Source organism: Hypanus sabinus, chromosome 2 (genome assembly GCF_030144855.1).
Source record: "Hypanus sabinus isolate sHypSab1 chromosome 2, sHypSab1.hap1, whole genome shotgun sequence".
Lineage (NCBI taxonomy): Eukaryota > Metazoa > Chordata > Chondrichthyes > Myliobatiformes > Dasyatidae > Hypanus > Hypanus sabinus.
This window is the reverse complement of record NC_082707.1, coordinates 88268611-88340699: the sequence shown is the minus strand read 5'-3', so window position 1 is coordinate 88340699 and position 72089 is coordinate 88268611. Positions and strand designations below refer to the sequence as shown.

Here is a 72089-nt window from a genome sequence, read left to right as displayed (position 1 = left end):
GAGTAGTCAACTGAATGAGAGGAGGATAATGATCCTAAGATAAAAATCTTTGGATCAAGAGAAGGGAGATGTTGGCCAGAAGAAAGTACAGTCCACAAATCTGTGAATTTTGATTAATCAAAGACAGTGAAAGTAGGCAAACCAATTATCTTTGTTCTTTCCATGTGCTTGAAGGAGTTGGAAGCAGCCATTTTGTGAGACTGTCCTTGCAGCCCTCCATTTTGTGAAATCTGAACTGATCCTTGCTCTGGATAATTAAATCAAAGCAGTTGAATTTCAGCTAATCACCTGCTAAACCTCAGACCATACTCAGCCGAGTATTTATTATGTAAAATGGCAGCCTTGCTGGAGAAGCAATCTGTAATGTCATTGAATCGGTGTCTGGGTAACCTAGTTTATTGGTTTGAACCAGTCAGAGTTGAAAGGCAAAAGGCTGGGGGCAGAACCAAAAATCAGTGCTGGTTGTAGCTCTGGAACAGAGATGATAAGAAGGTAACCAATGTAGGAAAGGTTAGCTTGAGCCAGTGGGATATAGATTCATCAGCTGAATTGATGAGAAACAGTATTACAATCAGAAGCTTAAAATACAAGGGAACGATATCTCTCCTGCACCAGACACCAACCATCATGCATGAGGAGGACCCCGCGGAAAAGTGGAGATCAGGACCTTGAGGACCAGTGTAGACTCCTCTCCCGGGCAACGCACACGTTTCCTCCTGTTTCCTCTCCCGGGTAACACACACATTTCCTCATGTTTCCTCTCCCGGGTAACACACACATTTCCTCCTGTTTCCTCTCCCGGGTAACACACACATTTCCTCATGTTTCCTCTCCCGGGTAACACACACATTTCCTCGTGTTTCCTCTCCCGGGTAACACACACATTTCCTCGTGTTTCCTCTCCTGGGTAACACTCACATTTCCTTGTGTTTCCTCTCTTGGGTAACACACACATTTCCTCATGTTCCCTCTCCCGGGTAACACACACATTTCCTCATGTTCCCTCTCCCGGGTAACACACACGTTTCCTCCTGTTTCCTCTCCTGGGTAACACACACATTTCCTCATGTTTCCTCTCCCGGGTAACACACACATTTCCTCGTGTTTCCTCTCCCGGGTAACACACACATTTCCTCGTGTTTCCTCTCCTGGGTAACACTCACATTTCCTTGTGTTTCCTCTCTTGGGTAACACACACATTTCCTCATGTTCCCTCTCCCGGGTAACACACACATTTCCTCGTGTTTCCTCTCCCGGGTAACACACACATTTCCTCATGTTTCCTCTCCCAGGTAACACACACATTTCCTCATGTTCCCTCTCCCGGGTAACACACACATTTCCTCGTGTTTCCTCTCCCGGGTAACACACACATTTCCTCGTCTTTCCTCTCCCGGGTAACACACACATTTTCTCATGTTTCCTCTCCTGGGTAACACACACATTTCCTCATCTTTCCTCTCCCGGGTAACACACACATTTCCTCATGTTCCCTCTCCCGGGTAACACACACATTTTCTCATGTTTCCTCTCCTGGGTAACACACACATTTCCTCATCTTTCCTCTCTAGGGTAACACACACATTTCCTCATGTTTCCTCTCCTGGGTAACACACACATTTCCTCATCTTTCCTCTCTCGGGTAATACCTTTTGTATTCATTGACTGTTCATGGAGGGTCAGTGAATTATACTGAGTGTGTACACAGGTAGTTAGTTTGTGACCCCACCTGGTTTTTAGTTGAGACAATAATGCTTACTTGTTGGAAAATACATATTCTCTCTGTGCCTCTGTGATCATTATTACTGAAGGGTAGATCCTTATAACAGTACATTATACAAAGTTGAGATTCATGTCCTTACAATCAGCCTCAAAACAAAGAAACCCAAAACAATCCATAAAGATGTAGAGATACACCCAATGAGCAGAGACCAAACAAATCCGAACTGTACAAACAACAGAAGTAAGCAAATGGCTTTCAGAACAAAAGTGAGTTCATGGACATGAACCCGGTGCAGCTGCAGCAGGACATGGCCTCACCTGATGTTCAGCAAAGAGTTAAGCAAACATTGAGAAGCCCTCTGCCCTGCTTGTATTTTAGTACAGACACACTTTCCTCCCATTGCACATACATTTTTTAGAAGACAGAAATCCTGTCTGGTAGTTAACATTTTAAAGGACAAATACTTATTACATTAAAACTAGCTCTGCAAGCAATTCCTATCCTATTTTGTCCTCCCAAGGTGCAATACCACATACTTTATTGAACTTCATCTGCCATTTTTCAGTCTATTTCTCTAACTGGTCCACACCCCACTGTAAGCTTTGATAACCTTCCTCACTTTACACTATGAACACCACACACCACCACGCTTCCCCCGCCCCCGATCTTGGTGGCATCCACAGATTTGCTGATTCCGTTTACCACATTATCATCCAGATTATTGATATAGATAATAAATAACACCAGACCTAATACCAAACCACGTGGTACACCAGTGTTCACAGTTCATAATTCCATATGTGGATCCATGCTCTAATAACCTTTCCTAAAATACAACATGCATTGAAATAGATGCAACTCAGAACAGTATTCCAACCATGCTCAACCTTTCCATTTTTCTCTTGGTATGTAGACTTAACAACATACTTTTCTGCAACTACTTCTCTATTTTCTCTGGCACGCTGGTTTCCATTCCACTGCAGCTCTAGTTTAACCAACAGCACCCCAACCCCGGTGTTACATGAGCAAACCTTCCCACGAGGATATTAGACCCCTCCAGTTCAGATGCAAACTGTTCTGCCTGTGCAGGTCCCACCTCCCTGGAAGAGGGCACAATGATTAAAAAATTTGAAGGTCTCCATCCTGCATCATCTCCTTAAACACAGAAACTCCTCTCTGTTCTCCTAACAATTGAATCACTTATCAGTGTGGCTCATCTGTTCTCCCCCATTGCCTTCTGAGCCAACAAGCCAGACTCAGTGTCAAAGACTTGACCGCTGTGGTTTCCTTCTTCTAAGTCATCCTCCCCCCAAAATTCTCAGAAGTGGTACACCTGTTATTGAATGGAATATCCACTGGGGTACCCTCCACAGGCTGCTTATCGCATTTCTCTCCTCCTGATAGTCACCCTGTAACCTGGATCCTGCCTCTTAGTGTAACTACCTCCCTGTATCAACTGACAATTAATGAATGATTCCTGAATGATAAAGAGTTCATCCATCTCCAGCTGATTCCTGAACACAGTCAGTAAGAAGCAGCAGCTGAGTTCACTTCCGGCAGCTGGGTCATTTGGGACAACCGATGTCTCCTTGATTTTTCACAGTCTGCAAAAGGAGTGTTCCACTTTTCTGGCTGGCATTCTTACTGCTCTAACTGTGAAATAAAGGCAAATGATGGAAATAAGGACAATTACCCAAAATCTACCAAAAGCCTTTGCCTCTCCTTGCTGAACCCTCTATGAGCCAAAGTTTCAAATCCCCACTCGCATAATGGCTGTTGCACTTACATAATTTTTTTGAATTGGCCTTTGCTAATTACCTAATTACTCTATGATCTGTATCCCCACTGCCTGGTTCAAGTCCTCTCAAATCTTGTGACCACCAGACTTACACAGCTGTGCCACCTTCCCAGGTTTGGATGCTCTAACTCTCCAGAGTTAGAGATAGCTGTGGCGGCCACTTTAAAGATTCAGGACACTGTTGCCAATTGGCAATCATGTTTTGGGTGAAAAGGATTGAGCATTTAAGAGGCTCCTGAATTGAGTTCAGTGCTCAGTTGTAAGCCTATTGTGATTTTGTCGAGTGTTTGTTTTGTGCTCAGATTCTCGACCCAGCTTCACACCGTGTCTCGATCTTACCACAGATACTCCTGCATTTGGGTCCAAGCCATTCTTATCAAGGACTCTCATGACATGCACACAATCCAGTGGCTCCCAGCCCGCTGTGGTGTGCGGAATGTCCTGAAAGCTTCCGCTTGCATTTTGGCAAATCTTGAAATCGGTTTGTTTGAAATGAATCATGAATGATCATAGCTTAGCCCTTCCCATTGCTAGGATTCAAAGTACAATTATTACCAAATTACATTTGCAGTATACAAACCCTAGGATTTATCTTTTTTCAGACAGTGATGAAACATAGAATCACCATGAAACACATCAAACACACAACTTACAAAATAAAGGAACAAATCACGTAAATGGCAGAAGACCCAGGACTCTGGCACCGTCCTCCAGTAGCATTGACCAAGAGGGAGAGAGAGACCAGTTAAACACAGACACCTTCCTCTGGGGGGGGGGGGGGAGAGAGAGAGAGAGAGAGAGAGAGATACAACACTGAACACCCATTCACCTTCCGCTCTCATCCTCATTGATTTCAATATTGTTCATCCTTTATTCAGTGCGCAATGAAGTCAATTATGGTCTCACTTTTTTTGGCCTTCACACCACACACTTTACTCTAACCTCACCGAACTTGCTCGGAGACAGCAAAGCACTAGATCGGTCAGTCAACCTGAAGATACATAGACAGACAGACAAACATACTTTATTGATCCCGAGGGAAATTGGGTTTCATTACAGTCGCACCAACCAAGAATAGTGTAGCAATATAAAACCATAAATAATTAGATAATATTAAGTAAATTATGCCAAGTGAAAATAAGTCCAGGACCAGCCTATTGGCTCAGGGTGTCTGACACTCTGAGGGAGGAATTGTAAAGTTTATTGGCCACAGGCAGGAATGACTTCGCATCACGCTCAGTGTTGCATCTCGATGGAATGATTCTCTGGCTGAACGTACTCCTCTTCTTAACTAATACATTATAGAGTGGATGGGAGTCATTGTCCAAGATGGCATGCAACTTGGACAGCATCCTCTTTTCAGACACCACGGTCAGAGAGTCCAGTTCCACCCCCACAACATCACTGGCCTTACGAATGAGTTTGTTGATTCTGTTGGTGTCTGCTACCCTCAGCCTGCTGTCCCAGCACACAACAGCAAACATGATAGCTCTGGCCACCACAGACTCAAAGAACATCCTCAGCATCATCTGGCAGATGCTAAAGGACCTTAGTCTCCTCAGGAAGTAGAGACAGCTCTGACCCTTCTTGTAGACAGCCTCAGTGTTCTTTGACCAGTCCAGTTTATTGTTAATTCGTATCCCCAGGTACTTGTAATCATCCACAATGTCCACACTGACCCCTTGGATGGAAACAGGGGTCACCGGTGCCTTAGCCCTCCTCAGGTCCACCACCAGCTCCTTAGTCTTTTTCATATTAAGCTGCAAGTGATTCTGCTCATACTATGTGACAAAGTTTCCCATCGTAGCCCTGTACTCCACTTTATCTCCCTTGCTGATGCATCCAACTATGGCAGAGTCATCAGAAAACTTCTGAAGATGGCAAGACTCTGTGCAGTAGTTGAAGTCCGAGGTGTAGATGGTGAAGAGAAAGGGAGACAGGACAGTCCCCTGTGGAGCCTCAGTGCTGCTGACTACTCTGTCTGACACACAGTGTTGCAAGCCAGTCAGGTAATCAATAATCCATGACACCAGGGAAGCATCCACCTGCATCACTGTCAGCTTCTCACCCAGCAGAGCAGGGTGGATGGTGTTGAACGCACTAGAGAAGTAAAAAAAACATGACCCTCACAGTGCTCTCCGGCTTGTCCAGGTGGACGTAGACACGGTTCAGCAGGTAGACGATGGCATCCTCAACTCCTAGTCGGGGCTGGTAGGCGAACTGGTCTAAGTGTGGCCTAACCATAGGCCGGAGCTGCTCTAGAACAAGTCTCTTCAGGGTCTTCATGATGTGGGAGGTCAATGCCACCAGTCTGTAGTCATTGGAGCCACTGGGGCACGGCGTCTTCGGTACAGGAATGAGACAGGACGTCTTCCACAGCACAGGAACCCTCTGGAGACTCGGGCTCAGGTTGAAGACATGGTGAAGTACTCCACATAGCTGGGGGGTACAGGCTTTGAGCACCCTGGGGCTGACACCATCCAGACCTGCAGCCTTGCTTGGGTGGAGACGTTCAGCTGTGAAGCCCACCGTGGTGGTTTCAGGTGCGGGAGGGGTGTAGTCATGAGAGCAGGGTGGGGGGCTGTGAGGAGGGGTATGAGGGGAGAGTGGAGTATGAATCATGTGGGGGATGGGCAGGGGCCACAGTGTCAAATCTGTTGAAGAACAGGTTCAATTCGTTGACCCTGTCCACACTGCCTTCAGCTCCTCTGTTGCTAGTTTGCCAGAACCCAGTGATGGTTCTCATCCCACTCCAGACCTCTCTCATGTTGTTCTGCTGGAGTTTCCACTTAAGCTTCCTCCTATACCCATCTTTAGCCTCCCTGATCTTGGCTTTCAGGTCCCTCTGTATTGTCAGCTCCTCCGTATTTCCATCTCTAAACACCCTCTGTTTAGCATTCAGGATGTCCTTAATGTCCTTTGTTACTCATCAAAATGTAAAACACAGGCCCCAATCACATTCAGCTTAGTAGCAGAAACATATTTGAAAGAAGTAGAAGTAATGTTGTGAACTGTCTGAAGGTTGTCACCTTTGGTTGTGTGGTTCACTGGCACCATCTTCTTCACCTCCCTTTGCCAATTAGTATTCTCTTTGTCCAGTCCATATCCCAACTCCACAAGACCATTGCTGCACATCATTCAACATTCTGACAAAGGGGTTTCGACTTGCACAATCAACTCTTTGTTTCTCTTTCAACAGATGCTGCCGACTTGTAGTCATAGAACACTACAACACAGGATCTAGTCCGTGCCGAACCATTATTGTGTCTTGTCCCATTGACCTGTCCCCTGACCACAGCTCTCCATAAAACCTATCCATGTACTTATCCAAATCCAAAAACAGTGAAATCAAAACAAATCCACAACTTCTGCTAGCAGCTCGTTCCACTCTCTCACCACCCTCAGGGTGAAGAATCTCCACCTCATATTCCCCTGAAATACTTTACCTTTCACCATTAACCTATGACCTCCAGTTCAGACTCATCCAACATCAGTTGTATTTACCCCTCATAATTTTGTATACCTCCATAAAATTTCCCCTCATTCTTGTCTGCTCTAGGGAATTATGTCTAACCTATTCAAACTACTTTGGTCAGTGTTTCTGTCATCGTGAGTATTGATTTCACAAATCCATCTTGTCTCTTTGTGATCAGCTCAAACTTTTCATGATTTTCTATCACGGGGTCTTTAGTTACAGATCCTAATAACGACAGCACAGTAAATGTTAGACATCCATGATTTTCCTGTTTCTCTTTCTCCACCTCAGGAATCTGATGATGGAGGGGAGAAGCTGTTCCTAATTCGATGGGTGTGTATTTTAAAAGTACATCTATTATCAAAGTATGTGTACATTATACAAGCTTAAGATTCACCACCATACAGGCAGCCACAAAACAAAGAAACACAAAAGAACCCATCAGAAAGTAGACTGCCAAACATCCAATGTGCAGAGATGAAAAAATGTGCAAACCATAAATGGAAGCAAATAGCATTCAGAACAAGAGTCTGTCAATAAACATGAAGCCTGACTGAAGGGAGCAGGTCAGAACCTTAGCCTCAGTTCAGCACAGAGCTGAATAAATGTCACAGAGCCTCAGACACAAAGCCTGGAACAGTTGGAATGGGGCACAACATGAGCCTCAGTTCCATGCAGAGCCAATAGAATGTACCAGAGCCCTCAGTCATGGAGCCCAGAGCAGCCAGAGCAGGCTTGAACCTCAGCCGCAGCTCAGCGTAGAGTCAAATAAACGTCATGGAACAGTATTTTCAGAGACAAGTAGCTTTTGTTATTGCTGGTGCATAAATAGTTCACAGTTTGTATTTACTTACTATTGTAATCAGTTGCTGTTGACTCTCAGCACTCTTACGGTTCACACTTTGCCTCCTGCTAGTTTTCTTATTTTCTTCAGCCGCAGCTCAGCGTAGAGTCAAATAAACGTCATGGAACAGTATTTTCAGAGACAAGTAGCTTTTGTTATTGCTGGTGCATAAATAGTTCACAGTTTGTATTTACTTACTATTGTAATCAGTTGCTGTTGACTCTCAGCACTCTTACGGTTCACACTTTGCCTCCTGCTAGTTTTCTTATTTTCTTTCAACAAACTCATTTATTACCCCTTCCCATGGCAAAGCAGGTCCAACATAATCAATTTGCAACAGTCTATTGATTCCTATTTGTACTTTACTGGACAAAACCTGAACTCAAAGCTCATTGCATATCTATTTCTGAGAAGATAGAAATCCTGTCTGGTAGTTACTATTTTAAAGGAAAAATACATATTACATCAAAACCAACTCTCCCATGGAACTTATGATCAGCAAGTCAAAAGCTGTGAGCAACCTGCTGGAAAATCGTCGCTTTTGTTACCGAAAGTAGCATCACATGTTGATGGGGTCATATCATCCCCAGTGCATTCTCAGACTGTGTTGATGTTTGACTCAAATATCACACCACTGTATGTTTGATGTACATGTGAGAAATAACGTTCATTTTTTCTTTATTTTTGGCACACTGACCTTCATGAATCAGAGCATGGTGCAGGAGTTGGGATGTTGTTCAGTTCTGGTTACCTACCTGCAGTAAGATATCTGTTGCAGCAAAGTTGATCCAAAATCAAAACCAAACAATTGCAGCCAGTCAGCAGCCCCACAGAGTCTTTATGCTTGTGTGACACACCCATAGCTCAAATGATTACTCCAAAGAGTCAAGTGCCTTATCCTGATCCTTTATTATCAATTAGCAAACAGTATACAACGGTTATTACGGTATACAATTAAGCATTATTGAGTGTTATCTCAGAGCAAAGATATGACCTCTGTGGTTCCAAGCCACAAACTGTCAGCACAAAGCATGAGTGTGTAATTTATTCCCTTTGCTTTTACCGGATGAAGTTAAACCTTTTGGTTTAAGAGCCTGGTGATTGAAGGGTAATAATTGTTCCTGAACCTGGTGGTGTGAGTCTAAAGGCTCCTGTACCAATATCTTCTTCCTGATGGAAACAGTGAGAACGTTCTGGGGGTGGGGGTCCCTGATGTTGGATACTTCTTTCCTTGTGACAGTGTTTTGTGTAGATACGCTCAATGGAGGGGAAGGCTTCACCAGTGATGGCCTGGTCTGTATCCACCACTTTTTGTAAGATTTTCTGTTCAGACCTTGTTGTCCGTGATGCAGCCAGTCAATATACTCTCCACTACCATCTATACAAGTTAGTCAAAATTTTCAATCTCTTGCCAAATCCGCACTGAATCCTAAGGAAGTCGAGGCGCTGTTGTGCTTTCTTCGTAATTGCACTTAAATGATGGGCTCAAGACAGGTCCTCTGAAATAATAACACTGAGGTATGACCCTCCCTACCTCTGAACTTCCAGTGACTTCTGGTTTATGGACCTCTGGTTTCCTTCTCATGAAGTCAATAATCAGCTCCTTGATCTTGCTGACATTGAGTAAGAGGTTGTTGTTGTGGCACCACTCAGCCAGATTTTTAGTTTCCCTCCTATATGCTGATGGCCAAAGACAGTGGTGTCATTAGCAAACTCAAATATGGCATTGGAGCTGCGTTTAACCACACAGTCATTAGTGTAAAGCAAGTAGAGTGGGGACTAAAGCACACAGACTTGTGGTACCCCTGTGCTGGTGGAGATACTGTTGCATATCTGAATGGAACGGAATCTGCAAACAAGGAAGTCAGGGATCCAATTGCATAAAGAGGTATTGAGGCCAATTATTTATTGATAGCCTTTTGGGGGATGATGGTATTGAATGCCTAGCTGAAGTGGATAAAGAGCATCCTGATGTATGCCACTTTGCTGTCCGGATGTTCCAGGGTTGAATGAAGAGCCAATGAAATGGCATCTGTTGGCCCTGTAGACCAATTTGAGTTTATCCGAAGCATTTTTCATGCAGGAGTTGATATGTTTCATCAGCCTCTCCAAACACTTCATCGCTGTGGATGTAAGTGCTGCTGGAGGATAGTCAGTGAGGCAGTTCACCAGATTTTCTTAGGTACTGGTGTAATCGAAGCCAGCTTGAAGCAGTCTGCAGAAGTGAGAGATTAAAGATAACAGGGACAGTCCAGCCAGTTGATCAGCAGGTACCCTTCTGGTTTGGGAGTTTTATATGGGTTCATATTTCTGCAGGCTGCTCTCATGTCCGCCTCAGAAAGTGAAACACAGAATCATTGGGGCTGTGTGTTAGGGTCCAGTCAGGAGCCCACCTTCCGGGTTTTGCTCCAGTCCGTGGACTCCGGACTCTGGGCCTTGCAGCCAGCCCTCCTGTCACCTGGAGCCATTGGATCATCTTGGCTTAAGGAGGTACACCCATCGCCTATTAGTGGGCAGGTGTTTATAAGGGGCTCGGGGACAGAGTCTAGTTGGGGGGGTTGTCCTGCTCTGAAGCTGGTTTAACCGGCTCCGAGCCCTGCTCCGCCCCTGTTCTGCCTGCTCCCTATCCTGCTCTGCACTGGTTGCCGCCCTGCTCTGTATCGGTTCTGTCAAGGGTTGTCTTGTTTCCCTGCTTCTATTGTGTGCGCTGGTCCCGCTGTTCTGCCGTAGTCACCTTGCCTGTACTGTCTGCTTGCTTCTCCCTATTTACTGATGCATCCCGGTTGTCCTGCTGCTCACCCTGGACCCAGCTCCCTTATGTTCCCTTGCCTCCATTTGGTAAGCCATCACCGTTACCCCTCAGGTGGTCCTGTCCCTTCCTGTCCCTTTCCTCTGCTGGGGAAGCTAGGCCGTCTGCTGTTCCTCGGCGGGGGGATTCGGTCCCCTTCCTACCCCTCCGCTCAGATGGGTTGTGCCCTGCATCTGCCCAGGTGTTCTGCATCTTGCCCGGGCTTCCATGTTCCTGCCTGGGAGGCGGCCCTGCCCAGGAGTTATGCGCCCACCTCAGGGCTCTTCTGCCCCGCCTGAGCCCTGGGATCCTCCTGCCTTGCCTGACCTCCAGGATCCAGCCCCGCCTGCATTACCCCTTGCACGCAATGGCATCCCCATCCTGTCCTACCCCTAGTACTTCAGTGCCTGCGTCCTGCATTTGGGTCCATTCCCTGTCCCCGTTCCTGACACTGGGTGTTTGCGATGGTTGGCAATGTGTTGGGAGCATCTCATTTGGTAAGAGGAGTTAAAGTGAAGTGATGATGCTGTCCTTATCAGCTCACTGTGTCACCGTGCCCATTGTTGTTAGTTCTGTATATTGAGGGAGGATATTGTGGTGTCCGGACAATGTGTGAAACTTCCTGAACTTTAGTAGGCTTATCAGAATTTTCTATCTACACTTCCATACATGTGGCCATGATGGCAAATTTTACATGAGCCCACAGGTGGGCTGTCAGATGACTGGAGACATCAGTCAAATATCCATGGTTGACTATCTTTTGGGAAAATCTAAGCATGAGATTTATTTACAATTGAATAAAGGATGCTAATTTTATTAGGATTTTATTGAACAAATAACTAATCACATTGATGAGAGCAGTGTGGTTTATTCTTGTCTTCATGAACTTAATTAAGTCTTTTGACAAGGTCCTGTGTGACAGGCAAAACATACAAGCACAAGGGATAGTGGCAAACTGCAAAGGGGATTTAGTAAGCAGAAGGAGGTGGTGGAAGATTACTTTGCTAATTGGAAATGGGTGAAATGAATTGATTCTGGGACCTTTGAAATGAACATTAAAGCATTACATGTGAATAATGGTGTTACGATTCGTAGATTTGTAGTTGATAAGAAAATGGGTGGGGTGATGGATACTGACAGTGGTTGCCTAGATCAGTTGGGCAAAGCTATTGCAGATGGAATTTAATCCTGACAAATATGGGAGGGTAATCAAGGCAGTTATTGGTTGGTAGGTAGGTAAGCCTCCAGTAGTCTCGATAGACGATGGATTGGCACCTTGGAAAGTTTCCAGGGCGCAAGCCTGGGAAAGGTTTTTTTATGGAAGGCCAGCAGTTGCCCAAGCTGCAAGTCTTCCCTCTCCACGTCAGCAATGTTGTCCAAGGTAAGGGCATTAGGACCCATACAGCTTGTCGTCGCAGAGCACTGTGTGGTTAAGTGCCTTGCTCAAGGACACACATGCAGCCTCAGCCAAGGCTCGAACTAGTGGTGTTCAGATCACTTAACCACTTGGCCACGTGCCAACACTACAGTTATTAGAAGCTCTGGAAATGGGTAGATGAACAGAGGCAACACACACAAAATGCTGGAGAAACTCGGCAGGCCAGGCAGCATCTATGGAAGAGAGTGTAGCTGACATTTTGGGCTGAGACCCTTCATCAGGACTGGAGAAAATAAGATGAGGAGACAGAGTTAGAATGTGGGGGGAGGGGAGGAAGAAACACAAGGTGGTAGGTGAAACCAAGTGGGGGGAGAGGGATGAAATAAAGAGCTGGGAAGTTGATTGGTAAAAGCAATACAGGGCTGGAGAAGGGGGAATCTGACAGGAGAGGACAGAAGACCATGGAAGAAAGAAAAGCTGGGAGGAGAACCAGAGTGAAGTGATGGGCTGATAAGGAGATAAGGTGAGAGAGGGAAAAGGAGATGGCGATTGGTGAAGGAGGTGTTGGGGGGGGGTTATTGGAAGATATTTTAAAATACAAAAAAAAATGTTTTGCTCAGCATAATAAAATTTTCAATTTCCAAGCACATTTACATTTCTTCCTGTCACAGATATCAGCTTTCAGAACACTTGCATCAAAGTATAGACATCACCACAACATCCTATACAAAAGCACTTATTAGAATAGCAGGCATGTTTACATCTACATATTGTAGAAAAGGTTGCCATGTTTTATGAAATCTATTTGTTTTTGAGTGTACCATACATGTCAAAAAGTCCAAAGGAATGTATTCCATGATTAATTTACACCAACCAGTAAGTCCAGGGGCTTATCGGATATCCAACAAAGTAAAATATTCTTCCTTGCACAAAAAATCAGGATGTTGAGAAGTTTTTTCTGATGTGCATTAATAATACAACTGCTAGGTAGGCCTAAGAGAAAAGACAGAGTCCAGTTCAAGCTCCATCTTCAGAATCATTTCCATTTCACCCAAAGTATCACTCCAGTATGCCTGAAGTTTGGGAGATGTCCAAAAACAGTGGGTGAGAGTTACAGTATTTCCCTTACATTTAGAACACGTTGGAGAAACCCCCGTCTTAAATTTCGAAAGATGATCTGGAGTCAAATGGGCTCTATGCAGAGTTTTGAGTTGCAATGATTTAGTTCTATTACAAACTGAAATTTTCTTTGCATTATCACAGATGACTTACCATGTTTCAGCTGTAATTTCTACTCCTGGCTCTACCTCCCAGATCCTTCCCAGCTGCTCAGCCTCTCCACAAGAACATTCCCTCAGGATGCTGTAAAAAGCACCGATGGAGACTTCACCCTTAGAACAAACACCCTCTTTTCTATGTCAGAACTATAGAAATCAGTTAACAATGATGTTTTTCTGTATATAATCTGTTATCTGAAAGAAACAAAAAAGAACCTTGCTTGTTTCACCAAACAAGTCTCCTAGATGGAAAATACCCTTAGAAATCCAAAGTTTAAATCCAGGATCCAGTATGCCAGGCTGAAAATCTGGACTGCTGGTTATTGGAGTGAAGGGTGTTCCTGGAAGTTTGAGCAATCGATGTTCAAGCCATTTGGTAGGAGGCTACCCAGAAAGAATATAACATAGTGTTCCTCTAACCTGAGTGTGGCTTCATCTTGACAGTAAAGGAGGCCATGGATGGACATATCAGAATGGGAATGGGTAGTGGAATTAAAATGGATGGCCAGTGGGAGATCCCACTTTTTCTGGCGGGCAGAGAGTAGGTGCTTGGTAAGTGGTCTCCCAATCTATGCTGGGTCTCACCAATATACAGGAGGCCACACCGGGAGCACTGGATATGTTATATAACCCTTACAGACTCGCAGGTGAGGTGGCATCTCACCTGGAAGTTCTGTTTGGGGCCCTGAATGGCAGTGAGGGAGGAGGTGAGGGGAAGGTGTAGCTCTTGTTCTGCTTGCGAGGATAAGTCCCAGGAGGGAGATCAGTGGGAGGGGCAAACAGAGAAGAGAGTCACATAGGGAAAAATCCCTTTGGAATGTGGAGGGTAGGGGTGGGGTGGGAAAGATGTGTTTAGTGGTAGGATCCAGCTGGAGGTGGTGGAAGTTGTGGAGGACTATATGCTGGCTGCAGACACTGGTGGGGTAATAGGTGAGAACAAGAGGAACCCTATTCCTGGTAGGGTGGCGGGAGGATGGGGTGAGAGCAGACGCGCAAAATTGAAGAGATGCAGTTGTGGGCAGCGTCAATGGTGGGTGAAGGAAGGCCCCTTTCTTTGAAGTGAAAGGACATCTACATTCTGGAATGAGAAGCCTCATCCTGAGAGCAGAGGTGGTGGAGACAGACAAATTGCGAGAAGGTGAAGGCATTTTCACAAGTAACAGGGTGGGAAGAGGGCACACTCAGGTTCGAGGAGCAACACCTTGTATTCTGTTTGGGTATCCTCCAACCGAATGGCATGAACATTGATTTTTGAAACCTCCAGTAATGGCCCCCCTTCCCTATTCCCTATTCACTTTTCCCTCTCTCACCTCATCTTCTTGCCTGCCCATTGCCTCCTTCTGGTGCTCCTCTCCTTTTTTCTTCCATGGCCTTCTTTTCTCTCCTATTAGCTTCAGCCCTGTACCTTTTTTACCAATTGAATTCCATTCTTTACTTCACTCCACCCCCTCTCGGTTTCACCTATCACCTTGGGTTTCTTCCTCCCCTTTCCCCCACTTTTAAATCCACTTATACTCTCGAGTCCTACTGAAGGGACTTGGCCAGGAACATTGACTGTATTCTTTTCCACAGATGCTGCTTGGCTTGCTGAATTCCTCCAGCGTTTTGTGTGTTCTTTTTTGATGTACCTGAGATTTTCAGGCCTCTGTATTTCTGACCAGGTGATGTCAAGAACATTGCATTTCACATAATTTCCACAGACACACTGCATTAATGGTAATACTGTGTAAAAATAATTTGAGTCAAGCAATTAAATTAAAAGTGAAATGATATCTTGTTAGTGGTTAGCTTTTGATACCAGCCTTTCAATGGAGTCCCTTTGAACAGTTCAGTGACATTCAAGGATAGAATGGTGACATTCCTCACTGAGGAGAGCAATGGGATGCCTTTGTACTCAGGCTGTGGATACTGGCTCAAGTTGCCACTGAATCCCTTCATGAAGTAATAGTTTGGTTTGTCTGGGTTTCGGAGAGCAGCAGACTCCACTGAACACACCACTAATGGTGTCGGCTCTACGTTGTCAGTCGACTTCACAAACATAATCCCGGTTTCTTGTCTGGGGATGCAGGATCAGAATCTTTAGTACCAGAACTGTTTTTCATCTGGGCTATTCTGAAGAAGTAGGTTTGAATGGAATAATACCCGTCCAATTCCCAGCAACTGTACAAAACACCTACAACCACAAATATTGAGACAAGGAGACAGCCCTTCTACATGGAGATCATGCTTTGGGGTTGTGATGTTTCTTCAAAGAGTCTTATGAATAAAAGATGCATGCTTTTTTTTAGAGCATTGCCTTTATTATTTAAAATGTTCACTGCCAGCAACAAGAAGGCTGGTTGTCTGTTCCCAAGAACAGACATGGGAGTATTTGCATCAGATATTGAAACAACTTGCATTTGATTTGATTAGATTGGCTGGAACAATTGAATTGACTTACATAAGCAAGAATCTTTTTCTGATATTCAAAACAAACAGAAACACAATGATTCTGTATTGTGTTACAAACTCTTAATTGAGACCAATAGCAATTTAACTAGTTTAATGGCTGAGTGGTGAAATAACATCAACCTCTCGCTCCATGTTAATAAGAGTGCTGACTTCAGGAGAAGGAAACCAGAGATCCATGTGCCAATAATCATCGAAGGATCAGAGACGGAATGGGTCAGTAACTTTAAATTACTGGGTGTTACTTCCTCAGAGGACCTTCCCTGGACCCATTATATAAATATTATTGGAAAAGAAGCACAACAGCACCTCCACTTCCTCAGGAGTCTGCAGAGATTTGACAAACTATCAAAAACCTAGACAAATGTTTATAGATGTGTGAATGTCGATATATAGTGTGCTGACTGGCTACATTACAGCCTGGTCTGGGAAAACCAATGCCTTTGAGTGAAAAATCCTGCAAAAGGTAGTGGCTTTGGCCACTATGGCCATTATGGGTAAAACACTCTCAGCTGGAATGAAGGAGATATCCTCCTCCTTCAAAGAAAGGGGCTCCCCTTCCTTCACTATCACACTGCCCTCAACTGCATCTCTTCTACTTTGTACATGTCTACCCTCACCCCATCCTCCTGTCACCCTGCAGGGATAGTGTTTCTCTTATTATCACCTACCACTTCACCAGGCTCCTTGTCCAGCGAATAACTTTTTATGACTTTCACTATCTCCAGTGGGATCCCACCAGCAAGCACATCTCTCCCATCCTGCCCCCACTCTCTGCTTTTCATAGGGATCGCTTCTTACCCAACTTCCTCCTCCATTAATTCCTCCACACTGATCTCCCTTCTGGCTCTTAACCTTGCAAATGGAATAAATGCTACAACTGCCCCAACACCTCTCTCACTGCCATTCAGAGCCCCAAGCAGTCCTTCCAGGTGAGGCAACACCTCATATGTGAGTCTGTTGGCATCATATACTGTGTCTGGTGCTCCAGGTGTGGCCTCTTGTATATCGGTAAGACCCGACATATATTGGCAGACCGCTTTGCCAAGCACCTACACTCAATCCGCCAGAAAAAGTGCGATCTCCTAGTGGCCAGCCATTTTAATTCCACTTCCCATTCCCATTCCGACATGTTAGTCCATGGCCTCCTCTACTGTGGCAATGAGGCCACACTCAGGTTGGAGGAACAACACCTCAGATTCTGTCTGAGTAGCATCCAAGCTGATGGCATGAACATCAATTTTGCGAAATTCGGGTAGTGCCCTCCCCCTCCCCTACTTCACCATTCCCTTTTCCCTCTCTCACCTTATCTCCTTACAAGCCCATCACCTCCCTCTGGTCCTCCTCCCACTTCTCTTTCTTCCATCACTATCTGTCCGCTCCTGTCAGATTCCCCTTTCTCCAGCCCTATATTTCTTTCACTTTCCCAAATCTTTACTTCACCATTCTCACCTTCCCAGTTTCAACAATCACTTTGTGTTACTTCCTCCCCTCCTCCAACCTTCTAATATTGACTCCTCAAATTTTTTCTCCAGCCCTGATGAATGGTGTCGGCCCAAGAAGTTGACTGTACTATTTTCCATAAATGCTGCCTGGCCTGCTGAGTTCCTCCAGTATTTTGTGTGTGTTGCTTGGATTTCCAACATCTGCAGATTTTCTCTTGTTTGTGGATGAACAGAGGCACATTGCCATTCAGTCTACCCCGCCTAATAACTGCCGAACAGGGAGATAAACTAGTGAAAAAGAACATAAGATGAAAGCAAATGGATGGAGATCAAAGATTAGTCCACACCCAGCCAAATGCCGAGAGGCTCCACATTGAATAGACCAGGGCCTCATCTACCAAACAGGAAGAATGGGGAATGGGGTGTGACTGAAGCAATAGGGGATGTAGTGGCTGATTTGAGCTGGGAAGCATGGAACACTGATTGAATCTTCACTGATGATGGTAGGTGCAATCTGTATGAAACCTTGTTGTTAGCCTTCTGCACTAGAATAGTCCCATATAGTGTTGGGCCAATTTGTGGCTTTGGACTTTCAAGTGAAGATCTCGAGACTCTAGCCAAGTTATCTCCTCTGGCTTGAGAGTTTTTTGCCTGTAGGCGGAGCTGAACAGACTGCTGACAGGTTGTTTCTGAGTGCAAAGCTGAAAAGCCTGGCCCATTTCCACTTGCGCTTGTAGCACTGGAACATCTGTTAAGCAGCAGGAGACCCACATCAATCTCCTGGTCAGGAAAGAGTTGTGGCTGGAATCCATACTGGCATTCAAAGGTGGAAAGGAGGGCAACTCGAGGTCATTGTGGGCAATCTCTGGCCAACCCAATAGGGAGCTCCAGGATGTGGGAGTGCTCCTGATTCACCAGTAAATCTTCCCATAAGGAATTGTTCTGCAAGCACCAGAATGGCAGCAGGGGATGGAAAGGTGTGACCAGGGTGGTGAGGCAAAGGCAGTGAACATAGCAGACTCACAGGGTGCTGGCATAATGTCTTGTTCTTGGTGCAAGTTGTACAGGCTGAGATGAAGTTGTGACTGTCCTAGGACATGGATGGCCACCAAAGGCCACCAAAATTATCTCTTTATAAATTCCAAGGTCCATTGAATTCCTGGATGTACGACCAGGTGGAGGGAGTGACCTATTCTAACACTCTGGGGTGCACTGTAGCAGGGACTAACTTCCAGTTTGGTGGTTCCCCACCTGGGTCTGTATCTGAATGTTGGGCTGCCCTCACTTACACCTCTATTCCACAAATCACTAGAGTTGCAATACATGAGCGAGGATGAATGAGCTCTGGATTGATGTCCTAGCAGCAAGAATACCAAGGCCAATGCTCTCTTCCAGCAGTTCAGCATCTCTGAGGACAACATCAATCCAGAGCCCATTCACCAGTGATCAGCACTTTCCCCAAAATGGAGAATGCTGAGAGTGACCTCAAGGAGTTATACAAATTACAATTGGGATAGTCATGGCAGATAGCAGAACTCCCTCTCCTATGTTGGGGATGTCTAAGACAAGGGGACACAGTTTTGAGGTTAGAAGGTGCTCTCAATCTGGAATGAGAAAGTGTTGGAAGCAGGTGTTCTCACAATGTTTAAGAGGCAACTAGACAGACGAATTGCCGAAGTATTGAAGGTCGTGGAGCTAATGCAAATAATATGGATAGGAAAGGTTTAGAAGAATATGGGACAAATACAGGCAAATGGGATAAGGTCAGATTGGCATGTTGGTCAGAATGGATGAAATGGTATGAAGGATCTCTTTCAGTGCTGTATGACTTCAAGAGTCTTTGACAAATGGGAAGAGCATAAATGTGTGTGTAAACTTTTGCAAATAATAATGACAGAGGCATTTGATGTTTAAGAAAAACCGTAACTTATTTATTTTACTCCAAACACTGAACACAAAGCGTGGTAGAACTACTTTATCATCATGTCAGACCAGCCTCTTAAAGAGAACCCCAACTCAACATCAGTGGTGGTGCATTGGGCATTGTATGTTTCCACGGTTACAACACCCTACAAGTACTGTGCTCAGTGGATGTGACAGGCTGAAGTTTTTGTTTCCGTTTGTACCCTCTTGACTCCCTGTGTGATAAACAAAGAGGAGGAGAGATTTCAGTTGTTTTCCAGTGACTGGAGCAACCAGAAATCAGGAAGGATAAAAGAAGACATGAGGTTGCTCCAGAAAACAATGTGAAAGAGAATCCCAAGGGGTTCTACAGATTTATCAAGGGACAAAATTGGTCCTCTGGAAGATCAGAGTGGTCATCTATGCATGGAGCCAAAAGAGATGGTGCAAATCTTAAATTGGCTTTTTGCATCTGTATTTACTCAGAATATGGAAACAGTGTCTGTAGAGGTGAAGCAAAGCAGCAATGAGGTCAAAGGCCAAATGCAGATTACAGAGGAGGAGGTGGTTGTGAGACTGAGACAAATTAGGATAGATAAATCCCCAGGGGCTGATATTCTCTTGAACCATGTGGGAGGCTACTGCAGAAATTCCATGGCCCTAGGAGAGATATTTAAAATGTCTTAGCCATGAGTGATGTGCTGCAGGATTGGAGAGTAGCTGATGTTCTACCTAGTGGTTTAGAAAGGCTTCAAAAATAAACAGGAAATTACAGTTGGATGAGCCAGGTATCCGTGGCGGGTAAGTTACTGGAAGGTATTCTAAAGAACAGGACAGATAAATATGTGGATAGACAGGGACTGATTAGGGATAGTCAACATGGTTTGTGCAGGATAGGTCATGTCTAACCAATGTTTTCAAGTTTTCTGAGCAAGTCACCAGGACAGTTGATGAAGGCAATTCAATGGATGTTAGAATCCTCGAGTCACAGGAAAATACAGCATAGAAATAGATCTTTTTTTTCCATCTAGTCAGTGCCAAACAACTTAAACTGCCTACTCCCATTGACCTGCACGAGTACCATAGACATTCATACACTTAACACTGAGGCATCTATCCAAACTTTTCTTAAATGTTGAAACCAAGCTCACATGATCCACTTGTGCTGGTAGCTTAATCCACACTCTCACTGCCTTCTGAATGAAGTTTCTCCTCACGTTCCTCTTAAACTTTCCACTTTTCACATTTAACTTGTGACCCTTAGTTTTATTCCCAAATATCTGTAGTGCAAATAACCTGTTTGCATTTATCTTATCTATACCTCTATCAAATCTTTTCTCAATCTTCCACATTCCAAGGAATAGAGTCCTAACCTATTCAGTCTTTCCTTATAACTCATGTCCTGCAGACTTGGCAATATCTTTGTAAATTTTCACTGTGCTCTTTCAAACTTATTTACATCTTTCCTGTTGGTAGGTAACCAAAATTGCTCTCAATACTCCAGATTAGGCCTCATGTATGTTTTATACAACTTCAGCATAACATCCCATTTCCAGTACTCAATGCATTAAAAAATACAATGTGCCAAAAGCATTCTTTACAAACCTATCAACCTGTGACACCACTTTAATTGAATAATCAACCTGTATTCACAGATCCACTTTGTTCTACATTACTCCTCAGTGCCCTACCTTTTACTGTGTAAGACCTACCCTGGATGGTCCTACCACTGTTCCAGATCCCACTGCAACCCATGATAGTCTTCCTCGCTGTGCACTACACCTCCAATCTTGGTGTCATCGTCAAAGTTGCTGATCCAGTTATTCATGTTATCATCCAGATCATTGATAGAGATGACAAACAACAACAGATCCAGCACTGATAAGTCCAGCACTCCCCAAGTCACAGGCTTCCAGTCAGAGAGGTAGCCATCTACCACAAAGCCAATGTGTAATCCAATTTACTACCATATCTTGAATGCTGAGCAAGGCTATGAATATTGTCTATATACGGATTTTAGCAACCCTTTCATTGGGTCCCTCAAGGAACTTGGTCAAAAAGTTCAGTCACTTGGCATTCCAGACAAGGCAGTAAATTGGATCAGAGATTGGCTTCACAGGAGAAGACAGAGTGGTAGCAGTTTATTGCTTCTCTGACTGGAGGCCTGTGATTAGTGTTGTGCCACAGCGATTGATGCTGGGTCTGTTATTTGTTATCTCCGGTATATCAATGCACTGGCTGATAATGTGGTAAAATGAATGGGCAAATTTGCCAATGACACAAGATTGGGGGTGCAGTGGACAACAAGGAAGACTATCAAAGCTTGCTGTAGGATCTGGACCAGCTGGAAAAATGGGCTCAAAAATAGCAGGTGGAATTTAATACAGACAAGTGTGAGATGTTGCACTTTCAGAGGGTAAACTAAGGTAGGACTGACAAGGTGAGTGGCAGGGCACTGAGGAGTGCTGCAGAACAAAGTGATTGGGAATACAAGTCCATAATTTCTAGAAAATGGCGCACAAGTTGATAGGGTCATAAAGATCACTTTTGGCACAGTGGCCTTCATAAATTAATGTATTGAGTACAGGTGGGATTTTACGTTGAAATTGTATAAGATGTTGTTGAGACCTAATTTGAAGTGTTCTGTGCAGTTTTGGTCACCTGCCTTCAGGAAAGGTGTCAATAAGATTACGAGAGTGCAGAGAAACTTTACAAGGATGTAGCCAGGGCCTGAGGATCTGACTTATAGGGAAAGTTTGAATAGGTTAGGAATTTATTCCCAAGAGCATTGGAGACTGATTTGATATAGGTTAGAAAATTATGAGGCTTATAGATAGAGTAAATGCAAGCAGGGCTTTATCACTGAGTTTGGGTGGGAACAAAACTAGAGATCATAGGTTAAGAGTGAAAGATGAAATATTAAAGAGGAAAATGAGAGGAATCCTCTTCACAGGGTAAACATGTGAGAGTGCAGAAGAAGCTGCCGTTGGAAGTGGTGGATGCTGGTTCAAATTCAATTTTTAAGATGAATTTGGATAGGTGCATCGCTGGAAGGGTTATGGAGGGTGATGATCTGGGTGTGGGTCCATGGGAGATTAACAGTTCAGTATAGACTAGATGGGTCAAATGGCCTGATTCTCTGCTGCTGTATTCAATGACTCTGATTTTATGATCCCGCTGTGCATCACTATAGTAAGCTTTGCAGACATTAGGGAGAAATCCTTTATGCTCTTTCAATAACAATGTGGAACTCTGATTAATTTCAGAACAATTATCAACTGCATTCATGAGGAAGCATGCTCTCCAGTGTCTGGTCTGTAAGTCACTGACAGGGAAGTCATGAAGGTAGATTCCACTCCAGCATATGTGGGGAGATCGATAAATCACCAAGGGGGAAGAAGTTGCAGGGCTCTACAGCAATGGCACCAGATTAGATTACTCATACAAAGAGCCAATTCCAAACAATGTTCTGACTGATCTCTTTCTTTGCAGCTGTCAAAACATAATTCTGTGAGAAAAGTGATCCAGGTTGAAAACATATCCTGCAATTGATTTGTCAGGATCCTTGATATAGACATTTTAAAACCATTGAAAAAAGGTGGTTTGGTCATCTCACATTGACAGTCAGGATATATACTACAAACACTATCAACCCAGTAACAACAATATCTAGAAACTGTACAAAAGCTGGATGAACTCAGCAGGTCGGGCAGCATCCGTTGAAATGAGCAGTCAACGTTTTGGGCCGAGACCCTTTGTCAGGACTCATTTCAACTAATGCTGCCCAACCTGCTGAGTTCATCCAGCTTTTTTACGTATTGATTTGACCACAGCATCTGCAGTGTACTTTGTGTTTGTTATCTAGAAACCACCCCAGGTAGTATTCACAACTGTTGCAAAGGTTTCAAAAACATCCAATATCATGTTTGTGGAGTGAGGTAACGTAGAGATAACAACATTGTTCGGTGGAGTCTGCTGCTCTCCGCAACCCAGACAAACCATTCTATTACTTCATGAAGGGATTCAGTGGCAACTTGAACCAGTATCTACAGCCTAAACAAAGATGTATCTCTTTGCTGTCCTCAGCGAGGAATGTCATTACTCTATCGTTAAATCCCACTGAATGCTTTGAAGACACTCAAATCAAGTTGCGTTTATTATGCACTTCACTGCACAAGTACATTGCAATGCAGATGTAATGAAAAACTTGCTCACAGAAGCATAGATTGGACAGGAGTTAGACCATAAATAGCTGCTGTATATCTGCTTGAAGTACACACAGCTGCACCTCCTTACAGACTGTCTTAGGGAACTGGAGCTGCAGCTCAATAACCAATGGCTAACTGGGTAAAAACACAGCTGTGACTGGCCTGTTTCCACACTTTGACTAGTGGAAGGAGATGTCGACTCCATTGTTTGTTGAAGTGAACACTAAAATACTTCGAAGTCTTCATATTGTGGCGAGCAATTGGTCCACAATGACAGACGAGGAAGCTCATTGAACAAAAAAATATTTTATTGTGATAAACACAAAACAGACCGGGCACCATGACTCTGAGAGTGAACCCAACCAGTCTCATTCAGAAGGGGGAGGTGCCCATCAGACACCCCAGTTACAGTTAGGGTGATCTATGAATACACAAGCAAGTAACTGTATAACTCAAACTAAAATGTAACCAAAAATGACCTGGAATTTTCCACCATGATCCCACAAAAGCATTTTAACCACAAAAACAATTAAAATGCTAGTTATTAGAAATGCAGGGGCAGACTGTTTCTCCCCCCCCACCAAGCATCACATTATCATTATAGTTATTATATATTACTTGCCAATTGATTTTGATTTTACAATTTTCCATTGCAAGTTTCCAGATGTCATACTAACTCTTAAATTTATATGAAACGGCAAAAGTTCCAGATTTGCAACAATGACAGGAACTGTTACACTTCTTGTAAGAGATGATTGATAAGTTTAATTATTAAACATAAACAAGCAGTCAAGTACAAAAAAAATTAAAGTCACTTTATCCTGTTTCTGCAGATGCTGTGGTTTTGAAGTGAACTGGAAGCCAGTGACCTGATGTTCTTTGCCCACTCAAATCATGTCCCCACATCGCAAAGTTAAAAATAATCACTTTTTTAATCAGACCTTTCCTCTGCAAAAATACTTATTTCCAATGCAGAAAACTTTATTTTATAATTTGTCCCTATTAGTAAATTCTAGCTTGAGAGAAAGTTTGATGATTCTTGAGTTGGAGGGACTGAAGTAAACAATGCTGCTGATCGTAACATTGAGTTGGCCTCCCCTCTCAATGTGACAGGAGTGATATCTCTCCCTCTCCCTCGTTAGTGAGATGTTGAAGTGTTGGAGTGAACAGTAGGTTTTGATAGGTTCTAGATCATGGTCTCTGGGAGCTTGCCATTGCATGGTGGGTGGTGTGAGTGGGGGGGGGGGGAAATGATGCTTTTGCTGCAGGAAGTGGAAGGAGGGGATGATTTCAGGTTGAATACTGTATAATGTACATTCTCTGATATTAAGTTGAACCATTCAACTTTTGAAATATGGTCATGTTCTTCATGGGCCTCTTGCTATGTACTTGGCCACTCTCAAATCTGTCAGCAAACAAGCAAAATTATTATTATTCCAAATACAAAACCAATTAACATTATGACAAATCTAAATGCAGCAAAACACAGTGCCTGATTTTCTCAAAGTTTCTGTTGTTCAACTAATTCACATGAATATTTTGTCAAATCCTGCTGCTTTCTGCTCTGTGATTAGTTAAATGTGAAACACCTCCTGCATGGTCACTGCCATCTGCCCTCAATGCAAGATTGCAATTTACAAACCTGCAGTGGGAAATTGGTATTTCTGTCTGATTGACATTTGACAACTCAACTACATGGTGTCTAGATTGGATGAGCTGGTATTTGAAGAATAAGTATGACAATAAATGTTTCATGGATTACAATTATGCTCAAAGGATTTTCTTATAAATTATAAAGTGAAATTTTGGGAAATGTGTCTACTTCATTTGTCAATCATTGTACAGTATCAAGTCTGAACTGATGCGGTACTATTTCTGGATTGAATTAATTTTTTGTATGTGATTGGACAATGCAGTTGGAAAAACTGTTCAATTAATGATCCACTTCCAGCAACAGTATTTGCTTTCTTTCTGAAATTCATGTAATTCCAGATATGTGCTCCATATGAGGCTGAGAAGGCCCGTTCTATATTCCCCTTTTCCCAGTGAACGTAGTAGCTCCCCCATGCTAGATATGGGACTGGATAGAAACGATTTGTGATCCATATAGAGATGCCATTGCATTCCTTGCCAATGAAGGTGGCTAGTTTACTAGTATTGCACCATTTCTTCAGCACACGGGTGATCAGTCGAGGACCCTGTTGACCCCAAATATCCCCATTGTAATGGGCCACAAAATCTTCCATGCAATTCCACAAAAAGGTATGGTGCTTATAATGGAAACCAAGTGCCGCATTATTGACAGTTTCTGTGCTCTCTGGACATGTAAAATTAGCAAACGGCATAGATCTCAGTGATATAATGTCAGTGTCCAGGTAGATTCCTCTGTATTTCCAGAGCAGTGCCAACCTGCAGCCATCAGCAAGTAGATATGTCCAGTGCCTCTCCTTTTCTGGTTTTACCTGTGGTATAATGGATAAAGAAACTTCTGATTTACTAAATTGTATTCTTTCAAAAACATCTCTTGTCCAGACTGTGAGTCTTAATGAAGCTAAAGACTGTTCAGTCAGACAGCCCAGTGTGCAGTGGCCGCAGCCAACACACAAAAACACTACAACCAGTACTCCGAGGGAGTGTGTGAAATGTTCGCTCCACACAGTCCCACTCTGCAGAAAAGGAATGTTCCATCCAGGGACACACGTAAAAATCGTCCAGCCCTGTCCTTCGATCCCAATTAATATGGTGGTTTCACTCCTTGGGAAAGAAATTTAACCTGTCACCCTAATTACTCACTGAGAAAGAAAGTTGTAGTATTGTAAAGGTAGAAACAAGTCATTCAACACATCTCATCCATCAGCTGACTGCACTCATTTATACTAATCCCATTTGGAGTCACACAATCCAGAATTAAACAGTTTTACAGCACATAAACAGGTCCGATAGCCCAAATCTGCCAAAATGACGACATCCATTTGCCTGCATTTAGCCCATATCCCTTTACAAGGGGATCCCACCCTATTTTATGTCATGGACCTTTCCATGGATCCCTTATTGGGAACCTCGGCCTTTCCTGTCCAAGTTACCTGCTGTAGCCTTCTCCATCTTGACAATTCAAGAGCTTGTCCAGGCACTTCTTAAATATCATCAGTGTGCTAGCCTCCATTACTTTCCTATTCCAGGTTAAAACCTGGAGTTAAACTTAAGAATTTCCTATGGCTAATACCAGTTTATTTCATGTTTTTTTTTTACTATCTGCCCTCTCTATCTACCTTATTATTTTGGATATCTTCATCACATCAGATTTCAGCCTTGGAATTTGAACTGTCTACAGTACACACCATTCACACTAGATTTGGACATGAAGTATACACACAGACTGACAATGTCCTCTGTGAATGCTGATTTGGATTGCTGAAGCTGGTCACATTTTTCTGCCTCAGAAAGATTACTGGCAATTCACAGTCCACTACAATATTCGTTGCACTATAAAGAGGGTAATTCAGACATCTGGAGTTTCCCACCGTGTGACCTACACAGAAATTTAGATGATTGCAGGAAAGCCAACATATAATAGCTATAAGCTGTTATCTTTTATTTTGTCTTTTTTTGGCTCCATATAATTCTTTCTGATTTATCATAATATCATAACTTATCATACCTACTGCTGCTGAAAAACTACAAATTTCATGACATATGTCTTTCTCTCTAAAGAGTAAAGCACTAGCTCTCTTAATCTCTGATCATATTGCATACTCTCTAAACCAGGCAGCATCCTGGTAAATCTCCTCTGTACCCTTTCCAATGCTTCCACATCCTTCCTATAATGAGGCAACCAGAACTGGACACAGTACTCCAAATGTGGCCTAACTAGAGTTTTATAGAGCTACATCATTACCTCGCAACTCTTAAAATCTATTCTTTGACTTATGAAAGCTAACACCCCATAAGCTTTCTTAACTATCCTATCTACCTGTGAGGCAACTTTCAGGGATCTGGGGGCATGTACCCCCAGATCCCTCTGCTCACCACACTACCAAGCATCTTGCCATTTACTTTGTACTCTGCTTTGGAGTTTGGCCTTCTAAAGTGTACCACCTCACACTTCTCCGGATTGAACTCCATCTGCCATTTCTCAGCCCACTCTTGCATCCTGTCAATGTCTCTCTGCAATCTTTGACAATCCTCTACACTATCCACAACACCAGCAACCTTTGTGTCATCTGCAAACTTGCCAACCCACCCTTCTATCCCCACATCCAGGTCATTAATAAAACTCATGAAAAATAGGGGTCCCAGAACTGATCCTTGTGGGTCATCACTAGTCACAACCCTCCAATCTGAATGTATGTCCTCCACCATGACCCTCTGCTTTCTGCAGGCGAGCCAATTCTGAACCCACCTGGCCAAACTTCCCTGGATCCTATGCCTTCTGATTTTCTGAATAAGCCTACCATGTGGAACCTTGACAAATGCCTTACTAAAACCCAAGTAGATCATATCCACTACACTACCCTTATCTATATGCCTGGCCACCTCCTCCTCAAAGAACTCTATCAGGCTTGTTAGACATGATCTGCCCTTCACAAAGCTGACTGTCCCTGATCAGACCATGATTCTATAAATGCCCATAGATCCTATCTCTAAGAATCTTTTCCGAGTGCTTTCCCACCACAGATGCAAGGCTCACAGGTCTATAATTACCTGGACTATCCCTACTACCTTTTTTGAAGAAGGGGACAACATTCGCTCCACTCCAATCATCCGGTACCATTCCTGTGGACAACAAGGGCATAAAGATCATAGCCAGAGGCTCAGTAATCTCTTCCTCTGCCTCGTGGAGCAGACTGAGGAATATTCCATCAGGCCCTGGGGACTTATCCATCCTAATTTATTTTAGCAACTCCATCATCTCCTCTCCCTTAATTCAACATGCTCTAGAACTTCAACCTCACTCATATTGTCCTCACTATCATCAAGTTCCCTCTCATTGGTGAATACCAATGACAAGTATTCATTGAGGACCTTGCTCACTTCCATAGCCTCTAGACACATCATCCCACCTTTATCTCTAATTGGTCCTACCTTCCCTCCTGTTATCCTTTTGTTCTTCACATAATTGAAGAATGCCTTGGGGTTTTCCCTTACCCTACTCACCAAGGCCTTTTCATGCCCCCTTCTTGCTCTCCTCAGCCCCTTAAGCTCCTTTCTTGCTACCCTATATTCCTCGATAGACCCATCTGATCCTTGCAACCTAAATCTCAAGTATGTCGCCTTCTTCCACCTGACTGGATATCCATTTCACTTGTCATGTATAGTTCATTCTTTATCCTCTTCAATGGGAAGAATTTATCCCTAACATCCTGCAAGAGATCCCTGAACATTGAGCACATGTCATAGTACACTTCCCTGCAAAAACATCATCCCTATTCACATCTACAAGTTCTTATAGCCTCATAACTTGCCCTTCCCCAATTAAAAATTTTCCTGTCCTCTCTGATTCTATCCATTTCCATGATAATGTTAAAGGCCAGGGAGCAGTGATCACTGTCCCCCAGGTGCTCACCCACTGAGAGATCTGTGACCTGACCGGGTTCAGTATCTAATACTAGATCTAGTATGGCATTCTGCCTAGTTGGCCTGTCAACATACTGTGACAGGAATCCATCCTGGACACACTTAACAAACTCTGCCCTGTCTAAACCATTGGAACTAATCAGGTGCCAATCAATACTAGGGAAGTTAAAGTCACCCATGATAACAACCCTGCTATTTTTGCATCTTTCCAAAATCTGCCTCCCAATCTGTTCCTCAGTATCACTACTGCTACCAGGAGGCCTATAGAATACTTCTAATAGAGTAACTGCTCCCACCCATACTGACCCAAAAGAGGATCCTGCTACATTACCCACACTTTCTGTAGCTGTAATTGTATACTTAACCAGTAATGCCACCCCTCCTCCCCTTTTCCCCTCTCTTTCTTTTTACAATATTTTTATTTTTATTCAGAAGAAAAAAAGATTTACAGTGTGCAACACATAAATACATCTCAACATAACTTGTGTACATTCATATATTGTAATAAAATTGAACAAAATGTTATAGCATAACACATAAAGATATACCACTCTGTAATCAGAAATTTAAAGATAGGTCATACATCATAAAAGAATTTTTTTATATATAAAAAAGTCAACCCCCTACCAACTACCAAAGAAAAAAGCTGATGGATGACAATGGATAATTAGAGAAAAAAACATATTCACTTTAGAAGAGAAGATAAAAATATACATAAAAGTCTGTGCACTGTTAAACTTTATCAATTGGAAAAGCAATTTAGGAAAAGTCCCCAAATATCATAAAAAGATTGTTTCGAATTTAAGACTGAGCAGCGGATCTTTTCTAAATTTAAATACGACATAATATCACGTAGCCATTCCCCTCTCTCTTTCTCTCTTTTAAAACACTGAAATTCAGGAATATTGAGAATCCATTCCTGCCCTGGTGCCAGCCAAGTCTCTGTAATGACCACTACTGTCATGGTCCGGATCGGTTCCCCTTTAAATTTAGTTAGGTTGCGATCCGGACCATTGACGCCTTGTTCCCTTCTATGTCCGTTTCACGCGTCCCTTGAGCTTGGCAATCAAGGTAATCTACCCTCGACCCGAACTGGCAACTTATAAGCCCCTGGCTTTAACCATTTGGGACGAAAGTGTTAAGAAGCTTTGACAAGTCACCGTCGCTGTTATGACAAGCCAGAGTGATCCAGCCCGCATCGGAGTACCAGCAATTCACCTTCCATCGCCAGAGTGGGTCCGGGCAAGGTCAATCTACCAGGGGTGAGTTTAAGGCGGAGTCCTGACTCGTCATTCATGCCCCTTGTCTGTGTCTACCCCTAGAAGAAGAGCCCCGGCTTGGTGCCTGATCTGAAGGAGGAGTCCTGGTTCAAGATTCCTTGTCCTGTGTTTTGGTGTCCACGTTTCTGGCTGCAGCGATCCATGGTATCCAAGTGTCTGGCGGCGGTGAATCAAGGTCCAAGTCCAAGGGCCGTGGCTGTCCATGCTTCCCCTGTCCCAGTCATGGCCGCGGCCATCCCAGTTCCCTGTTTCCAAGTCCAAGGTCCGCGGTGATCCTAGTAGCTAGTCCCCTAGTCCGAGGTTCGTGTTCCTCTTTGTCCTCCTTGATTTCCCGATCTTCTGTGTAGCGTATAATAAACACTATTTTATTGTACCTAAGAAAGACGTGTTTGTGTCCTGCTTGTGGGTCCTCTCCCAGCACCCTTGTCCCCACCTCGTGACAACTACATCATAATTCCATGTATGTATCTAAGCTCTCAGTTCATCACCTTTATTCCTGATGCTTCTTGCATTGAAGTACATGCACTTTAGCCCTTCTGCCTTTACACCCTTTATTCTACTTTCCTCAAAGCCTCTTTATATGTTAGATCTGGCATTACTCCATGCACTAAACTTGCAGCTCTCGCATGACCTTTATCCTCCTCCACCTCACTCTCTGCTCTAACAGTCTGGTTCTCCTCCCCCTGCAACTCTAGTTTAACACCCACGCCCACAGCAGCACTAGGAATCCTTCCGCAAGGATGTTCGTCCCCCTCCAGTTCAGGTGAAACCCGAACATATTTTTCTATTCTTTAACTGTTCATGGAGGGTCAGGAAAACTTAGTTGTTGTGCGCACAGGTGTCGATTGTATAAATTCACGTGTTCCATTGAAACAAAAAAGGAACTTATCAGTAATTACAGATATTCTGTCTCTCTGATCATTATTACAAGGAATAATTAGACCACTGTTATTTGGAGCCAGAACTACAAGTAGCTGGTAATGAATATTAGTGTCTAACAGCACTGACGAATCTAAAACAAACATTGGAACTGTTTGATCCCAGTGATCCAGCACATCCTTTGGGAAATTAGAGTATGGGTGAAGGAAGTGTAGAAACTAGCTTTTAATTTTAAGAATTATCCAAAGGCAGCTAAAATGTTTTCCCTTCTAGAAAATGCACGGGATATTGTCTGGGGAATTTGGGTCAATGCAGAAGCCAGCAGTGTGTTACACGGACGTGGCAATAAGAACCCAAGTGTAGGACTCTGACACGGAGGCAGGATCAGGGGGCAGAATCTCCGTAGTGAGCGCAGAATCGAGACCAGGCTGAGTCAGGACTAGGGAGGCTCGATTCACGAAGAGATACGGGGTTGAAGACTTGGAGCAAGGTTCCTCCCTTTCTGAGAGTCAACCAACAATCTGGCAAGGGCTGACCGGTGCTGTCGGGGTCTTATCCTCCGGTGGCTAATGGAAACCAGGTGCTGATGATTGAGGAATTGAGAAAGATTGGGAATCAAGTGTGGGGATTAAGGACCAATTAGAGAGGAAAGGGAAAAGGTGGGAAATGCCAGCCAGGACCATGATAGTACTCCCTCCTCAAAGGTAGCCTCCTGGCGACTTTCCTGGCTTGTCGGGATGGTCTCGATAAAAGTCCTGGATGAGGGAAGGGTCCAGGATAAATGAAAGGGGAACCCAGGAACGTTCCTCTGGCCCTACCCTTCCCAATCCACCAAGTACTGGAACCCTTTGCACCTTCGGCGTACATCCAATAGTTGTCGGACAGAGAAGGCTGGATGGTTGTCAATGATTCGGGCTGGTGGGGGAGTATCGGGCGGTGGACACAAGGGGCTGGTGGGGGAGTATCGGGCGGTGGACACAAGGGGCTGGTGGGGGAGTATCGGGCGGTGGACACAAGGGGCTGACAGAGACTGGTTTAACTTGGGAAACATGGAAGGTAGGGTGGATGCCTAGGGAACTTGTTATCTTCAGTCGGACCGCCGTGGGATTGCTAACCCGTTCGACCCTGAACGGACCTAGGAAGCGAGGAGCGAGATTTCTATGCACATTCTTCAGCGGAATGGCTTTGGAGGACAGCCATACCAACTGCTCAGGTTGGCACTCCGGTGCCGGGGTCCAGTGTCAGTCGGATGTCTCCTTGTAGCGATGTGTTGAACGGGCTAGGGCCGCGCGTGTCTCCACCCAAATCCTGCAGCACCGGTCAATATGATCGCGGACAGATGGTACAGCAATCTCTGCGTCCTGTGCGGGAAACAACGGGGGATGGTACCCCAGTGAGCATTCGAACGGGCGTTTTCCTATGGCTGATCTCACGAGGGAGTTGGACGCTCCAGGTGTCTGGGTTGCTTTCGGTCACATAACGCAACGTTGCTTCCAGGTGTTGGTTAGCCCGCTCCGTCTGTCCATTAGTCTGGGGGTGGAAGCCGGATGATAGGCTGACTAATGCACCCAGGGCTCGGCAGAATGCTCTCCACACTTTGGAGACGAACTGGGGACCTCGGTCCGAGACGATGTCGGCGGGGATTCCGTGGAGGCGGAAGACATGGCGGACAAGGAGGTCAGTGGTCTCTTGGGCCAGGGGGAGTTTTGGTAGACCTACAAAATGCACAGCCTTAGAAAATCTGTCTACCACGGTAAGGATGGTCGTATTCCCGCGGGATTTGGGCAGATCCGTAACGAAGTCCAGCGCAATGGGCGGCCAAGAACAGGCAGAGGGTGAAGCAATCCCGCAGGCGACCGATGTGAGGCCTTTCCCTGGGCACAAGTGGGGCAAGCCGCGACGTAGGAGCGGGTGTCTGCCTCCATGGAGGGCCACCAAAAATGTTGTCTTAGGAATGTCAGGGTTCGATTACTTCCGGGGTGGCAGGCAAATCGAGACATGCCCCCACTAGAGGACATGAGATCGGACGTATTCGGGCACATGGAGACGGTGGTTGGGTCCCTTACCTGGGTCCGGGTCATCTCGTTGGGCTTCTTTTACCAAGGACTTGATCTCCCAGGTGAGGAAAACCACCACGCAGGACAGGAGGTATGACCGTTTCCGGACTGGAGGTGTCCTCTCTGGAGTCACATTGGCGGGAGGGCGCATCTGGCTTTCCGTTCCTGGACCCTGGACGGTAAGTGATGCCCAACGAACCTGGCGGGAGTTCAGGCGCTTGGCGGTCTGAATATACCCCAGGTTTTTGTGATCTGTCCAGGCAACGAATGGATGCTCTGCCCCCTCCAGCCAGTCCCTCCACTCTTCCAACACCAGTTTGACCGCCAATAATTCTCGATTTCCCACGTCATAATTCCGTTCCGTGGGGGACAATCAGCGGGAAAAGACACAGGGGTGAAACTTTTCATCCGTACCCGACCGTTGGGACAGGACTGCTCCTGCCCCGGAATCTGAAGCGTCCACCTCCACGATGAATTGTCGGGACGGGTCCGGATGGATCAGGATCAGGTGGTGAAGCGTCTCTTTAAGCTATAGAATGCTGCTTCTGTTTTGGTTTTCCAAGAAAAGGGTGTGGAGGGCGAGGTAAGCCGGGTGAGGGGGGCTGTAGTTTCTGATAAAACGGCGGTAGAAGTTTGCGAACCCCAGGAACCGCTGGAGTTGTTTGTGGGTCGTGGGCCTAGGCCATTCCTCCACCGCACGGATCTTCTCGGGGTCCGCTCTCACCTGCCCGCCTTCGATGATGTATCCTAGAAAGCTGACCGAAGGGACATGAAACTCACATTTCTCCGCCTTCACAAACAGTTGGTTTTCCCACAGCCTCTGAAGGACTCTACGGACATGGCGAGCATGTTCTTGCAGGCTATGGGGGGGGGGGGGGGGGGAATCAGAATGTCGTCTAGATAGACGAACATGAAACGGGTAATGAAGTCCCTTAACACATCGTTGATGAAGGCCCGGAAAACGGTGGGAGCATTAGTAAGGCCAAACGGCATTACAAGATATTCAAAATGGCCCAGAGGGGTGTTAAAGGCTGTCTTCCACTCATCCCCTTCCCGTATCCTAACGGGGTGGTCGGCATTCCGTAGGTCCCAGCTTGGAAAAGACGGTCATTCCGTGTAGCGGGTCAAAGGCTGAACTAATGAGAGGTAATGGATACTTGTTCTTAATGGTGATATTGTTCAAGCCTCGATAATTGATTCAGGGGTGAAGCGATCCATCTTTCTTCTCCACAAAGAACCCGGCTGCCACAGGGGAGGAAGAGGGCCTGATGAGGCCGGCTGCGAGGGACTTGCCCAGGTATTTCTCCATGGCCTCCCTCTCTGGTCGCGATAAATTATAGCAGCGACTGGTGGGCAGTGGGGCCCCAGGGAGGAGATCGATGGCACAGACATAAGGGTGGTGCGGAGGCAGAGCAAGTGCTCGTTTGCTGAACACCTGTCCCAGGTCGTGGTATTCAGCGGGTACCCGCGAGAGGTCAAAGTCTTCGGAGACCGGCGGGGTCGCCGGAGCCTCCCTGGGAGGTGGGGCCGACCGTAGTCAGTGGGCGTGACATGCCGGACTCCACCTGGCTATCCTCCCAGCGGTCCAGCCAATCTGGGGATTGTGTTGGACCAGCCATGGGTATCCTAGTACCACTGGGGCTTGAGGCGAGTGGATTAGATTGAATCTAACCTTCTCTTGGTGGTTACCAGACAGGACTAGTGTTAACGGTGGAGTGCGGTGGGTCACCCTGGACCTCCACGGGGGTGGTGAGTGGTTCTCGAGGGATTCCGGCCCAGGCGGCTTCGGCTTCATCCATCAGATTCCCCTCAGCACCGGAGTCTATCAAGGTGGGCAAGGACAGGGACTGTTGGTTGTAGGTTACCCTAGCTGGGATCTGCATCTGGGTTTGGGGAACTGAAGGGAATGTCGTCTGATTCACCAGAACCCTTGGAGTGGGGGCAACACTAGGAGCGGACAGGGAAGAGAGGCTGGCCCAAGATGGTAAGGTGGGCCATAGGATGCCCCGAGGGGCGGGCCGACCTGCCTTCTCTCTCCGACGTTCTCGAAGTCGGTTATCTAACCGGGTGGCTAGAGCGATCAAAGAGTCCAGGCTGTTCGCGTCATCCCTGGTCGCTAATTCATCTTTTATCTTGTCGGAGAGACCCCGTCGAAACACTTCCAGTAGTGCTTCGTCATTCCACCCAGAGTCGGCCGCTAATGTTCGGAACTCCACGGAGTATTTCGCTATGCGTCGCGGGCCCTGACAGAGTCCGAAGGTGCCTGGCGGCGTCCTTCCCACGAATGGGCTGTTCAAAAACCTTCCTCATTTCGGAGACGAAGGTGGAGAAGGAGGAACAGATCTCTGGCCGGTTGTCCCAGATCGCGGTGGCCCATGACAAGGTATCCCCTCGTAACAGCCCCATGATGTACACAGTCTTTGATCTGTCCGAGCAGTAAGTATGTGCCTGTTGCTCAAAAACCAGAGAGTACTGCAGTAAGAAAGCCCGGCACTTCTCTAGGTCCCCAGCGTAGGGTTCTGGTTCGAGGACATACGGCTCTCAAGGGGATCTTGTTGCCGGTTTCAGGGACACAGACGGTCCAGATTGCCTGGAATGGTTGGCCGGAGTTCTCGGGGGTTGAGGCGGACCAAGGAAGATGGATAGCCAGTCCACCCGCACACTGACTTCCCCACACTTGTGGCCGGTATATGGAGGTGTTCGGTAAATTCCCTGTAACTTTGTGGGCACCCAGCAACTAGCCCTGGCGGGCCAGGGCCTGTTGCACGGTATCCGAGTCTGCTGGATTCATGGCTGGCCAGATTGTTCTGTGACACGGATGTGGTAGGAAGAACGAATCCAAGTGTAGGACTCTGACACGGAGGCGGCATCAGGAGGCAGAGTCTCCGTAGCGAGAGCAGGCTGAGTCAGGACTAGGGAGGCTCGATTCACGGAGAGAAACGGGGTTGAAGACTTGGAGCAAGGTTCCTCTCTTTCTGAGAGTCAACCAACAATCTGGCAGGAGCTGACCGAAGCTGTCGGGGTCTTATCCTCTGGTGGCTAATGGAAACCAGTGCTGGTGATTGAGAGGAATTGCGAAAGATTGGGAATCAAGTGTGGGGATTAAGGACCAATTAGGGAGGAAAGGGAAAAAGTGGGAAATTCCAGCCAGGACCATGACACAGAGAGATTGTAAATGGGAAGTAACAGTGCTGGAATGCACTTTTGCCCAATCTGGGAAGCTGTTGTCAGGGGCAGGACAACACTGAAATCTGCTGTTTCATATGTGGTTTTATAGGTCATTATACTCAGAACTGTACAGTGGACAGTTCATCTAGTTTAAATCCGAACAAAAATCAGAGTTACAGAAGGGTCAGAATTTGTTGAAATTATGAGTAATGTAGGGCTTTCATGCTTTAAACTTGTTATGTTTACTTGTGAATGGTGAATAATATCCAACATTTCTTTGTTTTGAAGTCTTAGAGTAACACATTTCCCCAATATTTTAGCAAAGGTATAACCCTTTGGAAAAAGATTTTCTGGAATGGTTTAAAGTGTGAATGGTTTGTATTGTTACGAACCCCGTAACTGGATCAATTACCAGCAAAGATAGAGAGGCCCATTTAAGTCTGATGATACTATTTTTAAAAGTCTTTATTTATAAAGGGGCACAAAAATAAGATTAATACAGACATTCATATAAAATACATTATCAATACTCAATCTAAAAACGTGGGTATAATAATAATCATCAATTAAGCAATAGCTCTATCGTTTGTCTAAGGGATATTGTATTGTCTGATGGAAAGATAAAAGTCACTGTCCTTTCAAGCTGCAGCTATTTGGGTTTAAGAGAGACGGTTTTAGACTTGCCCAGGACTTTTAAAGGCCAATCCGTTGCGTCGGAAGAGTGGATTCCCCGTTGTTAGTTCCAAGTCATTTTCCGTGGTACCAGCCACCAGCCCCAGGCAAAGGAACCGAACGCACGTGGCTTCCTTCAAATGGCTTCCCGCTATTACGGGATCGCTAGCGTTTCTTCTGGTGCATCTCAAAGGGGTTGTTCCCCCAGACCCTCTTTTATACTTCCTCACGGGGTCTCAGATGTCAATCAGGTAGGGATGATGCAATCACTCTCTCAACCAGCCCACTTTGCCTGAGGGCTTGCACGTAGCATAGTCCCCAATCCACAAACGTGGTCTCCAGGAGACAATGGCCAGGTCTCTCTCATTTCCTGTGAGCCAACCCAATAATGCTCTTGCGATTCTTCCAAAGGAGGGGGCTTCCCCGCCCCCTTCGGCCCCTCAGAGCTGTGGTGCATTCAGAGAGCAAGAGCTGTTTTAAGAGACTGTGTTCTGAAGAGATTGCATCAATGTATTAATGTGTGGGGGGGGGGGGGCACAAAGCAGATTTTTTTTCTTCTCCTTGGTCCTTTGGAAAGTGTTTAAATGCTTTTCTTGGTGGGAATTAACTTTATGTTCTAAGCTTTGCAGTGACTTGCAGAAGGATCTGATAAATTCCACATCTTCACCACCCAGAGGCTTTTAAATTGCTCCCCATCTCTGTTCTTAAGTGTTTCCTTCTATTCTGATGTTGTGCCCTCAGGTCCTAGACTCTCCTCTATTGGAGATTCAAAGTCAAGGTAAATTTATTATGTATATGTCTCTATATATTACCAGGAGACTGGTTTTATTTGCAGGCATTTACAGGAAGATAATTCTATGGGACTGACTTTTGAGTCAAATTAGACTTTCTTCAGGTGCCTATTCTTGAAAAGATGATAATCTGCCACATATCTGGCCTCTTTCTCTGTCTCTACATATGATTGCACCCACTTTTCTGACACAATTCTATCTAATTTGGGTTGCAAGAAGTCTAATCCTAATAAGTCCTCCAAACATCTCAAGCCTCTTCTGGTCTATTGGGGTGTAACCTGTTGATGAAGACATTGCATTCCTTGTTATCATCAGTTCATAAGGCAACATCACCTGCTCTGTTTTTCCATGTTGTTGCATCATTTTGGCCATATTTTTCAATGTTCATTTTGTCCTTTCCACAATTCCACTAGACTGGTTTATAGAGTATAGCAATTTCAACACCGCAAACTTCCCTTCATGATGGTCTACTCCATCCTTAACATGTACATCTTTGTGTTCCTTAAACATTTCTGACCCTGCTGCTTCTAATGTTATCTTCTGCTCCTCCGTTAAATCCATGGCCTTAAACAGTTGTTCCTTCTGTCTTCCCATCTCTGCGGCTTCCATCCCTGCCCATTTAAAGCACCCTGCTTTGCTAACTCATTAGCATTCCCATTCCCTGCAGGGAACAATTTTGAGTGGGGTTTCATCTTTATGACTCCCTATTCTTCCCCCTTTTTTGCTGTCAAATCCTGACACCCATGTGGCTCTCCAGTACAATAAAGATTATCTGCAAGGAAGGTAGAAACTTTAAAAATGAGGAGAATTGATGGAGCCACTGTGCTCCTTGTTATCATCAGTACATAAGGCAAAACCACCTGCCCTGTTGTTCCATTTTGTTGCATTATTTTGGCTATATATTTTTCATGTTCAGTTTGTCCTTTCCTCAATTCCACTAGACTATAGTCTATAGAATATAGCAATCCCTGCTTGATCCCTAAAAGTGCCATGGCATCTTGCATTGCAAGGGAGAGCTGTAAAATGAGTGCCTTGATCCAATTCTATACTCTGAGGTAATACCCAGAGAATGAAAACTCTTTCCAATAAGATTTTTACATTGGCTTTGGCCATGTTTGCCTTCACTTGGAAAGCTTCCACCTACTTGGGAAAGACTCTACCATGACAAGGTACCTGTATCCTTGTTGGGTAGCAAAGGTGCAATGTAATACATCTGCTAGTTAGTCCAATGTCCCTCTACTGAGATGGGGGTGTCAGAGTGCTCCTTATTAACATTTCTATCAGGATTGTATTGTGCACAAGTCAAGCGATTCTTGAGATGGTGCTCCATGCTGTCATTCATCCTAACCCACCAACACACCTCCTTTATCTTCTCCAGGGTGCTATTAGCTTCCTGGTGTCCCCATAGATCATAGTACCAATGGATCATTTGATTTCTTCCTCCATCTGGGAACACAAATTCCTTTCATATTGGATTAATCATCCTTGACATGTACATCCTTGTGCTCCTTATACATTATCCTGATCCTTCTATTACTACTTATTTTTTTTTTTATCTTTCTTCTGCTTCAACAAATTGTTCAACAAAGCAAAAATTAGTGGGTAGATAGAGGATTGGGAAGTTTTTAAAAAAAACTTGCAGAGAGCAACTGAAAAAATCATTAGAAGGGAAAAGATGGAAAATGAAAGGAAGCTAGCAGATATCAAAGTGGACAGTATAAGTTTGTTCAACAATGTTAAAAATAAAAAGAAAAATGAGAGTGGATATAGGACCACTATAAAATGAAGCAGGAAAAATAATAACGGGGGACAAGGAGATGTCTGATGAATTCATTGAGTGTTTTGCTTCAGTCTTCACTGTGAAGGACACCAGCAGTATGCCTGACGTCGTAGTCTATGAAGGATTAGAAGTGGGTGCAGTTACTGTTACAAGAGAGAAGGTGCTCAAAAAGCTGAAAAACCTAAAGGTACATAAGTCACCCAGACCAGAGGATCTGCACCCTAGGGTTCTGAAAGAGGTATTGTTAGAGATTGTTGTGGCATTAGAAATGATTTTTCAGATATCAATGGACTCTGGCATGGTGCTAGATGACTGGAAAATTGCAAAAGTTACTCCACTCTTTAAAAAAGGAGGAAGGCAGCAGAAAGGAAATTAAAGACCAGTTAGTCTATGTGGTTCCTCAGTGGTTGAGAAGATGTTAGAGTCAGTTGTTAAGGATGAGGCAATGGAGTACTTGGTGACACAGGACAAGATAGGACAAAGCCAGCATACTTTCCTTCATGGAAAATCCTGCCCAATGAATCTGTTGCAATTCTTTGAGGAGATTACAAGTAGGATAGATAAAGGGGATGCAGTGGATGCTGTATAGTTAAGAGTCCATGATATTACAGTAAAGTTACTAACATGATTAGTGCATTGACTGATTGGTAGGAGGCAGCAGATTGGAAAAAAAAGATCCTTTTCTGGTTGACTGCCAGTAACTAGTAGTGTTCTGTAGGGGTCGTTGTGAGACCACTTCTTTTTATGGTGTGTGTGTGTGTATCTATGTGTGTGTGTGTGTGTATATACACACACACATGATTTAGATGATGGAATAGATGGCTTTGTTGCCAAGTTTAGAGATGATACAAAGATTAGTGGAGAGGCAGGTAATGTTGAGGAAACAGTAAGGATGTGGAAGACTTAGATTAGGAGATGACAAGGAAGGAAGACAAGACAAGGAAGTGGCAAATGAAATACAATGTTGGAAAATGCACAGCCATGCACTTTGGTAGTAGAAATAAATGTGTGGATTATTTTCTAAATGGGGAGAAAATCCAGGAATCTGAGATGCAGAGGTACTTGGGAGTCTTGCGTAGAATACTCTAAAGGTTAACTTGCAGGTTGAGTTAGTGGTGAGGAAGGAAAATGCCATGTTAGCATTCATTTCAAGAGGTCTAGAATACAAGAGCAAGGATGTGATGCTGAGGCTTTATAAGGCACTGGCAAGGCCTCACCTTGAGTATTGTTGACAGTTTTGCGCCCCTCATCTTAGAAAAGATGTGCTGGCATTGGTGACGGTCCAGAGGAGGTTCACAAGGATGATTCCAGAAGTGAAAGGGTTATAATATGAGGTATATTTTATGGCTCATGGTCCATACTCGCTGGAATATAGAAGGATGGGGGGGGGGGGGGATCTCATTGAAACCGTTCAAAAGTTGAAAGGCCTAGACAGAGTAGGTGTGGACAGGATGTTTCCCATGGGATCTCAAACTCAAAATCAATGTTTCAAATGTCTTGAGCAACATTTTTTATATTCTGTAAATGGTGCAATTTTATTAATATAAGCAACTTTTAGAATTGCTCCTCAAATGTTCCAATCTTTCTTAACTGTAAACTTTAAATACTACATTTAACTGTCCACCATTGAACAAAGCATATGAATGCCCATTTCCCTTTGAAACGTGAATGCACAGATTTCCATCTGAACCCAGATTTCACACGTCCAGTGTAGAATCAACATTCCGCAAAAATCAATTTCATGGAAAGCAAACAAAGAAACACAAATCAAAAACAATACAAGGCAAAATACAAAAATGCATGCTTGCACTGTTCTTCCTTCAGAAACTTCCACAAGTAACTGCAAGAAACTTAAAACAGTTAATGCTCACTATAAAAAAAACACATTTTCCAAAGAACTGAGAAAAAAATCTGCCTCGTGGGGAATCACCAACACTTTAACACATTGGTTCCTTCAGAGATTACGTCAATCCCTTAAAACAAGACACACACAGACACAGACCTCTCTTTCAAGTGAACTCACATGGGGTCACATTTTACCAAGTTAAAATGTACAAACCATTCCAGAACACTTTCTGCAGGGTTAAGCCGTTGCCCAAATATTGAAGAAATGTGTTACTCTATGACTTTAAAACAAATATGTGTTGGAAGTTATTCACCATATACAAGTAAACAACATTTAAAGCTTAAAAGCTTTAAAGCATGAAATCCCCACATATACCATAAATCCAACAAATTCTGACCCTTCTGTAGCTCAAATCTGATTTTTGTACAGATTTAAATTAGATGAACTGTCCACTATACAGTTCTGGGCATAATGGCACAAATACAACGTATGAAACAGCAGTTTGCTTTTTCCTCTCCTCAGCCCCACTCACGAGCCTTCTCCCTCCACTCAAGAACTGATTAAGCTCTGCTTTATTTACACCCAACAACCCATCCTCCACAGCTTCCTGTGGTAACAAGTTCCACAGATTCACTACCTCCTGGCTCAATCTGTTTTAAATGGATGCCCCTCTATCTTCAGGCTGTGCCCTCCTGTCCAAGACTCCCTCATCATGGGAAATATCCTTTCCACATCTACACTTTCAACACTGGAAAAGTTTCAATATGATCCCTGCCCCCCCATCCTTCTAAATTTCAATGAGTACAAACCTACAGCCATCAAATGTTACGTGTATGATAACCCTTTCAGTTCCAGAAGCATCCTTGTGAGCCTCTCCAATGCCAGCACATTGATGCGGAGCCCAAAACTATTCACAATACTCAAGGTGAGGACTCACCAGTGCCTTAAAAACCCTCAGCATCAGACCTTTGCTCTGAGATGCACTGAGACAAAATGTAGAATGAAAATACCAAGAATAATAGAGTATCGAAATGCCATTGGATGACCATGATGTGTCTGGCCAATTAAATTACCAAAAATAAATACATTGAAACCTCCCAATTTAACAAGGTCTTCAGGAAAGGTAGAAGAGAATGAGGAAGGCAGAAATTAGTAAAGGATTCACCAGAGATCACTGGAGATGAATAATTCTTAATAAATATCTATAGCAATTGAATTTTAGTTTAATTGTTCAGTTCTATGACAAACATAAAGCCCAAAGTAAATTAACAACAGTTTTCAAAACAGTCAACAAAAAGGTATGCACTCTTTATCGATGTACCGGAGATTTTCAGGCTTCTGTATTTCTGACCAGGTGATGTCGAGAACATTGCATTTCACATAATTTCCCCACACACACTGCATTAATGGTGCTATTGTGAAAAAATAATTTGAGTCAAAGAATTAATTTACTAAATGAAATCATATCTTGTCATTGTTTACCTTTTGATACCAGCCTTTTAATGGAGTCCCTTCGAACAGTTCAGCGAGATTCAAGGGTAGAATGGTGACATTCCTCACTGAGGAGAGCAATGGGATGACTTTGTACTCAGACTGTGGATACTGGTTCAAGTTGCCACTGAATCCCTTCATGAAGTAATAGATTGGTTTGTCTGGGTTTCGGAGAGCAGCAGACTCCACTGAACACACCACTAATGGTGTCGGCTCTACGTTGTCAGTCGACTCCACAAACATAATCCCGGGTTTCTTGCCTGGAGATGCAAGATCAGAAACTTTTGTGCCAGAATTGTTTTTCATCAGGACTATTCTGAAGTAGCTTTGAATGAAATAATATCTGTCCAATTCCCAGCATTTGTACAGTACAATTGCAACTGCAAATATTAAGACAAGAAAAATCCTCTTCTGCATGGAGATCATGTTGTGGGGTTGAGATTTTCTTTCAAAGAGTCCTGAGAATAAAAGATGCAAATTCTTTGAATGCATTGCCCATATTATTTAAAATGTTCACTGCCAGCAACAAGAAGGCTGGCTGGCTGTTCCCAAGAACAGATATGGGTGCATTTGCAGTAGATGTTGAAACAACTTGTATTTGATATGTCTAGACTGGTACTTGATACGTCTAGACTGGAGCAACTGAATTTGTTTACATAAGCAAGAACCTTTTTTTGATGTTCAAAATAAACAAACAAACAGAAACACAATAATCCTGTAATGTGTTATAATCTCTTAACTGAGACTAATAGCAATTGAACAGTCGTATGTTGTTCATTCTTATTGTTACGACCGTAGCCCCCTCCTTTGTGAGAATCGCAAGGTCACTTGTTGGGTTGGGAAAAGAGACGTGCAGGCTGGCTCGTTTCCCCGGCGATGTAAAGCTACAGGACATGGCCATTGTCTCCGGAAGACCAAGTTGTGTATTGAGTACTGTACTATTCATTGAAACCCCTCAGGGGATGACCAGAGTGGGCTGGTTGAGGGATTGCATCATCCCAACCTGATTGACATCTGAGACCCCGTGAGGAAGTATAAAAGAGGGTCTGGGGAACAACCCCTTCAGACGCACCAGAAGAAAAGTTAATTGACCATGTAACAGCAGGAAGTCATCTGAAGGAAGCCACGTGCATTCTATTCCGTGGCTGGAATCGGTGGCTGGAACCATGGAAAACAGCTTTTAGCTAACAACGGGGAAGCCCGCTCCCCTGACTCAAGGGATTGGCATCTTAAAAGACCTGGGGCAAGTTTAAACCGCATCACTTTTAAACCCAACAATGCTGCAGCTTGGACGAACTGATAGTGACTGTTATCTTTCCATCGGACAATACATTAACCCCTAGACAATGATAGAATGATTTCTTATTGATTATTATTATACCTGCGCTTAGATTTAGTATTGATGATGTATATTATCTGTATGTTTGCATTAATCTTACCTTTGTGCCCTTTATCAATAAATACTTTTAAAAATAGTACCATCAGACTTCAACGGACCCCTCTATCTTTGCTGGTAAGTGATCCAGTTATGGGACTTCGTAACATTATAAACTTGGCTTAGAAGAAAGAGGGGAAACGTGGAATGCAGGGTAGACAGGGGAAGTTTGATGCTGTTGTTGAAGGTGCAGCAAGCAGAGAGAGGTCAAGAATATACGGGTCTCACTTTATCACAAAGGACGTTTCAGCCTTTGCTACTCCACAGTGAATTCAACCTTTTCAGGTCCTCAGTCTTTGATTTTGTATCAGAGTGGAGTAATTCTGGTACAAGGCTATAGCATTAATTCACTGTTCCTCTTTTCACAGATGCTGCCTGAAGTCAGCAAAGGGAATATTCCTGTATCAGTCTGGGCAACAAAACAGTGAAAAGGAAAATATTTTCTGGCAACCATTTCACGTTTGGTTGACTGTCAGAGAGAAAATCAGATTTCTCAGTTTTTGACAATTGTTGGTACTGAATCAAGTGCTGGGCTCTGGTCAGTCCTTTATGCTCTCAACTCATGAGTTAAAAGGACAAAGTTTATTTCTTGGACTTTACTTTGTTTCTTTGCCACTGCCACGGACCAGACTTCAAAAATGTCTACTGCCTGCAGTCACTTGGGACACCATGAGATTAGGAAGGTGCAATAAAAAAAAATCTTTTCTTCTCGCTCCCTGACTTTGACGGTGTCTCTGTGAGAGACGTCAGAATCAGAATCAGGTTTAATATCACCACCATATGTCGTGAAATTTGTGAAATCCAGATGGCACCTTTTTGTTATCCCTGACTGGTGGCTGACATTTGTTACACTGGCACCCAGTCCCGATCTGCCCCACTCAACTAATTAATGTAAAACCTTTAGATCAGATGTGGAGTGAATTATCTCTGAAATAAAGTTGGCTCACAATATTCTAATCCAATTCAGCCATATGAAGTTACATGAGTGTTTTAAATTGCTATTTAATGTGTAATATTGTTTTAGTGTTTCTGATTCTGTTGATTTCCTTCACATTTTTAATCATAAACACACTTGAAGAAACAAACTTAAAGCTATGTCCATTTTGTATTCACCCTCTAGTTGACAACATCAAAATGTTATGACAAATAACACATTTACCCAAAATAATATTAAAACCACTTCACGATGACAAGGGATAGATTTTAAAAACTTATTGCTACCCACCTGTAGTAACGTGGCTGAATCTGTAATGCTGCTCTGTGAGTCCGTTCTTTGAGCCTGGTTGTACGTTTTACTGTTCTGAACGTTGAACTTATTACAGAATACTTAGGTGTGATACCACCAGAAAATACTATGTAACAATTTGCAGTCACATAAAGTGATAATCAGAAAAAGTTAATGGTTAATGAAAACTCAGCCCTGGAAATAATTTTCAGATCAGGAAGTGATTTTTCCAGACAATAATACTGCAAAAGAATTGACAGTATGAAAACAGAATATACTGATGGAAGATTACTTTACTTCTATTGTCACCAAACAATTGATAATAGAGTGTACAATCATCACAGCGATATTTGATTTCTGCACCGTGCTCTCTGAAGTACAAGTCAAAGTAAATATAATAAAAATTTAAATTATAAATCATAATTAGAAAATAGAAAGGGAAAGTAAGGTAGTGCAAGTCAGGTCCGGATATTTGGAAGGTACGGCCCAGATCCGGGTCAGGATCCGTTCAGCAGTCTTATCACAGTTGGAAAGAAGCTGTTCCCAAATCTGGCCCTACGAATCTTCAAGCTCCTGAACCTTCTTCTGGAGGGAAGAGGGACAAAAAGTGTGTTGGCTGGGTGGGTCTTGTCCTTGATTATCCTGGCAGCACTGCTCCAACAGCATGCAGTGTAAAGTGAGTCCAAGGTTGGAAGATTGGTTTGTGTGATGTGCTGAGCTATGTTCACGATCTTCTGCAGTTTCTTCTGGTCTTGGACAGGGTAGCTTCAATATCAGGTTGTGATGCACCCTAGAAGAATGCTTTCTATGGTGCACTTATAAAAATTAGTGAGGGTTTTAGGGGACAGTCTAAATTTCTTCAGCTTTCTCAGGAAGTAAAGGTGCTGGTGGGCCTTTTTGGCAGTGGACTCTGCTTGGTTAGACCAAGTCAGGTCATTGGTGATATTCACCCTGAGGAACTTAAAGCTTTTGACCTGTTCCACCTGCGCACCACCAACGTAGACGGGGTCATGCGGTCTGCTACTCCTTCTGAAGTCAACAACCAATTCCTTCGTCTTGCTGATGTTGAGGGATAGGTTATTCTCCACCAGCACCATCACATACTTCCTGTAGTGTGTGGCCAGAATTGCATGCAATCTTCCAGATATGTGCTCCATAAGACACTGAGAATGTCAGTTCTTCATTTATTTACTTTCACCTTACTTTCTCCGTCACTCTGTTTTGCAGCTATTAGGAGCTTAGGACGCTACCCAAAGGTGCCTGTGTTCATCAACCCTTTCCAGCGCCTTGCCATTAACTACACATGCCCAGCCCTGATTAACCTCCCAGAAATGCATCAGCTCACCCTTGTCAGGATTAAATTCCATCTGCAATAGCTCTGACCAACTTTCCAACTGATCTACCACTTGCTGTAGCCTTAGACAACCCTCCTCCATATCACTCACACCACTCATTCTCATATCAATTACAAACATATGAACCATATCTCTGAAATTCACATCGGAGTCTTTAATTGTCAAAGGTCGCAGAAGAAATCCCTTTCACAGGCTTCCAATCAGTAAAATAATCCTCCATCACAACTTTCTGTTTCATCTAGAGCAGTCAGTTTTAAAGCCACTTTGCTATTGGCCTCAATCCCATGGGCTTGTACATTTTGAACCAGCCTTCCACACAGGACTTCGTCAAAAGCATAAAATAAAGATCGTGTAGACAAAATCTACCACAATGTGATCTGCTATCTCTTCAATCAGATTTATCAAATTAGCAAGATAGGATTTCCTGTGAACAAAGTCATACTCACTATCTCCAATCAATCTGACCTACCAAACTGCAGAGAGATCTCATGCTTAGAATTGTCTTCGGATGACTTTGTTGTCTCCAGTCATCTGGCAACGTCCCCACCATACGATTTATATTACTGAAATGTATTAGGCAAAGGAAGTGGAGATGCAAAACAGATAAGCAATGACATTTTCTCCCCCATGACTAAATTACAGGAAGTTTTCCTCATTGACCGGGGGGGGGGGGGGGGGGGGCACCACTGCACTGCATCTTCCAGCTCCCTCAGCTTCCAGCATTGACCTCAATGACCAGAACATCACACAGATCAATTATAGAAACCAACTTCTCCACCATGGATTTTTTCTCAGATTAAAGACAAGGCTAACAGATTTTGGGAATCTTAGTTTTCAAGTATTATTGAAGGCCTGGTGAACTTCCTTTTGAGTAAAGTGCTGGCATATTCGCAATGGCTTCTACTGGCCCAAACAAAAATGTTACTAGCTTTTGTAAACATATATTTTTACAATTGCAAGACCTTGTTGGACAATAAGAACTTAAAGTACTGCAGGTCCATCCCATCAGTGAGTTGTAGAGAAACTGAAAGAGCTGCACATAGTGTGGATTCTGCTGCTCCCTGCATCAGAGAAGTATCGGAGGAGATGGAGCATGAAGGTGGTATGCAGTCTAAGGATGACTGGTCCTCCTCGTCGCTTTTCCTCTGATTGCTGTTGGACATTGTTAATGGGGAATGCTGCAAATCCGATTCACTGATTTACTGACAGATTACAGGGGCAGACCACAGAAGAGATGCGTGGTCTTGGTCAAAGCGAGGACTCAGTGTGAAGCCTTGTGGTCACCTGTTTACAGCTGCTCCAGAGAAGCATTGGAGTTTGTGCGCTCAATCGCAGTGCCAGGAACAATGGGGCACAGTATCCAAGCTGCAGTGAGTGCTGCCCACCGCCCCCACCCCCCGTGTTCACTTAGTAGTAAACAAGACATACAATTTTCAAATATAGACTGCTGCAACATTCATGCACTCAGACTCTTGGACTATATATTTTTTGTATGAATATAGTTTAGAATTGCAAATACACTTGGACTAAGTGGTGTGCTATCACCAGTGGGATCATCAGTTGATCTGTCACCTGTCTTCAGGAGTTTTGGCCCACTTATGATCAAGACTCCCTCCAGGTGGTGGGCCAGCACCACCTCCCACTGGCGAGCTTAAAATGAAGCTCATCAGCTCAAGTTAACCAAGTATGCAGAATTAAGATCAGAGTGCAGAGACAGACGGTGCAAGCTCTCATGCTATCCATTCGAAGTAGGTTGCCGTGGCTTCATTGCGTTCACTTTCCAGAAGTGGCTCCATGACCTTGGCTTCACTGGAAGAGAGATCAAGTCAACCAGCAGAGCTGTAGCTGAGGCAGAAGAGGCAGGATCATCATGGGTGTGGACCAAGTACATCCAGAGGGGCAGATAGTTGGACAGTGTGTCCATCTTTTGTAAACTCTTCAGTAGTTACATAGACACCTGAAGAGTAGACTATCTGTTGGATGAAAGCAGCCAACAACTCTGATAGAGGCCGATGCCAAGTTTTTAAGCTCACCAGTGGGAGGTGGTGCTGGCCCACCACCTGGAGGGAGTCTTGATCATAAGCGGGCTGAAACTCCTGAGGACAGGTGGCAGATCAACTGATGAACCCACTGGTGACAGCACAGGACAGTTAACATCTTAGTCCACGTGTATTTTCAATTCTAAGTTTAGGCAAAAAAAGGGAAGATGGAGTTTAATTTAGATAAGAGTGAGGTTTTGCAAATTGGATTACTCAATTGCAAGAGAAAAGTATGCAGTGAATGGCAAAACCCTATGGACCCTTTGGTTTAAAGATATCTTGCTGTCATAGGGTGGGCTTGGGAGCAGACCCAAATGCAAGACACAGACACTGATGTACTAGGGACAGGACTAGGTGTGTCAAGAAAGCAATGGAAGTGGGGAAGAAATGACGCTGGACAAGACACAGGCCCTGGATGGGACTAGGATACAGGGCCTTGGTTAGGACCAGACTAGGAAAGCATGACCTGGATGAGGAACTAGGAACTTGGAACCTGGACAAGGACTCCGAGCCAGAGACTGAACAGGGACCCAGAACCTGGGTCTTCACTTGGGCTCAGATTCCAGATATAGGTGAGGGCAAAATGTTGCAAGACAACAGGATTGGACGTGGGGACAAGATGCGGGACTCCTGGACTGGATGAGGACATGAAACTCAGACTTGAACTTGGGAGGCAGGAACACAGAACACAGAGCCTCGGTCCTGGGAGACAGGAATGCAGAACACAGTGCCGGGACCCTTCCTTGGAAACAGGACATAGGGCCAGGACTCATACATAGGACACAGAGACAGGACCCCTCCTGGGGATCAGGACGTAAGGCCTGGACTTATACACAGAAAGCTGAACATGACGAGACAGTTCCCAACTCAAGGTAGCAGCAAACAGCTGGACCTACCTAGTGAAGGTGAGGCCACAAAGAGACAGTTCCAAACAACAAAAGACAGTTCCTTATCTAGATACAGCAAGGCTCCAGCAATAGAACTTGACAGCAAGAATAGGTAAGGACACGGGCAAGGCCCCAGGCGAAAGGTAGCAGGAAAGGCTTCAGGCAAGGACTGCAGAAAGAAGGGGAAGGGAAGGGAACCATCCAGCATCAGGGTAATGGGAAAGACAGCCTGGCTTACCCAACAAAGGCAAGGTCAGAAAGGGACAGATCCAATCGCAGGATAACGGCAAAGGCAGCCTGATTTACCCCACAGAGGCAAGGATTGGATACTGACAAGACAAACCAGCACCTACACTCAAACCCAGGGCCACTTATATTCCCAGCACAAAGATGAGCATCAGGTGCCTATGATTAAGCCCCAATGAAACAAGGGACAGCCGAAAGACCCAGAGTCCACAGACCGGACAGTGAACCGGAACGCAAACCACGGACTGGACCATGACACTTACATGTCCATTCTGTCTTATATGGACTTGCTGCGTAGAATTGTTGATACTGTGTTTCACACCTCGGCCGCAGAGTAACACTGTTTTGTTAGGCTGAACTGATGGGTATTCATGTGTGATTAAACTTGAATTTCAAGGAGGTGTATAGCAGGTATAGACAGCAATCTAGAAGTGAGGTATGTGAGGGGCATAAGGAAATCAAAAGAATAATTAAGCAGGAAATTAGCAGGGCCAAAAAAAATGAGGTTGCTCTAGCAAGCAATATGAAAGAGTATCCTAAAGGCTTCTGCAGACATGTTAAGAGCAAAATGATATCAAGTCACAGAATTGATCCTCTTGCAGACCAGCTTGGTTGTCTATGCAGGAGACAAGTGCGATGGGAGACATGTCAGATGGACTTTTTGCATCTGTGTTTACCCTGGAGAGAGACAAGGAATACAGAAGTGAGGAAAAGCAGCAGTGAGGTCTTGGACCCGATAGTGATTACAGAGGAGGGGTTTCCTGCCGTCCTGAGGCAAACTAGTGCGGATAAATTCCTAGGCCCTGCCACGGTGCTTCCTCTGACTTTGTGGAAGGCTGGTGTAGACTTTACAGAGGCCCTGTCACAGGTATTTTAAACTTCCTTTGCCACAGTTGGGTGCTGGAGGATTGGAGGAAAGCTAATGTAGCTCTGTTGTTCAAGAATGGCTCTAAGAAAAAGTCAGGAAATTCAAGGTCGCTGAGCCTGACATCAGAAGTGAGTATGTTGTTGGAAGATATTCTAAAGGACTGAATGTAAAGCAGTTGAAGAGAAAGGGACTGATTAGTGATAGTCAATAGGAAGTTGTGTGATGTAGTTCATGCCCAACCAGTTTGATAGAACTTTTCATGAATGTTACAAGGAAAGTTGATGAAAGAAAGGCAGTAGGTGTTGACTACAAGGATATTAGTAAGACATTTGTCAAGGTCCCACATGGGAGATTAGTCAATAAGGTTCATTCACTCAGAGTTCAAGATGAGGTAGTAAATTGGATTCAACGTTGGCTTCACAGGAGAAGCCAGAGAGTGGTATTAGATGGTTGCCTTTCTGACTGGAGGCCTGTGACTAGAGATCAGTACTGCATCCTTTGGTGTTTGTCATCTACAGCAATGATCAGAATGATTATGTGGTACACTAACCCAACAAATATGCATATGACACCAAGACTGGGTGTGTGATCTGGACAGTGAGGGCGACTCTCAAAGCTTACAGTGGGATATTGACCAGTTGGAAAATGGATTGATAAATGGCAGATGGAATTAAATGTTGACATGTGTGTGGTGTTGCACATTTGATGGACAAACCAGGCTTAGACTTACATAGTGAACATAGGGGACTGAAGAGTACGGTAGAACTGACGGACATGAGAGTACAGATCCATAAGTAGAAGTGGCCTCACAGGTATAGTGGGTCAGAAAGGTCGCTATTGGCTCCTTGGCCTTCAAAAATCAAAGTACTGAGTACAGGAGATGGATGAAATGCTGATGATATATAACAAAAGGCTTTTGTAGAGATTGAATAAAAAGTCACTGAATTACAGCTAATTAAATAAAGGGATGATGCAGGATCAGGTGATGTGCTCCAGCTGCATGATGAGGGAGCTGGTGGACCCCATTGTGGTTCCTGGTGACCACATTTGCAGCAAGTGTTGGTTGCTCAAAGAAGTCAGGCTCAAAGTTGATGACCTGAAATCTGAATTTCCAACACTGCAGCACATCAGGCAGGGGGAGTTACCTGGATCCTCTGTTTCAGGAGGTAGTCTTACCCATTAGATTAGTTGCCTGAAATTCGGTCTGTAGTCAGGGGCAAGGGGGTGTGACTGCAAATGAGGCGGGTAGTAGAATCCAGGCAACAGTGCTGGAGGAGTCTTAGCCTTTGAGCTTGTCCGACAGGTCTGAGATTCTTGCTCCTTGTGGATGACAGTGGGGGCTGTAGGGGGAATGAGCAACCTAACTGAGGCACTGTAGTTCAGGGGGCTATTAAAGATAGGGGAGAGAAGAGAAATATAGTGGTAATTGGAGATAGCATAGTCAGGGGAATAAACAGAGTTCTCTGTTGCGAGGATAGATCATCCCAAAAGCTGTTTTGCCTGCCAGTTGCCCAGGTTTGAGCCATCTTATCTGACCTGCAGAGGAATTTGCAGTGGAGGGGTAAGATCCAGTTATTGTAGTCCATTTGGGTATTGACGACATAGGTTCTGCTGAGGGAATTTGAGCAGCTATGGACTAAATTAAAAAAGCAGAACCGAAAGATGGTAATTGCTGGATTACTACCTAAATCAGAATCAAATTGGAATAGGGTCAAGAAGGTTAGAGAGCTATGTGCATGGCTCAAGGATTGGTGTGGGAGAAGTGGATCTGAATTGATAGAAATTGGCACCAGTTTTGGGGAAAGTGGGAGTTGTACCAATGGTACAACTTTGGTCACCTGAACCATGATGGGGCGTGGATCCTAGTGAATTGCAGAACTAGGGCTGTGGGTAGGGCTTTAAACTAAACAGTAGGGGTGTGGATTAAACAGATTGAAGTATAGATAAAGAAAAAAAAAAGAAAAGTGGATAAAGATAAAGAAAAAGCAAAAGGTAAAAATGAGAAAATTAAAAGTGGAGTGGAGAAAACTCAAGAGCAAAGGAGTAAAAGATTAGAGGATTCTAAAAGCATAATTATCTGAATGCCCATAGTATTCAAAGGCAAGGTCAGTGAACTTGTGGTACAAATCAGTACAAAGGGGTATGATATAGTGGCTGCTACAAAGATATGGTTACAGAGTGGAGAGAATTGGAAATTAAATATCCAAGGATATCAGGTAATACGGAAGGACAGGCAGGAAGGTAAAGGAGGTGAGAGACAACATAAGATCTAAGGAAAAGAATGTTGAATCCATCTGGGTAGAGATTAGGAATAGTAAAGGGAAAAAAATCACTGGTAGGAGTTGTCTATCGGCCACCAAATAATAACATTACAGTGGCACACTACAGGGAAATTACAGGGAAATATCTGAGGCACGTAAGAATGGAACAGGAATTATCATGGGGTACTTTAATTTGCACATAGATTGGGTGAATTCAGTTGGTCAAGGCAGTCTTGAGGAGGACTTCATAGAATACATCCATAATGACTTTCAAGAACAGCATGTTACTGAACCTACAAGGGAACATGCTATCTTAGATCTGGTCCTGTGCAAAGAGACAGGGAAAATTAGTGATCTTGTAGTTAGGGATCTTGTAAAAAATGATCACAATATGACTGAGTTTCTGATACAAATGGAGGGTGCAATAATTTCATCTAAAACCAGTATATTATGCCTAAGCAATGGGATGAGGGAGGATTTAGCTAGTGTAGACTGGGAATACTGGCTATATGGTGGAATGTTTGAGAAACAGTAGAAGGCTTTCAATGAGATTTTTCACTGTGCTCAACAAAAGTATATTCCAGTTAAAAGCAAGGACAGTAAGGGAGGGGAGAACCAGCCTTGGATAACCAAGGAAATAAAAGAAGGCATCAAACTGAAAGCTTATGAGTAGTGGAAAACAGGAAGAACTGGGAAACATTTGAAAAGCAACTAAGAACCACTAAGTGAGCAATAAAGAAAAGGAAGCTACAGTAGATTATGAAAATAAACTAGCATGAAATATTAAAATGGATAGGAAAAGTTTTCATAATTATGTAAAGTGGAAAAGTGTGGTTAAAGTGAACATACATCCCTTGGAGAATAAGAAGGGGGAATTAATATTGGGTAATGAGGAAATGGCAGAGGTTTTGAATGATTATTTTATGTCAGTCCTCACAGTGAAGGACACATTTAACATTCCAAAATGAGTAGTTATGGACGTGATGGGATGTGAGGAACTTGGTACAATAGTTATCATTCAACAGGTAGCGCTGAGCAAACTTGTGGGCCTGAAGTTAGATAAGTCCCCGGTGCTGATGAAATGCATCCCAGCGTACTGAAAGAAACAGCAGTAGTTATGGTAGAGGCTTAGGTACTAACTTACCAAAATTCTATGGACTCTGGGCAGGTCCCAGCAGATTGGAAGATGGCAAATGTCACGTCACTTTCAGAAAAAGATGTAGGCAAAAGATAGGCAACTATAAGCCAGTTAGTTTAACATCTGTAGTTGGGAAAATGCTTGAAGATATTACTAAAGAAGAAATAATGAATCATATGGAAAGAAGTGGATCCAGCAGGCAGATGCAGCATGGATTCAGCAAAGGCAGGTCCTGTTTGACAAACTTATTTGAGTTCTTTGAGGATATAATAAGCGCAGTGGATAGAGGGGAACAGATGGATGTTATTTATTTTGATTTCCAGAAGGCATTCAATAAGGTGCAGCATAAAAGACATATTCATAAGATAAGGATGCATAGAGTTGGGGGTGATGTATTAGCATGGATGGAGATTGGTTAACTAATAGAAAGAGAGAGTTTGGATACATGGGTGTTACTCTGGTTGGCAATCAGTGGTGAGCGGTGTGCCACAGGGGTCAGTGCTGGGCCTGAAACTTTTCACAATATATGTTAACAATCTGGAAGAGGGGACCAAGTGCAGTGTATCTAAGTTTGTTGATGATACTAAATTGACTGGAAAAGCAAATTGTGCAGAAGATACGGAAAATCTGCAGAGAGATATAGATAGGTTAAGTGAGTGGGCAAGGGTCTGGCAGATGGAGTACAATGTTGGTAAATGCGAGGTCATCCACTCTGGAAGGAAAAATGGAAGAGCAGATTATTATTTAAATGGTAAATTATTACAGCATGCTGCTGTCTAGAGGTGCTTTGGAATGCTTATGCATGAATCACAAAAGTTTGGTTTGCAGGTGCACCAGGCTATTAAGAAGGCAAATGGAATGTTGACCTTCATTGCTACAGAGATTGGATTTAAGAGCAGGAAGGTTCTGCCTCAAATGTACAGGGTACTGGTGAGGCCACCCCTGGAGTACTGCATGCAGTTCTGGTCTCCTTATTTGAGAAAGGATATACTGGCTTTGGAGACCATGGATGCAAACTTATTGGCTCTTCACACTACCTTGGATCACCTGGATAATACTAGTACTACATCAGACTGCTGTTATTGACTACAACTCCGTGTTTAACACAATCGTTCCTACAGATAAGATCAAAAAGCTACAAAACCTGGGTTTGTGTACCTCCCTCTGCAATTGTCAAGTCAAGTCAACTTCTATTGTCATTTCGACCATAACTGCTGGTACAATGCATAGTAAAAATGGGACAATGTTTTTCAGAACCCTGGTGTTACATGACACAGTATAAAAAACTAGACTGAACTACGTAATAAAAAAAACACAGAGAAAGCTACACTAGACTACAGACCTACACTGGACTACATAAAGTGCACAAAACAGTACCGGCATTACAGTAAATAATAAACAGGACAGTAGAGCAAGGTGTCAGTCCAGGCTTCAGGTACTGAGGAGTCTGATAGCTTGAGGGAAGAAACTGTTATATAGTCTGGTTGTAAGAGCCCGAATGCTTCAAAGCCTTTTCCCAGATGGCAGAAGGGAGAAGAGATTGTATGAGGGGTGCATGGGGTCCTTCATAATGCTGTTTCCTTTGCAGATGCAGCGTGTAGTGTAAATGTCCGTGATGGCGGGAAGAGAGACCACGATGATCTTCTCAGCTGACCTCTCTATCCACTGCAGGGTCTTGGATCATCAACTTCCCCACCAGAAGACCACAGTCTGTGTAGATCATAAATATTAGCTCCACCTTGTTGATAATCAATACTGCTGCACCTCAGAGATGTTTGCTCAGCCCACTGCTCTACTCTCTCCACCCCTATGACTGTGTGTCCAAACAGCTCAAATGTCACCGATAAATATGCTGATAATGAATCTACTGTTGTCAGAATTTCAGATGCTGATGAGAAGCCCTAGAGGTCCAAGGTAGATTGCAAAGTTGTGTGGTGTGAAGGAATAACCACGCAAGACTGAAGAACTGATTATAGATTTGGAAAGGGGAAGATGAGGGAACACACAGTCCTCATCAAGGGATTTGTTGTGGAAAGCCTCAGCAATTTCAAGTTCCTGGGTGTAAACATCTCTAAGGACACCCTTTTTCACTTATTCCAATAATTATCTTCATGATTATCTGCTATGTCATATGTTACATGCGATCATGGTTTTATAACCAAAATTGTTCTTGGCAAATTTTTCTACAGAAATGGTTTGTCATTACCTTCTTCTGGGCAGTATCTATACAAGATGTGTGACCCCAGCAATTATCAATATTCTTCAGAGATTGTCTGCTGGTGTCAGTTGTTGCATAACCAGGTCTTGTGTAATGTACCAGCTGCTGACAGCACCATCCGCCACCTGCTCCAATGTGTCCCTGATTGGGGGCTAAGTAGATGTTACAGCTTAGTCAAGGGTGGACTGCAGCTATCGGAGGGAAGGCTAGCTTCCATCTCCTTTGGTTGAGACGTAGCCGCACCCTGCTACCCAAAATACTGCACTAATTTTTGCACCACTTATTTAATTAATTATATTGAGTCCAGGCTTGACAGGAAGCTCAAAGACGTCGGCCTTGACACTCCCTTCTGCAGCTGGATCCTGGACTTCCTGACAGATTGCCGGCAGGTTCTATGAGTGGGCTCCCTCACCTCCAACCCTCTGACTCTCAACACAGGAGCCCCTCAGGGCTCTGAACAAAGTCTCCTCCTTTACTCCCTGTATACCCATTACTGTGTCACCATCCACAGCTCTAATCTGCTAATTACATTTGCTGATGACTCTTTATTGATTGGCCTTATCTCAAACAATAATGAGGTGGCCTACAGGGAAGAAGTCATCTTTCTGACACAGTGGAGTCAAGAAAACAGTGTCTCTCTCAATGTCACAAAGACAAAGAAATTGGATGTGGATTACAGGAAATACGGAGATGGGTTAATGCCTACTGACATCAATGGGTCTGAGATTGAGAGGGTAAACAGCTCCAGCTTCCTCGGCATCCACATCACAGATGATCTCACGTGGTCTGTACACACCAGCTGTGTGGTGAAAAAGGCACAACAGCACCTCTTTCACCTCAGATGGTTGAGGAAGTTTGGTATGGGCCCCCAAATCCTAAGAACTTTCTACAGGGGCACAGGTGAGAGAATCCTGACTGACTGCATCACTGCCTGGTATGGGAATTGTACCTCCATTAATCACAGGACTCTGCAGAGAGTGGTACGGACAGTTTAGCACATCGATAGTTCTGAACTTACCATGATTCAGGACGTTTACAAAGACAGATCCCTGAGCTGCTGAGCTTCTCCAGCATTTTATCTGTATTATTTAGATTTCAAGCATCTGAAGATTTTTTTCTGCTTATGATTGAATACAGATGTTATGTTGCCAATGTATCAGACATTGGCGAGGCCTAAATTTTAGCATTATGTGCAGCGTTGTTCACCTATGTAAAGGAAAGATGTAAACAAGTTTGAAAGAGTACAGAGAAAACTTACAAAGTTTTTGCCGGGATTGGAGGACCTGATTTATTAGGAAGGATTGCATTAATTTGGACTTCATTCCATATAACCATATATCAATTACAGTACGAAAGCAGGCCATCTCGGCCCTTCCGTCCGTGACGAACGCTTACTCTCACCTAGTCCCACCGACCTGCACTCAGCCCACAACCCTCCATTCCTTTCCTGTCCATATTCCTATCCATTTTTATTTAAATGACAATATCAAACCTGCCTCTACCACTTCTACTGGAAGCTCATTCCACACAGCTACCACTCTCTGAGTAAAGTTCCCCCTCGTGTTACCCCTAAACTTTTGCCCCCAACTCTCAACTAATGTCCTCTTGGTTGAATCTCCACTACTTTCAATGAAAAAGCCTATCAATGTCAACTCTATCTATCCCCCTCATAATTTTGAATACCTCTATCAAGTCCCCCCTCAACCTTCTACGCTCCAAAGAATAAAGACTTAATTTGTTCAACCTTTCTTTGTAACTTAGGTGTGGAAACCCTGGTAACATTCTAGTAAATCTCCTCTGTAGTCTCTCTACTTTGTTGACATCTTTCTAATAATTCAGTGACCAGAACTGTACACAATACTCCAAATTTGGCCTCACCAATGCCTTGTACAATTTTAACATTACATCCCAACCCCTATACTCAATGCTCTGATTTATAAAGGCCAGCATACCAAACGCTTTCTTCACCACCCTATCCACATGAGATTCCACCTTCAGGGAACTATGCACCATTATTCCTAGATCACTCTGCTCTACTGCATTCAATGCCCTACCATTTACCATGTATGTCCTATTTTGATTAGTCCTACCAAAATGTAGCACCTCACACTTATCAGCATTAAATTCCATCTGCCATCTTTCAGCCCACTCTTCTAACTGGCCTAAATCTCTCACAAGCTTTGAAAACCTACTGCATTATTCACAACACCACCTGTCTTAGTATCATCTGCATACTTATTAATCCAATTTACCACCTCATCATCCAGATCTTTAATGTATATGACAAAAAACATTGGACCCAGTACGGATCCCTGAGGCACACCACTAGTCACCGGCCTCCAACCTGACAAACGGTTATGCACCACTACTCTCTGGCATCTCCCATCCAGCTACTGTTGAATTCATTTTACTACTTCAATATTAATACCTAATGATTGAACCTTCCTAACTAGCCTTCCACGTGGAACCTTGTCGAAGGCCTTACTGAAGTCCATATAGACAACATCCACTGCTTTACCCTCGTCAACTTTCCGTGTAACCTCTTCAAAAATTCAATAAGATTTGTCAAACATGACCTCACAAACTCACAAATCCATGTTGACTGTTCCTAATCAAACCCAGTCTATCTAGATAATTATATATGCCATCTCTAAGAATACTTTCCATTAATTTACCCACCACTGACGTCAAACTTACAAGTTGATAATTGCTAGGTTTACTCTTAAAACCGTTTTTAAACAATGGAACCACATGATAAATACACCAGTCCTCCAGCACCATCCCCGTTTCTAATAACATTTGAAATATTTCTGTCAGAGCCCCTGCTATTTCTACACTAACTTCCCTCAAGGTCTTATGGAATATCCTGTCAGGACCTGAAGATTTATCCACTTTTGTATTCCTTAAAAGTGCCAGTACTTACTCATTTTTAATCATCATAGTTTCCATAACTACCTTACTTGTTTCTCTTACCTTATACAATTCAATATCCTTCCCCTTAGTGAATACCGAAGAAAAGAAATTGTTCAAAATCTCCCCTATCTCTATTGGCTCCACACATAGCTGTCCACTCTGATTCTCTAATGGACCAATTTTATCCCTCACTATCCTTTTGTTATTAATATAGCTGTAGAAACCCTTCAGATTGATTTTCACCTTACTTGCCAAAGCAACCTCATATCTTCTTTTAGCTTTTCTAATTTCTTTCTTAAGATTCTTTTTGCATTCTTTATATTCCTCAAGCACCTCCTTTACTCCATGCTGTCTATATTTATTGTGGATCTCTCTCTTTTTCCTAACCAAGTTTCCAATATGCCTTGAAAACCATGGCTCTCTCAAACTTTTACCCTTTCCTTTCAACCTAACAGGAACATAAAGATTCTGTACCCTCAGAAAGTCATCTTTAAGTGACCTCCATTTCTCTATTACATCCTTCCCATAAAACAAATTGTCCCAATCCACTCTTCCTAAATCCTTTTGCACCTCCTCAAAGTTAGCCTTTCTCCAATCAAAAATCTCAGCCCTGGGTCCAGTCCTATCCTTCTCCATAATTATATTGAAACTAATGGTATTGTGATCATTGGACCTGAAGTGCTCCCAACACATACCTCTGTCACCTGACCTATCTCATTCCATAACAGGAGATTCAACACTGCCCTTCTCTACTTGGTACCTCTATGTATTGCTGCAAAAAACTATCCTGCACACATTTTACAAACTCCAAACCATCCAGCTCTTTTACACAATGGGCTTCCCTGTCTATGTGTGGCAAATTAAAATCTCCCACAATCACAACCCTGTGCTTACTACAAATATCTGCTACCTCCTTACAAATTTGCTCCTCCAATTCTTGCTTTCCATTAGGTGGTCTATAATACACCCCTATAAGTGTTACTACACCTTTCCCATTTCCTCAATTCCATCCAAATAGCCTCCGTAGTCGAACCCTCTAATCTATCCTGCCAAAGCACCGCTGTAATATTTTCTCGGGCAAGCAATACACCTCCCCCTCTCGCCCCTACAATTCTATCACACCTGAAGCAACGAAATCCAGGAATATTTAGTTGCCAATCACACCCCTCCTGCAACTATGTTTCACTAATAGCAACAGCATCATTTTTCCAGGAATCCATCCATGCTCTAAGCTCATCCACCTTTCTTACAATGCTCCTAGTATTAAAATAGATGCATTTAAAAAACTCTCCACCTCTTCCTCTCTTTTTATCCCTAACGGTGCAAACAACATTTTATCTTTTTCTGCCTTCTCCCCTACATCTTCGGTCTGAGCGCTCCCCTTCTCTATGACCTGCCTGTCCTCCCTCACACACTGTCTATTAGCTTTCTCTATTTGTGAACTAACCTCCTCTACCCTAGTCACTTCAAATTGAATCCCACCACCCAGCCATTCTAGTTTAAAGTCTTCCCAGTAGCCTTAGCAAATCTCCCCGCCAAGATATAGGTCCCCCTAGGATTCAAGTGCCAGTACTTACTCATTTTTAATCATCATAGTTTCCATAACTACCTTACTTGTTTCTCTTACTTTATACAATTCAATATCCTTCCCCTTAGTGAATACCTTCCTTTTTGTACAGGTCACACCTGCCCCAAAAGAGGTCCCAATAATCCAGAAACTTGAATCCCTGCCCCCTGCTCCAATCCCTCAGCCATGCATCTATCCTCCACCTCATTCTATTCCTACTCTCGCTGTCGCGTGGCACAGGCAGTAATCCCGAGATTCTTCTCAACTGCCTTCCTAACTCCCTATATTCTCCTTTCAGGACCTCTTCCCTTTTCCTACCTATGTCATTGGTATCTATATGCACCACGACCTCTGGCTCCTCATCCTCCCACTTCAGGATATCTTGGATGCAATCAGAAACATCCCGGACCCTGGCACCATGGAGGCAAACTCCCATCTGTGTCTCCTGATTGCATCCACAGAATCACCTATCTGACCCCTTAACTATCGAGTCCCCTATTACTACTGACTTCCTCTTCATTTCCCTACCTTTCTGACCCACAGGGCTGGACTCTATGCCAGAGTCACGGCCACTGTTGCTTCCCCCGGATAGGCTGTCCCTCCCCCCCCAACAGTACCCAAACAGGAGTACTTATTTTCAAGGGGTACAGCCATTGGGGTACTCTCTTGTACCTGACTCTTCCCCTTCCCCTCCTAACCATGACCCACCTGTCTGCCTTCCATGGCCCTGGTGTGACCACCTGCCTGTAACTCCTCTCTATCAACTCCTCACTCTCCCTGACCAGACGAAGGACATTGAGCTGCAGCTCCAGCTCCCTAACACAGTCCCTTAGGACATGCAGCTCGGCGCACCTGGCATAGATATGGATGTCCAGGAGGCTAGGAGACTCCAGGACCTTCCACATCCGACATCGAGAACAACAAGCTGCCTTCACCCTCATACTTACCCCTTTCCTCAAATAACAGGAAAAACTGAAACCTAAACCCACCTTGCCAAGCCCATTGAGCCAAAGCCCTTAAGCCTTCACCTTGTTCCTGGCTCACTTCTCTGCCCGCAAACAATGCTGCCCACTGTATAAGGCTGTGACACTGCTGGATGTCACACCCCTGCGCAGTCCCACCTCTCTTGACTCTGATGAGAAGAAGAAAAAGTCAAAATGGCTCCCACTGCACTCCTGTTCTGATTCTCCTACTTCCTTCTCCAAAGCTGCAGAACCAGACTCAGTGCCAGAGACCTGTTTGTCAAGACTTCTCCCCTGTAGGTCAACTGCCACCCCACCCCACCCCCCCGAAAAGTGTCCAAGGTGATATATACCTGCTATTGGAGGGGAATGGCCATGTGTACTTTCCATTGCCTGACTATTCCCTTTCCCTTGTCTGAAGTCATTCAGTCCTGCAACTTAGGAAAGATTATCTCCCTGTAGCTCCTATCACATCTTCACTCTCCAGACTGAGCCATAGGTAAACCAGCTGCAGCTCCAGTTCTCTAACATGGTCTATAAAGAGTTACAGTTGGATGTAGGCAGATATAGTTATCAGAGTGACTGGAGTTCATCCAGATATCACACACCTGGCATGGCACTGACTCTGGATCAATTCTCATTATTCTAGATAGGCACTAATAGACAAAGAAAGAAAGGACTGCAGTAGAAACTTGCAATATGCTCTGCCTTTTCTTGCCAAAGCCTCAAGCTCTCCCATCTAGTTCTGTGCACTCACACAATGGCTGCTCTACCTAATAAACAGTGGTATCTGGAGCTCACAATATAGTTCTGAGAGGCCCCATCAACTGCCCCAGATCCTACTACTCACCAGACCCTAGGCACAATTTTCAGTGGCCAATTTATCTACCAACCTGCATATCTCTGGGTTCGAGGAGGAAACGAGAGCAGCTGGAGGAAGTGTGTCTGTTTACAGGCAAGTGTTCTGTGTGTCTGCATTCACCTCTTTTCTTCATGCCCTGTTTTTTCAGTTTATACATAACTGATCTCAATAAATATTGGCAAGAAATAATGAACTAAGCTCTTCAATCATTATATTGAGCTCCAGTAAATATTCTGACAAATGCAAACATCTCTAACCACTCCCTACTCCAATCTAAGGTTCCAAACCTGCTGACCACTATCAATCCAGTGTTAAAGAAAAGGAAGGTAAGATGCCTTCATGACGACCACCCAGTGGCTCCGATATCCATCACCATGAACTTTTCAAGAGGCTGCTTGTGGTTGGGACACTCACCAGTTCCAGCCTCCCAGGCAATGTCAACCCACTGCTAATCGCCAATTAAATCAAACCAAAATTGTTTAATTATTACTCAACAATACATGACTACAGCTGAATGAAACAGATTTCTCTGAGGCCAACGTACAAATTATACACAACATGTTCAAAAGAGCGAGCAAAACACATTGTCACATAGTGCAGTTCCTGGCACTGCGCACACGCATGCAATCCAGCCTGTTATTCCATCAATTGAACACAGGGGCAGCCTCAACAGGAGAGGCCAGCCCCCGATCGAGCTTGGACACAACACTACGCTCCCTCTAGCGTTACCTCTCCTGGACTATAGCAACAGGCAAGCCCACGGCTTGAAATCTAGTCCTCACCATAACTGAGCTGTCAGAGGACATGCCACAAAGGAAACACACCTGTGGCATCTTATTTTATCAATTTGCAACAGGGTCTTGTGATCGTAGGAGAAACATCCCAGACAATCACCCATGGTTACACTGCAAGCTGCCTTTGTGCATCAGTTCTGATGCCTTCGATGTCTTCCTGCAGCAGGCAGATACACAAAAAGCCAAAAATGCTATGAATGTGGGTGATCCTCCCATGATGCAAATGGCTGTTGGTTCAAGGAAAAGGTGTGCAGGAAGTGACACAGACAAGGTCACATAGAAAGAGTTGGCAAGTCAGATAAAAAACACAACCAAACAGAAAAAAAAACACACTGAGTGAGAAGTTGTAAACACAAAACTAAGCAAATGCATAAAGGGACCAGATGTGAGACAGAATCAGACAACACAGAGTTTTGCAAAAGTGAGCTGTCTTGCCTAGAACTGTATAGTATTACTGAAGCAGATCACAAAATCATATGGATCACAATAGATGTGTCCTGTGTAAAACAGAAAATGGAGCTGGATACAGGGTCAGTTTTGTCCATAATTCCAGAAACTGACTACAACAGACTGTTTTCTAAGCTACCATTAGAAAAGACCTCAGCAATGCTAAAGATCTAGACAGGTGAATAAGTGTCCCCCAGAGGCAAACTGAAAGTAAATGTGTGTATGGAGGCCAAACTCGCAGACTGAGCTTCATGTGTTGAAAAGTGGAGGGCTAGCAATTCTGGATGTGAATAGTTGAGAAAAATCAAAGTAGACTGGTACTCAATCAACAGTGAGTACTCAATCTCAATCTCAACACTGGTACTCAATCAATCAGTGTGGCATCAACAGGCAGTGGCAGCCCAAATGGCAGCAATCACCAGAGACTGGCATAGCTGCTTAATACTAATGAGAAGAGCATTGGTAAATTCAAAGGCACGAAGACCAGAATTGAACTGGATGAATCAGCAAAACCAAGATTCCATAAAGCACATCCAGGGCATTACACACCACTTCCTAAAGTGGATGGTGAACTGCAGAGTTCAGGGGCATCTGGAATTCTCTACAAGGTTGAGTGGAGTGATTGTACCATACCCGTTGTCTCAGTGATCAAGAAGGGGAGGGCCAGAGCCGTTCACGAATGTGGGGATTTCAAAGTGAGCATCAACCTGGTCTTACATACTGTGCCATGAACAGAGGAATTTTGCATCTTTGGTAGCTGGGAAGAGGTTTTCAAAGATTGACTTGTCACAAGCCTGTCTGAAAATGGAGAATGAGGAGTTAAGCAGGAAGTTCCTCACAATCAGCACTTACAAGGGACTGATTCAGTATAATTGTCTCCCCTTTGGCATTGCATAAGCTCCAGCAATTTAGCAAAGAGCAATGGACCAAGAAATCCAAGATATCCCAGGAGCACAATATTACATTGATGACATTATTGTGACCGGCAAGAATGATGAAGAGCACCTTCAGAACATTGGTAAAGTGCTTACCAGGCTGAGTGAGTATGATCTGCTCACAAAGAGACAGAAGTGTGAGTTTTTCAAGAATTAACTCTCATACTGTGGACATGTCATTGACAAGCATGGCTTACTTAAGTCACAAGAGACGATTGAAGCAGTACAAAATGGACCCAAACTGGAAATTGTGTCACAACTCAGGTCACACTTGGGCCTTGTAAACCAGTACCACCGGTTTCTCCCAAGCATCGCTACAGTGCTGAATCCATTGAGTGCACAGTTACAGACAGGAGAAAAGTGAGAATTGTGAGAAAGATGTGAAAGAGCATTCAAGGAAACAAAGAAACTAGCAACATCCAGTGACATCCCCTTATGGCATTGGAACTGTTTTATCGCACACTATGAAAGATGGATCTCAGCGCCTGATTGTATTTGGGTCAAGATCATTGACGAGTATGGGTAATAAAGAAGGTCCTCCACTACCTTTTTAAGAAAAAAATTTACTCTAGTAACAGTGTCCATTTTTAATCCCAGGAAGGAAATTCCAGTGATGACTGCTACTAGTTACAACATTGGATCTTGTTTCTAACAGTCCACTCTTATGACCTAGAGTTCAAGAGCACCAACAACACAGCCACACTGGCAGCTTGTCACATCTTCCACTGCTGGCAACTGAAGAAGGAAAGTCCTCTTACTGTGAACCACCAGACGTGTTCCACACTGCACTGGTGGACCAGTTGCCAGAACACATTCAGAAATGCAAAGAGAAACAAGGAATAACCCGATGATGTCCATGGTCTATGACATCACCATGGAAAGCTGACCAGCCCAATGGTAACCCAATGTTTGCAGACTTCTCAGTGAGATGAGTCCAATTGTCGGTATGTCAAAGAATACTGATGTGTGGATCTCATGTTGTGGTTCCCTCTAAACTGCGCACCAGAGTGTTAGAGAATCTGTATGAAGGACTCCTGGGTACAGTCAAGATGAAGAGTCTCGCAGGGAGCTATGCCTGGTGATCAGGATAAAAAAAGGAGACTTCATTTTCAAATACTTTATTATTATTATTATTCAAAAAAACCACAAGTACATCGAAGTAACTACTCTGACAATGCCTGAAAAAAGAAGAAATTATCTTAAAGATTGAAAATTTTTGTGAATGAAAAATACAACCCTACTAAGCAAGAAAAGTGAGGGAAAAAAAAAAGAAACAACCCCGGAGCCATGCATCATACAGAAAGCTTCTAAATAAAAACATCAAACCACCAACAAGAAAAAAAGATATATCAAAAAAAATTTACATTTAGATCCTGGAGGAAATCTATCAGTTAACTGAAATGATAATAACGAGCAGATGAGCCCCATCTCTTCTCAAAATCAAATAAAGGTTCAAAGGTTCGACTTGTAATTTTCTCCAAGCTAAGACACAGCATCACTTGAGAGAACCATTGTGACAAAGTAGGAGCTGATATATCCTTCCATTTCAGCAAGATGGCCCTCCTAGCTATCAATGTAACAATTGCAATAACACGTTGGTCAGACACAGAAATACCATGGATATTTTGAGGAATTATTCCAAAAAGCACAGTCAATTTATTAGGTTGTAAGTTGATTCTGAGTGCTTTAGAAATTGTCAATAAGACTGACTTCAAAAACTGTTCTAATATAGAACATGACCAGAACATATGTGTCAGTGTAGCTATCTCAGTTTTACATCTATCACAATACTTGTCAACATTGGGAAGTATTTTAAGAAGTCTCTCCTTCGTCAAATGGTAATGATGCACAATTTTAAATTGAATCAGTAAATGACTAGCACAGATCAAAGAAGAGTTAACCAGCTTCAGAATCTGCGTCCAATACTCCCATATATAAGTCAAATTGAGTTCCTTCTCCCAATCCTGTTTAATCTTAAGTAAAGGACACTTATCCCATTGTAATAATAAATTATAAATTCTTCCATAGAACCTTTCATCGAAGGGTTCATATTCATAATAGTATCTAACAAGTCAGCCTCCAATATGTAAAGAAAATTACTTAAATATTTTTGTAAAAACTGTCTAACTTGAAGGTATTGTAAAAAGTGTGAATATGAGAGAGAATATTTATCGACTAATTGTTCAAAAGACATCAATCTGCCTTCTTTAAATAAATCCAAAAAAGAATTAATACCTTTATTTTTCAAAAGTAAAAAAATTGGATCACTCCAGGAAGGTTTAACAAAGTAATTACAATAAATTATACTACAAAGTTTAAATCATTTAAGATTTTAAAAATTGCGGAACTGGAGCCAAATTTGTAAAGGGTGCTTAACCACAGGATATAGGTTTAAATTAGCAACTTTAGCTAATTGCATAGATAGAGCAACTCTTAATAACGAAGTTAAATAAAACTGTTTCACAGCTCTCAGTTCCAGGCCTACCCAAATTGGCCGATCATTCCTATCACCCCAATATAATCAAAAGGACACATAGCGCAAATTAACAGCCCAATAATACAATCTTAAATTAGGCAAAGCGAGACCTCCGTCCTTTTTCAATTTTTTCAAATGACATTTACCAATTCTTGGTCTTTTATTATCCCAAATAAAAGATAGAATAATAGAAACAATCCGATCAAAAAACTTCTTAGTCAAAAAAGCAGGAATATTCTGAAATAAATATAAACATTTTGGTAAAATCATCATTTTAACTACATGAATACGACCAACAAGTGAAAATGTAAGTTGGCTCCATCTACTAAATGAATACTTCATTGAGTCCACTAAAGGAGGAAAATTGGCTTTATAAAGATCCTTATATTTTTCAGTAATTATAACACCTAAATATCTATAAGAATCTGTAACTTTAAAAGGAATATTATCATATATAGGGATAGATTCATTTAAAGGAAATAATTCACTTTTACTAAAATTTATTTTATATCCTGAAAAGTCTCCAAATTTGTCAAATAATTTTGGCAAAACAGGAATAGATTCTTCAGGCTTAGATATCTATACCAATAAATCTTCAGCGTAAAGAGAGATCTTGTGCATGGTATCATTCACAAAAATCCCATGAATATTTTTGGCTTCATGAAGAGCAATAGCAAGGGGGTTCTAATATTAATTTAACTAACAAAGGACTTAATGGACATCCTTGTCTTGTCCCCATGATAGCTGTAAAAAGGAGACCTACAGTTATTAATGACAACAGTAGCAATAGGAGCATTATATATCATTTTAATCCAATTATTAAAATTAATACCGAAACCAAATTTTTCTGAAACATTAAATAAATATTTCCACTTGACTCGCTTTTTCAGCATCCAAAGCTATAACACATTGTGGAGTTTTAGAAGAAAGTTAATATATAATGTTAAATCATCTCTGAACATTTGAAAAAGAATAATGACACTTTATAAAGCCTGTTTGACAATTAAAAATGATTTTAACAAATCAACTCTCCAATTGATTGGCCATTGTCTTTGAGAGAATCTTAACATCAACATTCAATAATGAAATAGGTCTGTTATAAGGCACAATCAGTAAGATCTTTATCCTTTTTGAGAATTAAAGAAATGGAAGCTTCATAAAATGTAGAGGGTAAATCACTTTTCACAAAAGAATTTTTAAACATCTCCAACATATATGGATAAAGCAATTTTCCAAATTCTTTATGAAGTTCTACAGGATAACCATTGAGTCCTGGGGTCTTACCAGATTGCATTGAAAAAATAGCTTTATGAATTTCGGATTCAGTAATTTGGGCATTGAGTTTTTTGATTCTCAGCAGAAATTTTAGGAAAAGCAATCTTTCATAAGAAAGCATTCCTTTCAGAAGAGTCTACTGGACATTGAGATTTATAAAGTTCAGTATAAAAATCTTGAAAAATCTTATTAATTTCTTCATATTCCTGAGCCAGGGTACCATCCTTTCTATGAATTTTAAAAATTTGCCTTTTGATTCCAACCAATTTTAATTGAGATTTAATTGAGTTTATTATTTTTATCTCGAAACATATAAAATTGGCTCTTTAACTTAAGTAGATAACCTTCAATTGGATGAGATAATAACAGGTTATATTGTGATTGAAGTTCCACCTTTTTTAAATGTCAATATTAGGGGAAGCCGCATAGATATTATCTAAATCTTTAATTTGCTTTGAAATTTTATCTAATTCTGCTTTAGTCTGTTTTATACGTTTAGCTGAATAAGAAATAATTTGATCACATAAAAATGCTTTGAATGTATCCCATATAATTAATTCAGACATACCTCCTATATCATTAAAAAGAAAAAAATCTTTTATCTGGCTTTCAATAAAACTGATAAAGTCAGAGTTTTGCAATAAAGTCTGAGACATGCGCCATGGTGGATGGCCAAAAATGACATCATAAAATTCAAAGGACAAACTCAAAGGTGCATGATCAGATACAACAATAGCGTCACATTCACAGTTTTTAACATTAGGCAAAAGGCGAGGATCAATTATAATGTAATCAATCCTCAAATATTTTTTATAACCATGTGAAGAAAAGGAATATTCTCTGTTATCAGAGTGTAAATGCCTCCATAATTCGATCAACCCAAAATCGGTCAAAAAGGAGTTAATAACTGACGCAGAGTGATTTGGAAGTTGCTGATTAGTTGAGCTCTTGTCAATCATAGGATTTGAACAACAGTTAAAATCCCCACCCATTAACAACATATACTCATTTAAATCTGGCAGTAAAGCAATTTTTTTTAAAAAAAGAAGGATCATCTAAATTAGGAGCATACAAATTAACCAAAACAACCTTTCTATTACAAATCACTCCTTTAACAATTAAAAAGCTACCATTAGAATCTGATTCAATATCCTCTTGAGTAAATATATTAGATTTAATAAAGATAGATACGCCTTTAGTCTTGCTCTGAGAAGTAGCATGGAGCTGTATTCCATTCTGTCAAAGAAAAAATCTATTTTGATCTCTTGCCCTGATATGCGTCTCCTGAGCAAAAATTGTATCAGGTTGGAATCAATTAATAATTTTAAAAGTCTTTTTTTCATTTAATAGGATGATTCCAAACACGTACATTCCAACTTATTACATTTTCTGTTTGACTGCCATACTATAATTTTATTCCAATTTACTTTATGCATACGCAGAACACATACCAATATGGGACTATCAAAGATGGAGGTGATGAAGAATACAGCCATATAGAAAACACGCATGCTCCGGAATCACCCAATGGGAAAAAAGTCCTAACTCTAAACTCACCCACCCTCCCAAAACCCCGAAAAAAGGCAAGTGAACTAAGATAGATGCAAAGCCATGGGCCGCTCTGCCGGTCTTGTCTCTCCCTCCCCCCAGTCAGTACACAAAAAAATATAAAATTACCTTGCAAGAAAGACAGTAACGTCTCAACAAAGGAGAGTGTTTACATTCCATCATGTACTAAACAGAAAAAGAACCAAAATAATATAAGCTCTTAGAGAGAAAAAACAGCGCCATCTTAAGTTTAGCCGTAAATCCCTAAGAAAACTTTAAACTCAGTTATAGAGCACTATAATAAAACAGATAAAAAGGTTAATAGTATATTTAACTGAACTAAATTTACAAAAATATTAATTAGTAATATCATAATAACTAAACCCTCCCAGATACATATATAAAAAGAAACCCTATTGGTAGGAAAAAAACTACCAGTTAGTAAGTTAAGAAACAACAAAAAAAACATCAAACCAAATATTAGATAAAAGGAACAAATCTTTTTATCCTCTTTTCTCAATCAAATATGTAATTAACCATTTAAACAGGCAAACTTGAACCGTAAATATTCTCTCCAAAAAAAAAAATCCAGAAGGATGTAATGATGAGTAGGTTTTCTTATCTTCTTTTATTAATCTGTCAATGAAATATCCAAATAGCTTCATCTTCTTTTCGAAATGTGAGTAATATACAGATAATCAAACAGTGATCAAATGGCGAGTGATAAAAGAATTCTGACTTTTCATGAAGAAAAATGGCATCAGACATTTCAAGTCAGCTCCTCATCACCCAGCAATGAATGGGTTTGCAGAAAGGTTTATCCAAACATTCAGGAAGTCCATTAAAGCGATGGAAGGAGGACACTTCTCTACAACACAAGGAGCACAACTTTTTTGTGTATCTGAACTCTCTTCATGCGACGACAAATCAAATCACTGCTGTTCATGAACCGGAATCTCAGATCACACATTGAGGTCCTGAAACCAGATCTGCAGAGCGAAGTGCAGAATAAACAGCTCAACCAGTTGCCAAGTGAATCATCAAGGAGCTCTGAGGCTGGGCAGGAAGTCATAGTGCGTGATTACCAAGAAGACAAGTGGACACCCAGTATGATAGCTATCACTGATGTACACAGTGGATGTTGGAGATCAGACATGGAGACGTCCTGTGGACCAGATACTAGATGCTCAACCGAAGAACACACCTGAGTCAACTGCATCCAACACAATGAAGACAAGACTCCTAACAAACCTGTCGACACTCCACAGTTCCAGAGGAGCTATCCTGAAAGAAGCAAAGCACCAGTCAAAAGACTGAACTGTTAGAACTGTGTAGTTGGTTAGGACTGTTATTGTAAAAGCATATTTATTTGGAATATGGGTTTATGAATGGGAAATTGAATTTTTTGTACATATACAGTTTTATGTTTCGTTAATCTAAAGGGGGAGAAAGTGTAATGAGTGAATCTATTTCTTTTAGACCAATGAATCCCCTGAGCACTAAGTATTGATCTGTTATCTATGCATGCACATTGCCATCCCTCTCCCTTGCCCTGTCCTTCACTCTCTCCCTCGCCCCCTCCCACCCCTTACCCTCTCCTTCTTCCTCGTCCGCTCTCCAGCTAAAGCCATCACCCATGTGCATGTTTTTATTTAACCTATATGCAGTGGCACAGGCACAACAAAAATGGATGAGTTTTGTACAACATCAGAGAATGTGAGCAAAAATTAAAAGAAAAAAGACAAAGGATAGCAATGTCTGCCTCAGTATCTGAAAAGAACAATTAGCACCAGAGTCCCAGGGTGAAATAAATA

General features: G+C 43.0%; 1 protein-coding gene across 1 annotated transcript; it reads right to left on the bottom strand.

The window, feature by feature from the left end:
• Window positions 1-25133: 25133 nt before the first annotated feature.
• On the bottom strand, window positions 25134-43250 carry LOC132403725 (alpha-1,4-N-acetylglucosaminyltransferase-like). Its single transcript, XM_059987342.1, has 2 exons — window positions 42816-43250; window positions 25134-25748 (listed from the first exon to the last, which is right to left on the bottom strand). Exons 1-2 carry the CDS (start codon window positions 43248-43250, stop codon window positions 25134-25136), a joined length of 1050 nt encoding a protein of 349 aa, XP_059843325.1.
• Window positions 43251-72089: the final 28839 nt, after the last annotated feature.

Coding starts and splice junctions, on each gene's coding strand:
- LOC132403725 (XM_059987342.1), bottom strand. CDS start 43,250: ATGATCTCCATGCAGAAGAGGATTTTTCTTGTCTTAATATTTGCAGTT. Junction 25,749..42,815: donor TAAAAGGCTGGTATCAAAAG/GTAAACAATGAC, acceptor ATTATACCACAG/GTAAAACCAGAAAAGGAGAG.